Genomic DNA, 72,089 nt, shown 5'->3' with positions numbered 1-72,089 from the left:
TACAATTTTTTTTCATCATCCCTGCTTTTACTTCTGCTTTTCCTAAACTTTGTTTTCTGTGCTCTAGGCATGTCTGCTACTTCACCATTTCATTTTCACTATTTCTGCAGCACTTCTGGAGTTACTCTAAGACCTACAGACTTCCTAAGCCTGTGAATATCAACAAAACATAACCTGAGGTGACTAGAAAATGTGAATTCATTCCTTCTTCAGCTAAACAACACTTCATTATCACTGACTCCTACATACAGTTCCTGCAAAGACTTCCTTGGAAGCAGAGGAAGAACTGATGCATCCCACCACAGCCTCTTTTGAGTGTAATTCAAGATGCAATGCCAGAAATTATAGGGTTTTTTTAATAGGCTTCCATGTGTGCCCAGGTATGAGAAGATTCATGACTACTTTTAAATATTCAATTGCTTCTTGCACAAATATTTATTTCTGTGCGACTATCTGCCTACTTGTGCCTGATTATTCTGGTTCAGGGTCTAGTACAAGCAACATTTTAATTTCCTGCTTCCCATTGCTTAGACCATTCAACTTCAGTGCTTAAACATTTCAAATAAGATATTAGAATTTGTTGCAAGATATCTTATATCTTCATTAGCAAAAGGAGCAATGCTATAGGAGCAGATCTGTAAGTTAAAAAAACTGGCATTGAAGACCCAACTTCTACACTGCATTTGTTTTGAGTTTATTTTGAATTAGCTCTAGTGTGGTCCTGTGGCCTGAGCTCCTGTTAACAACTGGGGAATATCAAGTGAGTTTCTGAAAGCATCTTCCAGTTTTATTACATCTGAAAGGAATTCATTTTTGCAGGCTCCAAGAGTGGTCCCAAATGCAAGCCAGAGTACAGTGAGTGGGGATGATCAGGAGACTGGTTTTAAATTCCCATGCATAGAACAAATGGCATGCTAATGTAGAGGATCTCACTGATGTGCCTTTTTACCTTATATGGGAGGGGAAAGAAAATACTAGCTAATCTAAAATTTCTTTGGGTATTTTTTTAGCAATTATTGAACCAGAATTGCTGGTTTTCCAAAAGGAAAGTCTCTTATGGAAACAGGAGACCATTTCAAGTGTGCTGATGGAAAACAGAGTTGGTGTGCCTGAACTCTGAGCCCTTTGCAATTGAAATTCAACTTGTATATCTGCTTTTGCAAAGCTTTGAAAGGACTGTTGTACTTTACCCGTGTACGTGGAGATAGAAGTAGTACACAGCAGCTAAAGCCTGGTGTATCATAGCTCCTCTGCTACTGATATCCGCACTAGCTGGGTTAAAATAAAACAACCCTAGCTATGGTAGCACATGCTACAGTTTCTCCTTCAATTTTGCTGCACAGATATGCACAGAGTAGGCTCATGTGGCAAACCAGAGGTATTGAAAAAGGATGAAGTAAGAGTCCCGAGCCCTGTACCCATTAATATGAAACAATAAGATTCGTTTAAGTTGGAGGGTAAGGCTCCTTTCATAACTCTTTTTCATAAGTTTTTGAAGTTTTTCATAACTGTCATATAGACTTTCCTAGATATTAACTAATTCTTGAGTAATTGATTGAATGAATATGCTTTCACAACAATCAAATAGCTGTGTTAGAAAAGCTATTCCCTTTCTTAAGGTAATTAACTCATATAGACACTTTAAAATATCAGCACGTGATCTATGATTAGTAGAACAGTCTTGCTGTTGCTTAGCTGTCAATTTTAGTGAAAGTGGCAGGGGCTGAGTTAGCTGTGAGACTTTTGAGTCTCTCAAATCAGTAAAGAACTGACAGCTAGAGAAACTGCATAAGTTTTGTTTACTTAGGAAAAAAGATTAGCAACCCAATCTGCCACGGTACTTACGTTTTGATTACTTTAAAGTATGCTACTTGAGATTGTATTTTGATCTTCTCCAACATTTGTTTGGTTTATTGTCTGTTTAGAAACTTGCTTTATTTTAGTTTGGGCGCAGAGACTCATTAGCTTCTTCAAAAAAGCAACAGAAACTTAATTCTCTCATTTCTTGATCTTTTACGTATCTATTACTAGCTAATTAAATCTTTACATCGCCTTAAAGCTGATTAGGGGGTGTCCATTCACAGCACATCATAGTTGCTAGTCCAGGCCTTTGAAAAAAGAAGATATGTGACTTTAAAATAAAATGCATCTACACTCGACCCACAGTAGCTCTTCTATAGGCAGTCTTATTTCCTGTGGAGATGAAGAGGAAATGTACTTAGGGTGTGAAGCACTTCTCTGTTTTTTAACTACTAAAAAGCAAAGGTCTTGCATATTTCTCCTTTCACTTTAAATTCTGAATCTAACTGAAAAATCTTTGCTAGCAAATTGCTCTCAAGAAGTCCAGTTCTAAGTAAAATGTCATCTGTGGATGGATTGCTTGTACACCTGACTTTCTGGTATGCTCGTAAGTGTTCTGGAGGCAGAACAGAAACAGGTAGGACCAAATCTGCATACTGATTTGCTTTTTTGTGTGAGTAAAGATGATTGTCTTGCTTAGTCACACAATTATGAATGGCACTAAAGAGAATGGTGGGTAAGGGGAATCCCCACCAAACTGTCTCCTGGATGGTTTTAGAAGAAAGGATTGCATGTCACAGAAGATTTCTGCTAGGAAACCTCCTGTGGATGTTTCCGAATGGTTATGACAAAAAATGCCCACTCTTTAGACTTGTTTGAAACATTTCGTGGATATGTTCTTACTGATGCTTGAAACAGATCTTTGAGTTAGCCTCCAACATATGCACACACCTACACACTTCTGCTTGCATGTACATATGTGATATTTAACTATTATAAATTGTGTAAGGAATAACATGTGAAAATGATCAGATTTTTCCCCAAAGTGCTCACATTTCAACTTAGAATATTCAATAAGAAATTAAAGCATTACAGGATTGCTTTCACTAGTGTTTTCCTCCAAATTAAAATATGAGCATTGTTTTCCAACAATAAATGTGTCTGTACAATAAAGGTTCTTAAACTGTGAAAACAAATGCAACTGTACAATGAAAACTTGAATGGCACTTGAATTCCTTGCTAAAAACTAGACTAAAAAACTCCAACACAAATAAAAGCCCACAATGCAGAAAATCAACGTAAGGAGAAGGAATGAATCACAAAACCCAAAACGTGGAGAAAATTTGGTAAACTTAATGGAAGACGAATGGGGCTGGCTCAGCGACAGGTTGAAAGTCTGAAAAGTACTATTTGGATATAGTATTGAGAATGTATGGGAAGTATTATGTTGATCGGAGGGCCATGACTTCCAATGTTATCAGTCTGCAACAAAATTTTCAGCAGAGTCCCTGCTGTTTCGGGAGGTTGCAAGCTGGCCTGTGACTAGGTCAATCAAGACCCCTAACTGGATTCACCCAGCACATATGGAAACCGACAGCTGATCCAAGACTAGCATCCTCTGGTCTTCTCTCTTTAAAAATAACACGGTCCTTTTGAAAAGGTGCCATGAGCTATTATCGCAGATACCTAGATGCAGAAGTTCAGATGGCTTTTTGGCTTCTTTTGAAGGTGGATCTGATCCTATGAAATTGAACAGTAGACTGTGAAAATACCAGAGGTCTCTCTGGATGGAGAATGTATAGAGGAAAACATGTTCTCATTTACCAGGAATTGGGGAAAGACACTGTGAGCAAAACACGTGATGTTTTTTCTATGTATTAATGCACAGCAAAGGTAGACATATGCATGTGTCTACAGGAAACAGCAGAAAGTCAGAACCGCAGAACACAGTCAGGCCAAATTACAGTGGAATTTTTTTCTTAATGAATTATTTCTCTTAAAGTGAATTAAAATGTTACCTCAAAACTAATGGAAATAGTTGTGGAAAAGATTATGGAAATACTAGCGTGCTGGCCTTATGAATAGCAGGGCTATTAAAGAAGAATTAGAAAACCTTGGAAGATCACTTTGGGGAGGACTATTTTAATAAAATATATCTTTATTTTGTAGAAGACTTCACACACACCAAGGAATGAAGTGCCTTATCTGAAGTCAGTGTGTTGTACTGATAGCATTGGATTGGTAACATTGCCTGGTTAACATTAAAAATCAATAGTATGAATGTTGTAGGTGCCGCTGGTGCCTACAAAGCCTAGGCAGAACTACTTGAAAAGTCTTTAAGAAGAACCTGGAAACAATTACGTTTAAATTGTTATTTTTTCTACTTGCTGTATTATGCTTTTAGAAGTTCTCGTTTTCAATATTTTCACTGCAACCGTGATGTTTACAAAGTGATTAGAAAAAAATCCCAACCCCAAAACTCTAAAATGAGATTCATGAAATCACATAAGACAAGAAGCTGGGGCTTTAAAAAGGAAACAAATACTGTAAGATTCATGATATAATGCTCAGAATGGTCAGTATCTCCGAAAGATATTAGGGTGCTGAAAACAGAAAACTTTCAAGGGCAAGTGTTTTATTCTTCTTGGAAGAATGAAGAAGAACTGGTGAAAATGAAAGGTTTTATGCGGAAAAACCCATAGATACTCTGCGGTTGTAGCACAGGAGGTATTTTATGCAACGCCAGCCATACTTTGGGCTGCTGCCATGCCAATAGTTGTGCTGCTTTTCCATTGATATGGACTTAAACTAAAATTGAATAAGAATTGGAAACTCCTTCCATTTTATGGGTAATAGAATTTAATCCAGAGTTGGATATGTGAAAAGACTCTGAACTGTAGAAGCATAGAGTACAAATTCACAATGTCTTCTACAATGCTATGATTGTTTTCCATATTTCACTACAAGAAAAATAGCATTTTAGGATTGTATCTCCCTTTCTCATGGTTAGCTCCCACTGGTAACTCGCAGTGTCTTAATCTGTCATACATGCAGACTAAGTTTTTCAGAGAGCTGGAAAACTAGTTTGCACCAATGTGAAATATGGCACAAGAAACAAGGAGGACCCTTTGGTCTCCATTACATATTGCTGTCCATGCACAATCAGCAACGAGAAAACATGTGTTATAGGTCCCTCTGTCCAGTCTCAGAATTCCTCATACATATCCTTTCAACAATCTTTCAAAGAAAGGGAAGGGAGACAGCATTACGCTCATTTTTATAAACAGGGACATTAACTGTTGTTAATGGGGACAGACGTTCTGAGAAAAATATTTGTTATCATCTCCATACGCTCTGGAAAATTCTGTTAACATGAGTCCTGAATATTCACATTATGCTATTGCTGGAGGCTCTAGACAATACAGAGCTGATATTCATACAGTTAGGAGAGGCCAAAAAGTCCACAATAGTGTGTGAGAAAGGCCAGCCCAGAACAGCTATTCACAGCTATCCTATTCCTCCTGGGCAAGGCAAAAGCTTCAACCCTTATTTACAGGATGGATGAGTACTCAGACCATGAGGGGGCAGTTATTTCCTCTTACTAATTCAGAAAGTAATATTAGTGTTCTGTGGGGAAAGGTTTTCCCAACCTGTAAACTTTTTTCCATCCCGCATGGGGTTACCAAGTTGAAATTCTGAAGGGAAGTATGAAACAGATGTCTTGTGTCAGTCAAGATACCATGATTTTAATAATTCTGAACTTACACTCTGATCACTTAAAGTTGTACCCATCAGCTCATTATTTATCTGGACATCTGTCTCTCTAGATGTCTAACACCACCGGGTGTTAGTTCATTCCCTTTCTCTGGAAGACTCAGCAGCTAATGTATGTGAGAAATTTTGTGAGTGGAAAGAGGGATCAATGATATACATTTTCCCACTGCTGATTTTGTGCAGACAGGAGTATGTAAGGGAGGCCAAATGGTCTTCCTTGTATCATATTTCAGATGGTACAAACTGGTTTTCCAGTTCTCTCAAAAAATAGCATTTCCAGAAAGTGCTTGGAATGGACAGGATAGAGTATTTTGTTTAGAAAAATGTCAAAATGGTTCATTTTGAGAATTTCGGAACTTCCCCCTGCCCCAAAATTTTTTTCTTACAAAACAAAGTAGCTGTTTCATGCCAACATTATCCCCTAACAGTCATTGGAAACATCCTCTAAATCACAGAAATCCTGTGGTCACAAGGAGTAGACTGCTACATCCTCCATGATCTGTAGCATTGATGAAGCATATCTGTATCTGTAGGAGAGTGGTGGGGTTTTTTTGTGGCAGGGAAAAATGTCAGTCTTACAGTGTGTTTGTAAGGGTCAGTTGCACAGTCATGAAGCCTGATTATCAAGACATCTACTTTGCAGATAGTGGTAACATGAATAACAATATTTAGTAATTACCCAGCACTGGTACAATGCGTATGCAAACTTTAATCACTTAAACCCCTTACTCCCGCCCACTCCAGCATTGTGAAGGGGGAACCGAAGGAATTATTTCTGCTGCTTTATAGGAAAGGGAGGCCAAGAGGTCGAGTGTGATGTAAGGTCAGAATGACAACTCAGAGAGGGTTTTCCCACCCTGAGCTGCTTTACTTGGGCAGCGGTAATAGAGGAAGCCACTGAGTTTTAGAGAAATGAAAGTCTGGCAGAGATCTGCTGGGCTGGTAAGGGCAGTTCCTTACTAACCACCCAGCCAGCACACTGAGGAATATGTGTTAAAAAAAAAAAAAAATGAAAGGGAAAAACTTCTAATCAGCCATCATAGTGAAATTTGACATGTCTTTGCAAGGACTTCATTGGGTAATTGGTGTAAGGTGTTGTATGAACAGAAGGGTGTGAAACCTCTGCTTTGCATGAAGAGTCAGATGACTTCCAAGCAGCAAAATGAAAAAATGTCTTGGTTTCATTTCCTACTGTGTTTGGAACAGATGACAGTCCAGCTGTCACTATGGAGCCACACAGAAGGACCACTCCAATTCTATGCAGCACAAGACTTTTCAATACTATTCTGGCATCTCTTTCAGCTAGACTAGGACTAGTGCTCAGGCAAAGAGCTTGTGTTAGTGCTGAGTGTTCAGTCCCCTCCAGCATGCACTCAATAGATATCTACTAAGGAACATGGGTAAAAAATTGGATGCTCTTTGGTCCTTGGCTCTGTCTAGTAAAGGGCAGATATTTGCAGGATACTCCATATTTTCTTTGTAACCATGTTGACGTTCAGGAAAGGCAGTGCAGAGGAGCCATCTGAACCTGAGCCTTCCTCACAGCCTGACAGTTCATGGTTTTTTGGCAACAAGACATACACTGGGCAATGGTGATCTGCTTCATCACTTTTGGGTGGAATGGGAAGAAGAACAGGGCTGGGAGAGGTGCAGGACCCCTGGGACTCAACGACCCTCACATTCTGACCATCTGCTGGAAGCTACTTTCAAAATGATTTGGAGAGAGGTGATGGTGTGTGTCAATAGAAGAGAACATTATGACATGAGCATGTCAGCATTAACATGGTACTATTTATTCAAATTTAAAGGATTTGGGAAAGGAAATCTATATTTCTGTATTAGAATACATTTCTCTCCAGCTGATGATTTACCACAGAACATTCAACCCTTTGTGTGAGAATTTGAATATGGAGATGAGTAGAAGGCCTGAATCTAGCCTTCACAGGAAGGAGAGGCTACCTGGAAGTCAGACCTGCACTCAGAAGATAGCATGACGGAGCCAGACATCATGGCTTTCTTCTTAGTTCTTTGCTTAATTTCTTGCCTCAGTTTATGATATAATACTTGTAGCACTGCTTAGTGGGCAAAGGACCACAATGGGACTGGGAGACCCTGTCTGTGTTCCTAGATTTGCCTTTCCTAGATGCTGAATGATCATGAATCATCCCATTGCTCTGTGCTTCCATTTCCTTACCTGCAAAATTGGATGCTTGACAGTGGCCTCCTCTGTAAGGTGAGGAGATCTAGTGATAAAATTAGCCATATAAACCCCCAAAACCTTAACCAGTATCTACCAAAGGTGAGTTGGAAAAATCCTTTCTTTCTGATATTTCAGCCTCCTGTTATTCTTAAAAGTTTAGTAGTAATGGGAGACCAAAGGGAGGTCACCTGAGATGTACAGCCTGCTGTAGATGAGATGCGTGACCGACAGGTTTAACAAGGCAGTCTAACCCAGTGCAGTCACTCTGGATGAATAGTTCTCTGCAGAGGAGGGCAGTGTTACTGATTTAATCTTTCAGCTCCTGGAATTACATCTTCTGCCTGCCTGGATGATTACAGCAGTTAGTTGTGTTCAGTTGTGTTGTGATTTGTCCTCCACATGTTAAGAAGACTGAGCTGTTTGAGTAAAGATTATCTCCCAAACTCCTTACTTGCAGCTCTTCTTTGCACACTCACTAGCAATTTAACAGAAAAGCACTGCTCAAATTAGGACCTGTAATGGCAAAAATTGGACTTGATGACCCAGTCCCTCTTCCAGTGTATGTTTCTGACAGCATAAAAAGTGCTATGTGTAACAGGAATAATTTTCCTTCTGCCACTTAACATCTCCTTTCCAACACTTTGCCAAAGAATTTCTCCGTAGGCTCATGGCCAGTTGATATGCCTCAACATGTGTCTCCCACCTTGTAAAATATGCTTAGTTTTTCTGTATGTATAAAACTACATTTAGCTGTGCCACTACATGCCATTTGACTGTGCTTGCCTTGCAAAGGTTTCAACAGGTCTCAACATTACCAATAGGTTTGTTCAGCATACTGAAATTTGTGCGTCCACTTTGAATTGTGACTCCACTTTGAATCTTGGTTGGACCTCCATTTTGTCACCATCCCCGGAGGTATTTTAAAGATGTTTAGATGTGGCACTTAGGAACATGGTTTAGTGGTGGACTGAGTAGTGTTAGGTTAACAGTTGGACTCGATGATCTTAAGGGTCTTTTCTAACCTAAATGATTCTTATGATTCTATGATTTTAAATTCTAGCATAGAATCACAGAATCAGAATGGTTTGGGTTGGAAGAGACATTTGAAGATTATCTAGTCCAACCCCCCTGCCATGGGCAGGCTTGATAACTTCGTATTTTTGTACAGTGCTTGAAGCACCCTCAAATAGCATTATCACCTCACCTCCATGTCAACACTTCCAGCAATCAAGTTATTGCTTAACCAGTTTTAATTTCCTAAACTAAACCAAAGATGGGCATTGCATAGTGCTACTACCCTAAGCAGACTACAGCCCTAATTTTTGCACACTACTACACCTGTTGTGACATGTGTGCCATCTGTCTATGCTGCTATTCCCAGGGAGGTTTAGCATGCAGCTTTTGGGCCTGTGATTGCTGGTGAAATTTGGTTCTTGTCTCTGCAAAATGGCAATTCCCTGTTTGCAATGGTAATAGTAGGCTAGATCTGTTCAACAGATGGAGGTCCTTTTTCAAGCTGCAGATGAAAAATATTTGATGGCATTAGTGGTCATTTGCTGAGATAGGAGGTGCTGCTGGGGAAGGGGCCAGCTTCTTGCAAGGAACACCCAAAGAGCCATGCAGGGCTGTGCTGGAGAGCTCAAATTATACCTGTTAGGGGCCAGTTTAATTTTAATCTGTTTCTGATGAGCTACAGACATCCTCCACTGCAGCCTGTGTGAACTGAGCCCACAACCGCCCTCTTCCTGATCCTCTCTCTTTTCTTTTTCCCTATGGGCTTCTTCTTTCTTTCCCTTCTTGGCTCCTGCGTACCCTGCATTCATATCCTACAGCCTAAATTTACTCTGATTTCTTCATAAAACTCTTCACAGTAAGCTCTTTTCCCATGATAACCATCAGAGTTCTGTTCCTATACAAAATCCTTTTCTCCAGCTATCCTCAATACAGGTGTTTCAGCGGTCTGTATGCCCTTGGAGATCATCATGTCTGTCTTCTTCAACTGGGCTTTTTTTAATCCAAGTCTTTCTGTTTTCATATACTACACACATAATTGCAAATGAATGAGCAGGTGGGGAACTTTAATTATTGCCAAGCAGAAATGAGTGTCTTGAGTATTGAATACTCTGCTCTTGCAGATAGTAGACAACCATAGAGGAATTTACTATGATGCATCATTGCATCCATGCTGGAACCTCATTTTCTCTAAGCATATTTTGAATTTCCTCTGAACCAAGGAGAATCTCCATCCTTTATTGGATGCGGGGGGGAACACTGCCACCAAGGATGAGGAAAAGGCTGAGGTACTTAATGCCTTCTTTGCCTCAGTCTTTAATAGTCAGACCAGTTATCCCCAGGGTATTCAGCCCCCTGAGCTGGAAGACAGGGACAGAGAGCAGAGTGAAGCCCCCATAATCCAGGAGGAAGCAGTGAATGACCTGCTATGCCACCTGGACACTCACAAGTCTATGGGGCCAGATGGGTTCCACCTGAGAGTACTGAGGGAGCTGGTGGAGGAGCTTGCCAAGCCACTTTCCATCATCTATCAGCAGTCCTGGTTAACAAGGGAGGTCCCAAACGACTGGAGGCTTGCCAATGTGATGCCCATCTACAAGAAGGGCCAAAAGGAGGATCCAGGGAACTACAGGCCTGTCAGCCTGACCTCGGTACCAGGGAATATTATGGAGTGGTTCATCTTGAGCACACTCAACAGGCATGTGCAGGTCAACCAGAGGATCAGGCCCAGCCAGCATGGGTTCATGAAAGGCAGGTCCTGCTTGACCAACCTGATCCCTTTCTGTGACCTGGAGACCCGCGAGGTGGATGAGGGAAACTGTGGATGTCATCTACCTGGACTTTAGTAAATAAAGCCTTTGACACCATCTCCCACAGCATTCTCCTAAGGAAGTTGGAGGCATACTCTTCACTGGGTAAAAAACTGGCTGGATGACCAAGCCCAGAGAGTTGTGGTGAATGGAGTTAAATCCAGCTGGCAAGCAGTCACAAGTGGTGTTCCCCAGGGCTCAGTTTTGGGGCCAGTCTTGTTTAATACCTGAACATGAGCCAGCAGTGTGCCCAGGTAGCCAAGAAGGCCAACAGCATCCTGGCTTGTATCAGGAATAGTGTGGCCAGCAGGAGCAGGGAAGTGATCACCAGTTGTACTTGGCACTGGTGAGGCCGCACCTGGAATACTGTGTTCAGTTTTGGGCCCCTCAGTACAAGAAAGACATTGAGGTGCTGGAGCGTGTCCAGAGGAGATCAACAAAGCTGGTGAAGGGTCTGGAGAACAAGTCTTAAGAGGAGCAGCTGAGAGAACTAAGATTGTTTAGTCTGGAGAAGAGGGATGCTGAGGGGAGACCTTATCTCTCTCTATGGCTACCTGAAAGGAGGTTGTAGTGAGGTGGGTGTTGGTCTCTTCTCCCAAGTAACTAGCGACAGGACAAGAGGATACAGCCTCAATTTGCTCCAGGGGAGGTTCAGATTGGATATTAGGAAAAATTGCTTTACTGAAAGAGTGGTCAAGCATTGGAACAGGCTGCCCAGAGAGGTGGTGGACTCACCATCCCTGGAGATGAGGTCTTCAAAAAACATGTAGACGTGGCACTTTGGGACATGATTTAGTGGGCATGGTGGTGTTGGGTTGATGGTTGGACTGTTGATCTTAGAGATCCTTTCCAACCTTAATGATTCTGTTCTAGTTTCACTTTCATTAAAAAATAATCCAGCCACCAAGCCAGGAAACATGAAATGGATTATTACTCTACCCTTAATTGGTTTAGTGGTGGACTTGGTAGTGTTAGGTTTGGTTAATGGTTGGACTTGAAGATCTTAAAGGTCTTTTCCAACCTAAACGATTCTATGATTCTATTATTCTATTCTATGAATCCAGAGGTGAAGAATAAGAAAGCAACAGAAATGCACTTTAGACCATGGAAAGAATGCAAATAGTGTTTCACAAAAGGACAGGAGTAGGGATAACATTTAGATCTCTAAGTGACTGATCGCCTGATGCCAGAGGCTACTTTAAAAGAATACCAGAAATGAGTTGACTGTTGTACTGACCCGTTAACCACATTATATGATTTTTTTTTTTCAGATAGCATGTAAGAATATACTTGAGCCACAATGTATATTCCTCAATCAGTATCATAATTTCCTCCTTTCCCTCAACCACTTGTAAAAGAAACTTCAGAATTTGCCACGTAAATGTTACCCATTGACGAACCACTGAAAATTTTTCCAGGGCCATGGTTTAAGAAAGATGCTTTCGAGGGATTGCCTTGATTAGCGAAAACCGAGGGTTCTTATCTAACACTATCTTGTCTAAATATATACAGCCTGTGATGACGAAATAAAAATTTTCAAGACCAGGTATAAATACCACTGACAGGCAGATCAAGTTCATTCGTCTACTTTCTTCTAATAGAAGATTTAACTATTAGAAGTTGAAGCTCACTGCTCTTATAACTGACATCTCCCAGAACTTATCTGAGCATTTTAACTGAACCATCACCAAGAAAATGACTTGCCAGACCTACAGCTTGTTTGTTCTGTCTGTCATCATGATTTATTTTGGACGTTTTGGAAACAGCTTAATTCTTGCTCAACTTCAAAATGATATAGACCAACTGAAAGCTGACTTTGTAAGTATGGTTTTCTACTGCATTTCTCTTCTCCTTCTGCTTGTGCTTTAGGTATAGTCCAGAATTGAGCACTGCTTGACATACTCAATGTGTACCAATAGAGGGTAACCAAGGAACAATTTTTTTTGGTTATAACTTTTTTTAAACAAGAATATGGACAATTTCTTTGGTTTTGCTAACCTCTTTCACTAACATGGTTCAGTTTTTCAATAGTCATAGTTAATGTAGTCATTTACATTTATTTCAGGGGCACTCTTCCTTTCACAAGGGCTTCTCCTAGCTCCATTCAATCTTTGATTACATAGAATGTTTTATAACAAGAAATCTTAATGCAGTTTATGATGAATGAATGAATCTTGATTCAATTCTATTCAGATGTAATTTACTGACACTTATTTAGTTTTAGATTAGTAATGTTAATGGAGGATTTAGTCTTATTTAGCAATATAAACAAAACTGAGAAGAACTTTTGCTTTAATAAATGCACCTGGTACTTAGTAGTAGTAGTAGTAGTAGTAGTAGTAGTAGTAGTAGTAGTGGGTTGCCCAGACTTGGTTCCTATTGCTTATTCTTTTGCATCCTCCGGCCATTCTGCTTCCACATCTGTGACTATGATCTGGCATGGGAATGTTACCGGTCATGATACTGCTTCTTTTCAGGCAAAATTTTGATAACTTGATAACTGTAGTGTTAATTCACCTATGTTCATCTAGGAGGCATTAAAGTAGTTCACATTTGACTTCAGCTGGGATTAGTCATAGAGATAACAGATCTACAATAGTAATTTCTAATTAACAGCCTTTATTCTCAATATATTTTTGGTTTTTTTTCCTTAAAGGCATGAAAGCAACTGCAAGATTCTGCTCCTATTTTCGGCTCTGATTTGGTCAGAATTTTGTGCATATGAAAGTTGAAATTTAGTAGTCAAAAATCACCCTGAAGTATCATACAAAGAAGCCTAGTGTGATACTTCAGTGTTTGCAGATTGATAGGAAACTGGCTGTGAAATTGGCACTATATCTTAAATTTGTCATTAGCATAGATCAGAGAGATTCTCACTAGACTATATATCTGTCGGAGAGATCCTGAGCCATGGTCACCTTCTTGCACTGACATTAAAAACTCTGGTCCACAGCCGGTGCTCCCCTCCTTTCAGAAGAACAGCAAAACAAGGTTTGGCAATGTGCTTAGCATGGGGAACCAATCAGCCTATGAGGTTTCTGTCAGCCTGCAAGTTTTCCCTTTGCACTTGCTGTATTTAAATTACTGAGCAGACAAAGAAGGAAACAGTGACTGTTGTAAACAAAAAGAAAAAAAAAAGACACACACAGAAGAGGAAATGATTCAGTTTACATTTCCTTGGTAGGAGAATTGTATTGCTCTTTGTTTCTTAGAATCTGCCACAGTGTGTGGCTAACATGACAGTTAAACTCCATCTCTGCGAGCCTCTCAGTAGTCCACTAACCTTGTATAACTCCACACCTGACTGTGGGCTACCGAGCTATTCTCCAGTTCTACAAACTGTAGTTTTATAGTGAAGTTAATTTGTTCTTGTTCCATATGAGATTTTACTAAGATTGGGTAAATTCAAGGCCACGGAGTACATATTGGTGGACTTCAACTTACCAGAAAACCTGACAAGATCAGATCTGACAGTTTTCTGCCAGTCGCTATGCTTATGAAGTTTAATTTTCAGCTGTCAATACCAAAAGTTGCAAGGAGTGTTTGGTAAAATAGATGGTGCTCAATGTCTCGATTCAGATGAGTTATAGCAGGAGAAGACACTGAAAAGCAGACTAGTGCCATTTCTGGTACTAGGCAGTCATTCAATGTGATTTGGTGCTTAGAGAAGTGAAAGCATTGTAATAGCTACAGGCCAGTGGTGCAAAAATCATGTCTCTCTGGTTTTTACTGCTCATTTGAATAGAGAACGGAAATTTGCCTTGTCATAAGTATTGTTTGTATGACAAGTATGTTTGTTCTTTGTTGCAGAACTCAAGTCATTCTGACGTAGCTGACGGTAGACCTGTTTTTACAGAGAAACTGGTAAACTGGACAGAGGTGAGTCAGAACCAGATATGACAAGGCATCTCAGGTGCTTTGCAGGGCACTTTTGGTACAAAGCAGCTCCCAGAGCCAACATAACCAGCCGGGGTAGAATGAACATGAGCAGAGGAAATAGCTTGGAAATAAGAAAACAATCCCCATAAAAATGCTTCCCACAAGGATCAAGGTGCTTTATACTGCAACATGAACTGAACGTGAGGTACAGTCAAGCCCAGGAGATGAGTTGCAGCATCTTCTTTATCTTCCTGTTTCAAGTGGCAGTGAGAACCCTTGCATGCTGTGTTTTAGCTTCGTTCATTTTCCTGCTGATGGGCACTCACAGACATTTCTTTCTGACTGTATTTTTCAACAGAGAAATGAAAAAAGGATCATCCTGAGTCAGATTGTTTCCATGTACCTGGAAATGCTTGAAAACACTGACAAGTCAAAGGATCATGTCAGGCGCATATCTGAGGAGCTCTATACTCTGAAAAAAAGCCTTCCTGATGGCTTAAAGAAGATGAAAGACCTCATGGACCTGGCAAAGCTTCAGGTAAGGCTCTTCCTCTGCCTCCAAGGCTCATGACACTATATTTTCCAGTTGAGAATTGAGTGTGACTCAAGCCAATAATGCTTCAGCAACCTGTCTGGTAACGCCCGTCTGGCTCAGTTCACACTGAAAAACTTAATGTTTCCAGCTGCAGGGGCTGCTGTGGGTCTGCAGTGTGGGGTGTCAATAAGGAGGCCACCCTCCCTGAGTCTTGCCGGTGCTGGCAGTGCTGCCATGTTGTCTGCTTACCAGAGCTGCCACTGACATGGATGTTTGTGGTTTAAAAATTGTGCAGGAAAGTTGTGCCCAGCTACATCATGCCTCCACGGGCTTCGGAAGCACTTGGCTTATCAAGCAAGTGCCAATGGCATGAACCACTGACCTCTGCAGAGGTCCGCAGCCAATACCCTGGTGGAGTTAGCTGCTTGTGGTAACTCATATATCACCACAATAACTACAGAGTAGCTCTGTTTCACAGAGTATGGCTGGTCTGTGGCATGTTGCAAAGCGGCACAGGAAGTGGAAAACAAAAATCTGTGACAAAGTGGCTCTTTGTTGTAGGAATTAGGTAGTAGAGTAATTAGAAACTGCAGATGTCCACCTAGTTTACCCTGGTAGCAGTGTAGCCTGTAGGATGTGATCAGTAAACAAAGCTCTTGGCATGACCTTCATTCTGTTTGTTTCTTACTTATAACAGATGAGTGACTTGAAAATTCAACGCAAAGCTGTGAATGAGCTGTTCAGTGTCTTACATAAACTGGTGGAGCCTTCATCTTCTCCCAAAAGGAAAAGGAGCCAGCCTCAGAGGAGGTGTAAATGCTAATGACATCATACGACTTTTGCACTCAGTTATTATGCAAACTTTGTTATTATACACATTTTTATTTAAATATTTTAATTGAGTTTTTATACATTTATTTATTAATATTTAAGTATTATAAATAATTATTTATAAAGAAACACCAATCAAAGTATTTATACTTCCTACTACTCTATAAGAAATGACTTTGTCTTAAAATCCTGTCTATCTGTTATATGTTTGTTGACCTGAAAATACCAAATGAGGCAATGTTTACCCAGTTTCCATATGGAAATCCTGAAATGACATGATACGGTGCCCAGCTTTCCATCTGGTGCTGTCTTGAGAGAGTGATGTTGTAAGATTAGTCTTATCATTCATCTATTTGGCATGGAGATGGAAGCACCAATATGGGGAATTTTCTGTACTCAGGAAAACATATTCATATCTGCTTACTTCTAAGGATATCTAAATCCAAATCCAAATCAAGCAAATAGACATGCTTAAAGATAAGCAAATGCTGAAGCACTTTTCTGAACTAGGGGACTGATGATTAATTGCTGGTAATTATTGTTATGCACTGAAGTTACCAGGAGGCCAGGCTACTTAGCAGCTCAGGGAAATGTGACTAACTCTATTGCACTGACTTAACTTCAACTCAGTGATTTTGAGAAGTTCTGTATTTTTTGTACTGAATCATTTAAATGTGTCTGATGTGATTTTATTTATTTGGAGGTAGTAGTATGGAAGTTTTTATCTCAGGGACTATATTTTTGTATGGGAATATTATTTAAAACTTTGGATTTCTCAATGGAAATTTTTTGAAAATTGCATATTAAATAATAAATGAATAAATAAAGTATGCTTGCATATTTATTCACCAGAATCTCCGTGAAAATTAGAATGCTAGTCTTGCTCTGTGTTGTCACAAAAGATGGCCCTGCCCAGATATATAAAAACATATTTCATTTCCTCTTGCCTGTCCAAGATTTGGGAATGGATAATGTTTTTGAAGAAATCTGGCAGAAGGGTCTAAAATTCCCAACCTCTTCAAGCTCTGCTGATATCTGGATAAGGAAACATCTGTTGGGCTCTCTGCGAGTGGTACAAGCTGGAGGCCTGGGGCTGCTTGGGCTTTGGCTAGTCTCTTGGGCTTGGGGAAGGGAGTTGGTGGGGCTTCCAAATTCTGAGGTCCTCAGGGGTTTACCAAGGAAATTATCTGGGGGCCAACTGGTTGGGCTGACTGGGAATGGGGCAGATTTTCCTTGGGATTCCTGCCAACACAGGACCTCCAACTCCCCCCTGAACTCTGGCTGAATCAGCAAATTCCAGAAATAGCACCCCACCCAGCCCAAAGTTTAGTTGTAATAAGCCCAATGAGTTTAGTTGTAATTGTTGCAGCCCTTCCTACTCCCATGGTCCCAGCTGTCTCCCCCGTGTGAGATACCTTCATTCACATCCTCCTTTTAGTCATAACAAAGTGACTCAGTGATCCTGGAGACAAACTGATTTTGAAGGAAACAGCTGTTCTTGTTTGTACTCATCATAGACATGCGTATGCATGTGAGATGCAAGTGAAATAACACTGTGGGATTTCTCCCGTTCCACGACTAAGCATGAAAAGCCTCAGTATGCATTTAACATAGGCAATGTGTCCTTCTGTGCACATGCTCTTTCATGAGGTATTACTTAAAAGAGACTAGCTGTCCTCCAAAGAAGCAAAGCTAGCTGTAGCAACTTGTATTAAAAAAAGAAAAAAAAAAAAGAGAAAAGAAAGAAAGGAAAGAAAAGGAAAAGAAGAGAGGAAGAGAAGAGAAGAGAAGAGAAGAGAAGAGAAGAGAAGAGAAGAGAAGAGAAGAGAAGAGAAGAGAAGAGAAGAGAAGAGAAGAGAAGAGAAGAGAAGAGAAGAGAAGAGAAGAGAAGAGAAGAGAAGAGAAGAGGAAGGGAAGGGAAGGGAAGGGAAGGGAAGGGAAGGGAAGGGAAGGGAAGGGAAGGGAAGGGAAGGGAAGGGAAGGGAAGGGAAGGGAAGGGAAGGGAAGGGAAGGGAAGGGAAGGGAAGGGAAGGGAAGGGAAGGGAAGGGAAGGGAAGGGAAGGGAAGGGAAGGGAAGGGAAGGGAAGGGAAGGGAAGGGAAGGGAAGGAAAAAAAGAAAAACTTAACAGGGAAGGTTGAAGTTTCATTAGCCATTGACAGTGAGACAGTGAGTCTCCCGACTACTCCTGATCAAATTAATACTCTATTTTTTTAATTTAAAGCCAGGACTGGTTAGGATCTACTTTATTAGACTACAAACTGAGAAGTCTACAGTCCTTCCACACCTTGCCAAAGGTGTCCATGGAAAAACAATTAAGGCCATTGCTATACATCTAGCAGGAATAACATTTACCCATCCATCCTGCCTTAGTTGCGTGTACCCAAGCCTGTGCCATTTTCTGTGCTGTGCTGTCCCATGCTTTCCTGCTGTTACCCATTAAATCTGCCTCAAAACAGCAAGGGTTTTGGGGGGAGGTTATTGCTAAGTCACATAATTTCCCAGGTTCTTCTCATCCTAGTGCTGGGTAGCAGAGGCAGAGAAGTAGGAAGGGAATGAGCAGTTGGGAGATGGAGTAGCAGCTGACACTCCTGGCAAAATGTGTTTGTATACCCTGATTTCAGTAGTTGGGTGGTTTGGGGGTTTTTTTGTTTGTTCGTTTGGGTGGGTTTTTTTTTTTTTTCATTTCAAAGTATCCCCTCAGTTGTGTACCATACAAATGAGGTGAATCACTTTTAACATGAAAACTTTTCATCTTTTCTTTCACATCCACGGGAGTCCTGGATCTCCTCTTCTGTGTCATTCCTCACTATATCCCAGTGAGGAAGGAATTTCCAGCTAAACTAAATTTAAGTGTGAAATGAATTTTAATGGCTATCCTAAATATTTCCAAAAAGAAATATAGCAAAAGCATTGGACATTTTTACTGAAGGCCAGAACAATTTTTTCCAGCTACACAAGCTGAGAAAGAGATGTGCAGGCACAGGAGTGAAAAGTTATTATCTACTATCTAGTAGTTAAAATTAGAAAGGGGAAAAATCAAAAGAAAAGACAGCATTGTCTCAGAAAGTCACTGCGGTTTATGCATCACTTCTGCAGCATATTGAGTCTGTTCTTACTCTCTGTTCCTGCATATTATCAGCACTGATTTTAATCTGCCATTTCATCATCTTGTCACTCAGTATTTTGAAGTCCTTTAATAGTTCTTTGCAGACAGACCTCCTCTCTGGTATCCTGAATAACTTAGTACATCGGCAAACTTAATTATGAGTATGAATACCTAAGTTAATATGAATACCTTAGTATACCAGCAAACTGCTGTATTTCACAGCTCACCCCATTTCCCAAATTGCTGATGGCTACATTAAATGGCACAGGGCCCAGGCAAGCCCTCTCATGACTGAACCCACTTAACTGCAAAAGCCATTCACTGATTCCTACCCCTTATTTCTTATCTTTTAGTTGCATATTTATGTGAGGTTTTTCCTATAACATAATAGCTTAACTTCTTTGGTATCTTTACAGTGAGACTCAGCTGAGATTCTTTTGAAAATTCAAGAACATGATGCTATTTTGGCTCCCCCTTGTCTGTATATTCACTGGCTCTTCAGTAAACTCTAATATAACCAAGAAGTGTGGTATATCCTGCCACAAATGTCATATTTATTATTCTCTTGTGCACTACATTTATCCATGGGCTCACTCTGTCTCCGTATTGCATGGTACGGATGTCAGCTTTACTGGTTTGCAGTTTTCTGGGACTCTCCTGAGGCCTTGTAGAAAATTAATAGCCCGTAAGCCCATTTTGTGCATCCCTGGTGTAGGGGCAGACTCAAGAGCAGGTTATATCCCCCACACCCCACAGTCTTCAGTTCACCTGTTTCGCCCTTGAGTCCTGCAGGACTCCTGGGTGAAGGTTGTCAGCTCAAATCTGTCCTTGCGGTCATCTTCCTCCAGTAGTCTAGGAATGAACACAGGTTTGGGTGTTTTTGGTTTTTTTTTTTTGGTCAGTGAGAAGCAGGAATAATAAAAAAGTCTAAAAAATCTGGAGGTGGAAAAAACCTAAACCTGCCAGACGGGTGTGGGATTTTCAACCCAAAATAGCTATTCATGCAAAAACTCCTACCTCTCTGCTGTCTTGTGTGGGACAGAGAAGTGTTAACAACAACTTCTGCAATGCATGGGATGTATGTAGGCTGCTGAAGTAGGTGAGAAGCAGCATAATGGTCTAGTAACAGCAACAAGTAAGACTTCTGGGTGCATTATGTAGCAGTTGGTCCTAATGCAAGATAGCAAAATAAGGCCACCCGTCTTCCAGCTTCCTCTTTTACCCTTTTCTTTCCAAGGTTCCCTCTCCCAGTGAGCAAACTCTTCCTGGGAAGCAATAAGGAAGTTCTATGCCAAAAATTTACCTACAGAAGTAAGCAGGGTAATTCCTTGATCCATGGCAAAACCAGCTGTGGCTGTATGGTGGTCACATCATGCCAGAGGGAAATCAAAATGAAAGAGAGCTCAGTTCCTTGTTGCACAAGGAGGGTAGGAACCTCCTGCACCACTCCATGCTCACTGCTACCTCACAGGCAAACATGTTGTTTGCAAGGTTTCCCCCTAAATCACAGGCCTAAGATGACCTTGACCTTACAAAACAGAAAGCGAGTCAGTCAGGTAAACCTGGTCTCTAAATCAACCCAGGGCTGTGAATTATTGCCACTCCAATACTTTTCGTTTGCATGTATTTAGTGTTTTGCAGGATCAGGTCCTGTACAGAACTGGATGTCCTTTTGAGTCATATGTCTGCTGAGTACGTGGAGATACACAGCATGCACATGGGATACAATATACAGGTTTTGGTCAATGACGTATACAGGAGTATATTGTTTGGAGACGGCTGAGGATTTCTCTGTCTTCATGGCTGGATACACTATTCTTTCCCATGTGCTGCCTATAGGATCATGCTCATAAGGAGCTGGCAGTTTTCTGGAAGATGCTGTTAACAGGAGTACATGAGACTCAGCACTTCTTCACAGATTGGATCTATGTTATTAAATAAGATGCAATAAAATATATATATTTGCATAATCATTTCCACAGAAAAGTATTCTTGAAAAGTGTATCATCATATGCAATGAACCCAAAGCCAAAGACACTTTGGAGGAAAGTCATTCCACAACTCATGATTTTCTGTTATCCTCAGGCTGTTAATGACACCACTAGTATGGAAATTCCCCCACATTCACCCTTCTTATAGGCTCCTGAAGGTGAAATAAGAGATTTTGCTCACTGGTGTCTCTCCCTCTAGGCCATGCACAACCCTGTCCTCAGTCCACTTTCATGTCTCCCTGCATTATCATCCCGTGTCCTCTTCCACAGATTTCTAGTTGCATCCTCAAAGACTGTAGGTGTCAATGATTTATGTTTGTATAAGAACAAATTTAGACTTCCCATTTTAGCTTCATCTTTAGAAGGACCATTGAGCAGAAACACTATGCAAATGATGCTTTTCTATCAATTAAAAATTTATTTTCAGGGATTTATAAAATATTTCCTCCCCACTTGAGCTGTATTTACATGACTACACTATTTCAAGGAACCATGATGCTAAATTGAGTGCCACAACTAATGTTTAAAATACTTACCTGAATTGAAAGTTTGGCTACCAGGCTAAACAAATGCTAAAGAACTCAGTCTTACCCATTTTATTGCAATGACCATGTGCAGTTCTTTACTATCTGTAGTGAAAAGCCAGTTGGATTCTGTTCACTTGAAATATGTAATTCCTCATACAGCTGGTGTCACTTGAGGTTTCTGTTACAGGTTGGTTGATTTAAAAATTCACAAAAGTCAATGGAAAGATTCCTTTTGATTTAAAAGTGATTTGAATTGGGTAATTGGATTCTGGATATCAATATAAGGCTTTTTAAAAATTATTTTTACCTTGTGTGGTGGGCCCATACACATGACTCTAACACAAGAAACTATAGAAGAGGTTGAGACCTTAGTATAGATCCTGCACTTTCATGACTTTGTATCAAAAAGAATGACCAGTGTTCACATTATTTGCTGAGAATGTTCTTATTTTCCCTAAATAGCATCAAAATTCCTCACATTTGCACCTGGTATACAGTCTTTAGAAGTATGAAGAATGTGGGTTGCCTCACATCATCAGAAAACCATGTACACACCATGGGCTCTATTCAATTTGGATTAAAGCCTTGCAGTCTTTTGGTTCCTGAATCATGCTTCTCTTTTGGCCACTCCAGATACTCACAGAACATCTTTTGCTTAATGCTGGAAAGATATTATTACTCACTGTAAAGCAAAACTATTTTGGTTTTGATTACAAATAAATGTGCTTAAATCCTTTGAAGTTTGAAATAAAATGGCTGTGAATTTATAGAAGGGCCATAATTTATTGATAAATGACAAAATTCTCAAGGTACATAAAATACCAGAAAACAATTAATTTAAAATGTGTACAGTACTTTTAAAAGATTTGTAGAAAATATATAAAATGCTGCCATTTTTCCTCTGTCATTTATGTGCTTGTTCTCTTAGTTTGTAGATTAACAGAGTTTAAAAAAATGATGTACGAACTAACAAATTGTTGAGATTTCTTGTCTGAAACAAGCAAGCAGTGATGAAAGTCCATACGTGCTACCCAGCTGGTGAAGTTCATGTTGCCTATCTATCAACTGTTTTTTTTCCACAGACTCTGTAAAAATTATTTGCTTCTTGAACACTGCAAAAAATAGCTTGGTATACTTCTGAGATAGTATTTATCACAAGTGGCTACTGACATGGATACAAATGGAAAAAATTATTCATTTTAAAACCTTGTACTAGTGTTGGTAAGCTAGCTCTTAATTTTCAGAGTTCTTATGAATTCTAAAATTACATATAGACCAACCGCACAAATGTTACATGAACACACTGTAGGGAAAGAATGGCAATTGAAAGAAGAAAGTCTCATGCATTTGTGCCTGTATCTCCAAAATAAGCTACACACAGATGGGCAAAATAAGTATCTTTTAACCTGCACAGAGAAAAACAGATTCTCAGATGAAAAATAACAGTCACTTTGGCTAAGGAGTTTCTATCCAGTGACAGGAGTTGCTTTTTAACAAGCACTTCATGTACCATAAAAAAAACTTTAAAAAAATATTACAAACCCAAATATAATTTCCTTTGCACTTTTTACAGAAATGGTTTGACTACCCATGGAACCCACCTACTGAAAGCCCTATCTCAAACCAGAGGTGCTCTTTGAGGATGTGGGAAGGACTGTTTGACCTCTAGACTCTGACTAGAGCCAAGGAATAGCTCTAGTTGGAACGTCTGTCCTTCTTCTACAATCGTTTAATAGCTGTAGGCACTCTTTTTATCCATACAGCACTCATTTCATATATTTTTTATTTTGTTAGACCATGTACAACATCAATTCACATATTTTAAATTTTGCTAGGCCATTTTCTACTCCAAAGGGGCTTTTCTGATAAACTTTCTGAAACTGTGTGAGAAAATGGCTGACAATACAGAAGAAAAATTTTCAAGAAGATGCTTTTAATACTGCATAGACTTATTTTTGACTTATTTGTCAGCATGATCTATCATTTCCAGGACAAGGTGCTTGTGTGCATTTCTCTGTGGGGCATTTTTGAAAGTGCAATGAAGTGATGTGGCAGGGATCTTGGGAAGTACCGAGTCAGGATCTCCATCTGAGTCAGCACTTGCCTCTAGGTGGGGCAAAATATGAAATACATCTGCCCTGCCCGCCTTCCCACATGGAAAGCTCTGCTGCTGCTGGTGCCTGTGCTCCCCAGTACCTTCTTTGGCCTCATATTCAGGGTGAATGAGCTTAAGCTGAGCACCCACTTAGTGGTTCAGATAGGAAAATGAGCAAAGTTTTGGACTGGTTTTAACCTTCCTCCTCAGTCTTTGTTTCTGTTTCAAATTTCCACTGCTTTCCTGTGACTTCTTTGTAACTGGACATTTTTCTTTCTGGTCACCTGTTCCTCTTTTTCTCCCACTCCCAGGAAAGTTCTCTGATTTTTTATCCTGCTTGGCCCTTGCCAGGGCCCAGCCTTCCTGAGTTGATTAATAGGGCCAAAACTCACCCTTTCTTACAGATCTCTTTTCAGGACCTTCCCATGAGATGTGGCCCAGATAATGCTGGCTGAGCACAAAGGAAATCTCTATCAGATGACCGTTTGGGTGTTTGTATTAATACATGCATGTCTATTTTCAGAAAAGCCCAAACCAGCCTTTCTTCACCCTCAGCCCCCATAGCTTAAGACTGCACATCATTCTGCCACGCACTTTAGCAGTTTCTAAAAACAATTATTTGACTTCAGTATGACCATCCTCATCTTCTCTCTATTCTTTATTTTTTTTTTTATCGCACTCACTTGTGTACTGAGTTTATGAAACTTAGTAGCACCTTGTGAGCTCCTATCAAATATTGTTAGCTAATTCAGCTGAGCTGATACTGTTATGCTCTGTCCCTTTCTTCCTTTATGGTATCCATTAATTGGAGAGATTCTTACTCACCCACATAAGAAATAATGAGTCTAACAATTAAGTGTGGGAGTTTTACTTCTTGGCTGGCTATTTCTTACCTGTAGCTAATTGGTTTTATCTTCATAGGAAAGTCTGTTGGTTTTGCTCCTTTTTACTCTTATTGTTTTCTTCCTGGTAGTTATTCTCAGTTTGTCTCTATTTGAGTTAGAAGACTCCTCCTGTACAATACTTCCTCAGCCACAGGAATATGCAAAGACATGTATAACAAATTCAGCATCAAAGTAGCTTTTGCTATTCTGACATATCAGCATGAGCACTGTTACAGTTTTTCACCTCCAAGGAGGACTGTGAGGGGATACCCAGCCTGGAGTTTAAAAATGTCTGACTGAGGGTTAACCCAAGAAGAAAGATGACTTTCTTTTTCACTGTAGTCCTGCTTTGCCACCCCAAAGTATAAACACACAACATTTTATCTTGAGAGATGCACACACTCATGCAACTTGCCCAAAACCTAACTTTTCTGCAGCAGAATTAATTCATTTATAATTACCACCTGGACTACACACTTGAGTTTAACCATTAAATAAAAGTGCTGAAAAGAAACACTAGCTTTCATGTGTTTGAGAAGGCTGTGGTGAGGGGAAGGTCTGTAATGAAATTCAGAAGAAAAGGTCCAATGCACTACCACCATCTGATAGCCTGGTTTTGTATCACCACATCTGTCTCAGAGTGCCAGAGGCAAGCCAAATTTTCTTTCCACCAGACAAACAATTTTAAGAATTGCTGAGCTGTGTGGACAGAAATTCACCTCTGGGCTGAGCAATAAAGGACCTGCCAGGAACATTGCATGCAGCTCAGCTCTGACCCCCGCCTGCCTTCAGCTTGCACAGGTGGCTAAAACAACAGAAAACCAAACCATAGACCTCATGAAATGGGGGGTAACTGCTACCATAGCTCACAGTGAGGTATGGCTCAAAGGAGCTGTGGATTCCCTGCATATCTCTAATATATAGCATTAGCATTACATACCTGCTGTTGCTGGACCGCTTGCAAGCAGAGATGGTCTAGCCAACTGTAACAATTCTGAGGTGAACAAACTTTTATTAAGAAGAGGAATGAATCCCACTGTGATCTTACTCGTTGTGGTCAAAGCTAAGCAGCGAGCACAGTTTGCAACAAAGGAGCAAAGAGTTAAAAATGCAACATGTTAAAGTAGCACTTAAACGATCTTATTTAGGTGCTCTTTGGTGTAGCTGTTTGTAGAAAAAAAAGGCACTAAATTAGTCACAGGGCTATTGAACAAGTTGCCTGGCTGACTCATAAAAGCAAAGTGACAACAAAGTAATAAAAATATGGGCAACAAAAAACAGTTTGTGGTTACTTTTCCAAGATAGTAAAGAAAACAGTGAAAAGGAGTGTCTGATGTCAAGTCAAGGCTGATTATTACTACAAGGGCATAGAGAGAAACTGTACCACCTATTGATTGATAATGTTTTACAAGAAAAAAATTAATGGTTCATATTTTTTAAAAAACAGATTTTTTAAAAAATGCATTAACAGGGATATCACCCATGGTAATTAAAAATTGCTCTGACACATCTGTATTGCAGATGCAGAAAGGCAGGGAAAACAAGCATCATGGAAACAGGTTCTCTCGGGTGAAGAACGAGAAGGAAAATGTGGCTGAAGATAAACATGTTTTGGCTCAAAGTGATTATCAGTGTTCAGCTCACAGCTGCAAGTGAACGGAGGAGCACGTCTTGAGTGAGCCCACCCAGGGATGGGTATCCGTGAAGGAACAGGTCTGTGGTCCCCTCTATGGGGGACTGAGGAAGGTGGCCTGAAGCTCTGGGGTTGCATCCTGACACAGGCTGATTGCCGTGATCTCCTTTAATGCTGCAGGTGAATCTTCACCTCCACAGCTGAGAGGTAAATCAACCCAGCTTCAGGGGCTGCCACTAAGGATGGGGTGTGTGTGTGTGTGTGTGTGAGCATGTGGAGCATTACAGCATCCACACTCATGCCAATGCATACAGGTGGATTTTGACACAAAGGAGAAAGGGAAATCTGCTGAGGGATGCAGTGGGGATCGCAACCTGGCTACTGTAACTCACTGAGAAAACTAAGATTGAGACATCTTGAACCAGCATAAACAAGAAGACTGCATAGCTCAAGGCCAGAAAAAGGATGCTGTAGTAGAACAAGAATGAAGATGAAGATACAATAGGAACCTGGCTGTTAATTTTTAACTGTGTAGATGGAAGTAGTGTTGTGTTTGGTGGCAGTGTATTTGTAGATTCTGTAGAACTTGCAAGATTCAGTAACAACTGGGATGTGAGGACTCAAACAGAGATGACCTGAAGGAGATATCTGACTTGCAGGCCTGAGGAAAGGTTGCTAGCCTGGACCTGGAAGGAAGTGACTTAGGAAGAAAAGTATGACTCCATTTGACCATACTGAACTGAAGTTGGTGTTGGCCATTCATAGATAGACCACAGGGACTTTAGTTTGGCTAGAAAAAGACAAGTTCAAGGGGTGGATTTTCCTCAGCACAGAGATAAAGCTGAGTGCCTGCCCGTGAATGAGATTGTTAAGAAAAAAGAGTGAAGGACATAAACTGCCAAAGGAGCAAGAACAGGAATCCACAACATAGCTTGAGAAGCCTCCACAGCAAGTTGGAGCAGGTGAACAGGAAGATCCTCAGTCTAAACAAACAGATGAAGCTACAGGTAGGGAAAAGAAGTATCACAAAAGCCAAGATATTGAGACAAAAAATGGCAGTTAACTGTTGGATGAGTTTGGGATACTGACTATGAGTCTGGCCAGGGAGAAGTCAGGAAAGGCTGAGAACAGCTACCCCAATGGAGTACAGGAAGCAGAAGGTATAGCTATCATTTGGAAAGGTGGACATTTTCAAAGCAAACCAATGGTTCTGTATGTGGATAGGATCATCTTTTCAGATGTCTTTTCATGAAAATCTGAAGCCAGGCTTATCAGCCCTCAAGGAATTTAGCTGATATGGCATGAAACAACATGAAAAGTATGACTAAAGAAATATCAGATAAAGAGAATCTAAGAATGAATGATAACCATAAACTGAGGTGAGTGAAAATGAAAGCTAAACGGGGAAGGATGAAGCCATTGAAATTCAGATCTGCTGAAATCAGATTTCACATTTGTTAATTACACTTAAGGGTCAGTCTGATATTGCACATCTAGCCTGTGGATCAAGGACCCTGCTAGATCTTGGATCAAGTTCTTCGAAATTGTAGCTTTACATGCAAACTATAGAGGTGTGCTTTCCAATTTAACGCCAAATACCAAACTGTATTTAGTGGAAGTTGTTGGTGTGGTATGAAACCATTTGTTTTCCTTTGAGACTTGATAAAGTGTAATGCAAATCACTCGTGCGCGGCAGCCTTCATTAAGTCCTTTTTATATTTGTGTACAAAATGCTACAGAAGGGACCACTGAACTCTTCCTGTATGCTGTTCTGTGGTCTCCACCAACTTTGGAGGCCAATGAACAGCTATCAGGTCTCACCTCTGCTTACAGACCACCCTGCCATTTGGCTTTAATAGTGATGCATCTTCTGCTTTGCCTGCCGAAGCCAGGTTGCCCTGCTGTGTTACGTACAGTATGACCTTCCGAAAGTACTCTCACCTAGTTTAACTTTCCCAGTGAGTTTTTCAAAAACGTCTCCTCCAAAATCAAAACAAAGGTCTGCTCTTCCAGTTAATTGTACGCTGAGAAGCTGCACCTTGTGATGAGGAAAGCAAAGAGTCTGCAGCTCAGGCAGACCTTGGAGGCAGCTCTATCCTCACCCAAGCCATGTTACGGCTCTAAATATCTATAGTCCATTACTATTACTGGAACAAAGCTCAGTCAGGAATTCTGAAATTGCATCCAAAAACCTCCCACTTGCAGAGTCTGGGATGAGCCTGGGCTACTCATATATGTCCATATGTGCATGCATATCCACATGATGACTTTGTCTTTGGGATCTTAGTCATACAGCTAAGCCACTACCAGCAAAATTTCTTTGATGCGTATGGTTTCTGTGACACTGCAGTGAAGAAATCCACTTTCTTGGGAAGCTTTCCGCCTCTCCTACTCTCCCACATCCTCTGCATGAGGAGGGCAGATGCTGTGGGAACTGCACTGCCAGATCCGGGTGCCTAAATTAAAAGTACTGTGGCACTGATTAGCACCATGCCTTTGGATACATCCCTTTATGAATCTGTTCTCTGTAACATGCAACTATAGTAACATGCAGCCATAAATTCCTGTTAAGGATCAAGCTAGTGACGCTCTTTCTCCTATGGTTTCCAGTATACAGTCAGGATGCAGAAAATGGCCATGAAAAGGTGTACAATCCAGGTCATTTGGACCAGAAAGGCTCACAGTGCCTCGCACCGGGGAGGAGAACTGTTGAGCTGTCCCGCAGCTCCCTTATTCTGGCACAGCTGCACACCATACGCTGCCCTTGACGGCCGAGAGCCCTTTGAAGACTGATCTAACCCAGGCCATGGGACACTGAGATGTCATACACAGCAGCTGGGAACTTCTGGGAGATGACGAAGGTTGGACTACAGTCCCATGAGGTCACAGCCTCTACACTAGCCCCAAGGAGGGTGCAGGAGCCCCGCCGTCTCCCAGGCCTGGGCCGGCCCCTGATACCCAGCTGGGGAGGCTGGGCAGAGGGTGCACATGGCTGGCGTGGTGCAAGCGGGGTGGCTCAGCTCTGCATTTCTAGGCCCATCCCTCACTGCCTCACACTGCTGATCTAGCTGCCTGGGGGATGTATAAACAGATGGTTTTCAAAAGGTCACGTTGGAAAGATATTTAAAACATGAGCAAATACACCCAAGAAAAAGGTACTTTGAATGTTTTGCTTGCTCCCCCCTTTCTGTCAACCTGTTCTAAAAGTTGCCAGTGCCTTTACCACATGACTTTCTGCTATCCTAGGCCACAAAGCACCACCCTTTAAAGAAAATGTGCAGTGTTCCCAGGTACCTTTGCACTGCAGAAATGATGTCCTCCAAGCAAAAGCAAACTGCTCAGCAGAGATGTGGGGCTATATAGCACCATGCAGCTTGTTTCTTCACCCACCTATGCAATGTCAAGGCGAAGCTCACGCATGTGATTATCGAATCAGCACATACCACACACTGGTATGTGTGGCACAAAGCCAAGCGTGGCACTTTGTCAAGCGTGGCACAAAGCACCATGAAAGGTCAAATGGTGGGTCCTCAAATCCCTTTACATCAGCCAGCATGGGCACAAACTGAATCGAGGTGGTGCTGTTTGGATTCAGCCCTCCAGGCAGGCGAGGTGCTCAGCTAGCCCCATGGCTGCAGGGTTCAGCAGTCTCTGCCTCCATCCTGGACCAGCACAGTGAGTGCTTGTCTTCATCTGCCTGATTATGAAAGATCAGCTTTAGGAAAGATTGCCAGCTAAGAAAAAATATTTTGCACATTTTCTGGCTTCTCTAGTCAATGGAGAGCAAAGGATTGAACAAACTGAATCCTCCTCTCTTCTGTCTGGCAAACATGGGGACATAGGATAACATTTTACATAGGAACGACCAACTAATATGGATTCTGCTAGTTCTGATCACCTTCCTTTTTCCCTTGGAAAGGAGCAAAAATGTAATTTTCATTACCAGCATTATTCATTACATGTATCACAGTAGGGAATCTCCAGTCACAGTTGAAGCCCTACAGAATAGTTTCAGCTGCATATACTATATAATACTTATTCATAACCTATACTATCTATACCTAATGGCACCAGCCACTTCTGCTTAAGTCATGTAAAGCCAACCCCTTTGGCCCTGGGGACTATGCCTCTAGGAGTTGTACACATTAGTGTGAGATAGCAAGTAGGAAATAATGATGTTCTTGTTCTTATGCACAGCTCAGACAGATACGCAGAGCAAAAGAGATCTTTTGCAAGCTCCTTCAGAGCTGACTGATCACTAGAAACATCTCCACCCATAAGGACTCACAGAGTATCAAGGTTTATTGTAACAGAGGAAAATATCTGTAAATATCTTAAAAATTATTATTTGCCATATGCTTTTCTCATGCTTGGCACAAGCTGTGGTAGGACAGCAGCCAGTCCAGCTACTGTTATGAAAAAACAAACAAAAATAAATAAAATCAAATAATATTTCTCATTTGTTAGAACGGGCTTGCTTAGTTTCATTTTGTATTGCTAGCCCACAGAGGGCTTACAGGAAATTTCAGCTGGTAAAATGTAAATTTACCGTAATTGTGTATTAGCACCAGATGCAGATGGCCACAAGATACACACTTTAGAAAAAAATAAGTGTTCATACTAGCAGGGCAATAAATGACAGGAAACAAACCTGCCTGATGCTACCACAGGTTTTTAAGCCTATGACTCAGAAAAAATGTACACTATACCTCCAAAGACCGCCATGCATTCTAATGAAGTTCCCACAAGAAGAAAGATGTATGGTAGAAAAAGTTAAACTGCAGGGAAAAATGATTCTTTTGCTTTGTTACCTTATAGCATATTGCTCTGAGGGCTGGTGGGACATACTACTGGCACACAAACCAAAAAACTGAGCTAGGGGCACTCCTTCCCCTCTGGCAGGACGAGGAGGTGCTCTTTCCCATAAGCCTCATCCAAAAGCAACAAGCAGAACTCTAGAGCTGCATCCAAAACCAAAATCATGTACTTTCTAACTTTGGGCTTGGACACCAAAACTGGGTGCAGATGTTACACAGAGCTCCTCTTTGCTCTGTGGGAAAGACATAAGCTTTGAGCATCCCAGGTGGTCACTGAAGCTGAAGTTCACATTGCTCGCTGTGGAAACGCTCCTCTGCCAGCGCCATGGCTCTGCTGCTCTCCTCCTCACCTGCCAGTGGTAGTAGACAAGCAACACTGTCAAGTCGTCATGACTCCCTTCTTTCATAGATCCCCTCTTGCAGCCTTAATTACACTACCCTTGGCCACTCTGATTTTTCTTTTCTGTGCTTCCTCTTTCCCCTCACATCATCTACTATGTCTTACGTGCTCTGCCTTCATATGTGCCAAGTACTCAGTATCCTCCCATATGCTCCTCAAATTAATTTTTCATTATTTTTTTGTCCTTCTACATGCTACAATGAAGCAACTCTGTGAGACTAATTTAATGGGAAATCAGCTCATGTAACTCAAAGTGCCCCCTCGTGAGACACAAACACTGTAACATCCTGCTTGCATATATGTATGCAAAGATAATTCCTATGCAGTTCTTGGTGCTCCAGGTCATGTTGTACATATATGCCTACTTTCCTAGTTGGTTGTGTCCACCCTCATGTGTTTTTCCAGTGTTACACGAAAGGAAAGTCTTTGGGGCAGAGAGCTTCTCTTACTGTTTTGGCATGATGGCTTTGGCTATTTAAATAATACAAACTGCTGATATAAACAGAGAAAGGAAAGGGAGGGAGGCGGACCAGATATATACATACACACAGTTTCTCAAATCTCACAAACTGTACAGCGTCCTTGAAGACCTGATCCTGAGCTAGAAAAGCCACATGTGTTTGCGAAGCTGAGCCTCAGACCTATAACCAGCCTGAGGAGTGAAAAATACAGGTTGAGCACACAGTCTTCTAATGGAAAACTGTGGGAGAGAGTGTGATGCAAAACCAAATTGCCTATTACTTATCTTTAAAAATTGCTAGTTCGCTTACTTCTCCAGTGATGGCCTTCAGGAGCTCTGTAAATAATATGTTGGGATTTCATGATGAGAATATTTATGAAGGCAAAGATTCTTAATTCAGTTTGCAATGCAAGCCCCCCCCACCCCCCCCTTAAAAATGTTAGAGAAAAAACTTAGCTTAAGTTACTCCCAAATAAAATTGGTACCAGATATTGCAGCCCGGGCAGCTGCCTTTGAGGACCAGCCTGTCCCTGCCTTTCCACATCCGTCTTTGAAGAGGAAGGAATTTGGGTGCCAAAGTGCAACAGGAGAAGACCAGGGAATTCAGGCACTGTCGTGCAGGATATGAGTCCCCCCAAATGACTTCCAAGCTCATGGTAGAGGGAAGGGTTGTGACAGGCTTCACCTCAGACTCTTGGTCAGCCAGAACATCTGACCTGACCGGACGGCACCAGCAAGAGTGGGGCTGAGGGATTTTGGGATGAATGACCACAAAGTCTTCAGCCAAAGGCAACCACAAGGTGCCAGCAGCTGCCTCATGAAACCATCACAGACTACAGGAATCCAGCCCCTCAAAAAACCCACAGTAGCCTGTTTTGGTTACTTATAATGTATCAGTAATCCATCCCAATGCCTTCTGTGAAAAATAGGATTTCCCAGTGACTATATCTCCACCTTTCCAGGTGGAATCCAGTTCACCTGATTACCATCTTTTTTGAAGCATTTTTCCACTGGCTCTGTGGAAAGCATAGCCTTGATGAGCCGAGGAACAACAGCAGGTCTGACCTTGGCAAAACACGAACATGAATTATATGATGGTTGTAAGGACCCGATGTACGATTAGCTGAGCCAGCATATGATGTATATGACAGACTGAGATGTATAGAGCCTGCAGGAGGTCAGAATGGACTATTCAAGGGCATGCCATGCAAAGGCGGGTGCCATTTTTTCCAGCTGGGTAAGACTGCTCAATTCAAAGATACTCCTCAGGGAATCATAAAAAACATGGTGTAAATGTGAGACTAACCACAGCTACCACCTGATCACAGGAACAGGCTTCACCAGCCAAAGGAGGTGAGAAATGCTAAGGGTGACATTTTCTAAAGTGGCCATGTCTTTGGGCATCTTCCTCGATCATTTACAATTTCCTCCTCCTTTGCAAGTGAGCTCAGTGTTCCTGTCTCCTAAATATCTGAAGATATCTAAATGTAAATATCTAAAAGCCCCTAAATGTCAAAAAAAGCCTTTTGAGACAGCTCATATACACACAAAGAACTGGAATGCAATTAATTTGCTTTTTCAGATGGTCAAATAGTGGTACCAGCAATTAAGTTTTTTTCTCACTGTTTACTAGTATGAGGTAGTGCATTGTACTATACAATTAATATTTATGCTTCATTGGAGCAAAGCAGTTCAGTTGCAAATGAGGGATATTTTCTCAACCAGAGGAGGAAACTTCCTGTGTTCTTTGGCTGCTTTAGATGGTCAAGTTAACTGCAGCAGGAAAATCTCATTCAGTATCTTAAAGAAGAGTTTCAAGTTACAGTACAGGAGCTCGTATGTCAAAGAGAAAAAAACCCCAAAATTTGGTCTCAAGCAATCTTTGTGGCAGCAAAAGTATGTGCTAGTTAACCACAAAAAGGCATATATGGCAGCTGCATAGGTTTGCTGAACTTTATTAAAGAGTTTTGTATCCCTGTTAAATCTACTAGGGACCGATACAATATCTCCTGAATTCAATGGATAACAATCCTTTTACTTCTCTAAACTTGGAATCAGGCCCAGAATGAAGATGCAACAGGGACATTAAAATAGTAAAATGGAAAAGAAATTGACTTCTTATTTTTAAATTTAAAAGGTGTATTATTTGTGTCACAGACATAGGGTATAAGAAACTCCATGCCTAGACTTATGAATTGCTTCTCTCCAGTCAAGTGAAGCAATAACTTTTGGGGCAACGTGTTGTTTTTATGTTAGGATATTGCTTTTCTGAGAGAAATATCCTCTGTAGTGAATCAAATGTAAATAAAATCTAAGAGCACAAACCATAGATTTACAGAGAACAAAGCCTGCCAGACAAATCATTACAGAAACTAGCACAGTTGCAGGGAGACTTCAAGTGTATTTCTCAGATTATTCCTAGTGTTTTGTAATAATTTTTCAATAATTCTCCATAATACCTTAATTCCAGAGGAACATATAAAGTATCCAAATTCTACTTTCATCAGGGTATTCAACTCCCTTAGCCTACTTTCAAACCTGTTTTAAAACTCCCCAGCTGATTTTGCAGCATGCAAAACCACAACAGGCTAATAGGAAATTGTCTAAAAGTGATTGTGGATGATTATAGGCCAGATCAGCATTTGCATAAGTCAGGCAATTTCAACAGGAAGGGTAAGCATTTGAAGCATATCTTTTTTTAGGGGAAGGTGTGAAGATTCTCATAGAGAGTCGAAAAGGTTCATAGTTCATTCCTGAAAGAGGAAGTGTTTGACTCTTATTCAAGAAACCTAGTGTGGTTGATTGTACTTCTGTTTCATTTCTTTCAAGGTGAACCACATTAAAATTCCAGAGACTTTTGGCCATTCTTTATCAGATGCTAAATCTACAGCACCTTACAGATGGGATTTTCTTTAAACAGATGTGCTCTAGGAAACAGAAACTTCTTATTCAGACACTGCAGTTTGCTTTACCAGGTTTCACAGCATTTTACAAAAGATGGCAGGGACTATTACTTCCATCTTTAGAAGGAGAAATGGAAATAGAAAAGTATAAAATAATTGGCAAAAGGCATAGAGGAAAACACAGACCAGGTCAGCAGGCTGCTGATGTTACCACCATAAAAACAAATATTGATAATATTTTTATTAGCCTTCTTCAGCTTCCTCCCTCAGTTAGATGACTATATTAATAAAAACCAGGATCTCCACCAGAACAACAGAGGAAAATTTAGTTAATTCCCCAGGATATGGGTGTATAAGACTAATAAATAAAGTGGTTTCATATTTGTTTTTAATAAACTCCATTTCAAATTCAGGGAAGAAACTTCCAAAGAAATAATAGTCCATCCTAGAAGGCCAAGGTGGGCTCACCTCTGGCATGTACCGCTACCAGGAGTCTTCTGCATAAAGGGTTAAAAGGCATCTGTACAGATCAGCAGTCATACCTCTTGGGAATGACCCTTTCATTTATCCCAATACTAGCATTAATTTTTTTTTAAAAAAATTTCTTTTTTGAGGAATAGGGATTAGAAGGGATTTCTGATGTAATTGTATCTAGTGCTTGTTTTGGTGGGAACCACACCTATCTTCTTCATAAATGCTTATACGTGGTGATATTTGATTTTGGAAGTAATGACGTTCTTGCTTCTCCTGTTCAGCTGAAGGCTGCTCTAATTTTTAGGAGTCATCTTTTAATGTAACTACATTTAAAGACAATTCGTATCCATTTGTTCTTCATCCAGGACTTTCCTTACCTCAAATAATACTTTTCTCTCCCTGGTGCTCCCATACAATGAGCAATGTACATAGATTGCTATTCTCCGAACATACACCAATTTCAATACCTCTTTCTCAGAATTGCATGATCTGAACTGTATATAGTGTTCAAGACAAGAGGACACTACTATTTTCATTTTTCTAGCAATAAGTTGACACCCTGGAGACTGGGAGTTATTGAGGTGTGGGGGAGCAGGGATGTTACTGCAGAACTACAGCATCTGACCTTCAATGTCAGCATGGGAATATTGACATGGCACGTAGGAAAGCTTCCCTTGTTTCTACTTATTATTTTTAAGATGTAAAAATCCATTAAAAAAATAGCTACAGGAAACCACATATGCCACATTTAAGCCAAGCCTAGAGATGAATCAAATATCTATTCATCAGGTTTTTTCTGTTAGCACTTTGCCACTCAGCACTTTTTCTGACAGCCTAAAACTTGATTAAAGGAACCACTGAATGCAAGTAAAATTATTTCCACCCTCATTATTTTAAAGAAATAATAGAAAATCAATTAAATTAAATGGGATGCAGCAGTTACAAGGTTAGGTGGGGGAAAAAAAAAAAACAAACAAACCCAACAACAAAAAAAATCCCACCCAAGCTTTCTAGCTCCCTCTTTAGGAGACAAAGGGAAAGCTGGAAATGTGGCCCACCTGCATTTACTTTCATTTTAAGCTCTCTGGCTCCTCCGGAAGGAAAACGAGTGAAGAGATGTCTTCTTACTGCCAGGTGTAATTTATTTGCTTCTGCAAAATTTCATAAAGCTTTGGGGGAGATATTTCTCATATTATTTTACAGAGGGTATCTTAGGAAAGGAGAATGCAGATTAAAAGTTGCGATCAAGCTGAAATGCTAAAGACAAGTACATAGGCAAATTAATCTAGAAATGTATGAAAAACCTTTGAAGGAATTGCTTCAAAGCCATCAATCCATGTTCTGCCAGTGTTGGAGCTTGGGTGTGCAGAGAGGGCCAAGCATAGCGCCCAGCACGGTGGTCCTCCCCTGCCACCCTGGGCACCTTCCAAAAAGCCTGCGGCATAGAGCTGGGGTAGAGCATCCTGATATCTCCCCAATCCAGGAATTCATCAAAAATACTTCCTCTGCCTTTCCTGTCTGGAGTGTTTTTTCTAGGAGATGGTGACATTGCAAAGAGATCTCAGGAGCAGGAATAGGTGCTCTCGGCTACACTGAAAGGCTTGGCTGGCCAGCAGGCAAGCCGGTTCATGGGCTGTCAATAGCAGACTTTCTCAGCAATCATTTCCCTCATGGAAAAAAAAATCATCTTTGTCAGTGTGACAGCTAGGTCATGGGAAGAGACTCTCACTCCTTAATTTAAGGTGCTCCTTCTTTTTGCTACCAGAATGATATAGCCATATAGTAAACATCTGAATGACAGAAAGCAACTAATAAATTTATACCTTAAATAGCTATGAAACATCAGTGAAATCCACTTAGGGGGGACTGAAAGCTGAGCAGCGAGCAGTTAGTGAAAGACAAGAGGTAGCTGAGCAGTCTCAGTCCAGGATTATGGCCTGGTGCTGCAGTTATGTGAGTGCAAGGAAAAGCACCTACTGATGGACAGCAGGCAGGGATGGGGAGGTGTCAAGGACTATTTAAGCAGACTACACAACATTCCTCTGAAATAGCAGCTGCTGGTAGGTTTTGTTCCCCCACACTGGGGAAAGGACCTGAAGACTTAATATGGTGATTATGAGATCTTGATCTGAGGAAATTACTTTTGGAAGCTCTCCATGCTGTGAGTGTGTAACTCGAAATCTGCACTGCAGGCTTCAAATGGACAACATCCTTATTTTCCTTGAAAAACCTAACACTTGTGCAAAAATGTGGGGATTAAAAATAATTTCCTTCTGCAACTCTCTCACGTTGCTAGTTTGTATGTTGTCAATGCTTTCACTTCTATTAAAACAACAGTGGAGGAATAAGCAAGAAGTGTAACTGTAACAGCAGCTGAAGACACAAAGGCAGGGGCTTTGCTTTCCATAGCAATTCTTCTGGGTTGGGACTTCTTATTTCTTCTTTACTGTAAAATAAAACCCACTGTGAAAAGGGTACCCTCTGGTTTTCCCTGCGTGTCCCTTCTTTGTAGAAGTACTCAGGTGCAGAGAGAATAAACTCTTAACATGAAATGGGGTGCTTGCTTCCTGTGGTTATGCATTTCTCTTTGTTGAGAAGCCCAGCAAAGTCATTTATACCCCCACGGCTGCACCAAGTCATGTATGACTGAGGTGTTTCCTTGAAAACTGCCTTGTTTCAGCTTACTCATCATCTGTTTCACTGAAAACGAGTTCCTGCCTCATCATCATAATAAAATTACTCACCATAAATTCAAAGGCTTTGGACTAAAGCTACCCACAGGTTAGCAGCTGCAGAACTCAACTTTGCAGAAAGACAGTAGTTTACTGCAAAATGAAAATACCCTGATAGTTGCTGTTGTTGTCATCATCACCACCATTATTGTTGTTATTTTAAAATGACTGTACCTGAATTCTCCTGCTTTGCTTTTACTAGGGGCAGGATGTGCCCTGTGGGTAGCACAGCTTTCTAACCTCTTGCACAACCTTCTATCTGTAGGCACAGGGAAGCATCTCGTGTACAGGAGTCACATTCATTTCCTGAAGACTGACTTCTGACTCCAATGGCATTATTGCACCAAGAATCAAAAACTATAAAAAGTCAGCTGAAATTAATGGCTATTTCTCCTACTGACTTCAGTGGGCCTTCTGAGTGGATATGTGAGGTGCATGTGCGAATCAGATCTTCTCAGGCAATGGTGCAACAGCAAAAAGGCTCTCTAGACATTCATGACTGCATGGGGAAATACTTTTGGGCTGACCCTGTTACACAGACCCTTGTTTTAGAGTGATCCTGAAGCATTGTACATATGGTATTGCCACTCCTAGGAACAGGCCACAGGCTTTGCACTGAGTTTACAAAGCCTCAGGACTTGCTTTGTCTGAACTTGTCTTGATCTGCCTGAAGCTTCATTTTCAATTGCTTTATCTGTAACAGCATTTTTGTCTAATTGGGTGGTCACATACTCAACATTTTTTTTGCCTCAGTTTTCAATGGTAATTGCTTTTCCCACACCTCTCGAGCCCTTGAATCTCAAGGCAGGAACAGCGGCAATGAAGACCTACCCATTGTAAGAGAAAATCAGGTTTGAGACAGTCTGAGGAATGACAACATACACAAGTCCATGGGAGCTGATGAGATGCATCCCAGGATCCTGAGTGAACTGGCAGATGTAGTTGCTAAGCCAGTCTCCACCATATTTGAAAAGTCGTGGCAGCCAGACGAGGTCCCCAGTAACTGGAAAAAGGGAAACATCACACCCATTTTTTAAAAGAGTAAAAAGGAGGACCCTGGGAAATACCAAACAGTCAGCCTCAACTCTGGGCCCAGTAAGATCATGGAACAGATCCTCCTCGAAGATATGTCAAAGCATATGAGTGACAGGGAGGTAATTAGAGGCAGCCAACATGGCTTCACCAAGGGCAAATCAGGCCTGAGTAATCTAGTGGCCTTCTACACTGGAGTGACTGAATCAATGGACAAGGAAAGAGCTACTGATGTCATCTACCTGGACTTCTGTAAAGCCTTTGTCATGGTCCCACACAATATTCTTGCTGTTACATTGGAGAGAGATGCGTTTGAGGGATGGACTATTCGATGGATGAGGAATTGTCTGGATGGCTGCATGCAAAGGGTTGCAGTCAATGGCTCCATATCCAAATGGAGATCAATAACAAGTAGTATTCTTCAGGGGTCCATACTGGGACCGCTACTGTTCAATATTTTTAGTAATGACATAGACAGTGGGATTGAGTGCACCCTCAGCAAGTTTGCAGGTGACACCAAGCTGAGTGGTGCTGTTGATGCACTAGAGGGAAGGGATGCCACCCAAAGGGACCCTGACAGGCTTGAGAAGGGGGTCCATGTGAACCTCAACAAGTGCAATGAGGCCAAGGGCAAAGTCCCGCACCTGGGTTGAGGTATCAGTACAGACTGGGGGAAGAATGGATTCAGAGCAATCCTGTGCAGAAGGGCTTGGAGATACCAGTGGATAAAAAATTGGGCATGAGCCGGCAATGTGTGCTTGCAGCCGAGAAAGCCAATCACACCCTGGGCTGCATAGGAAGCAGCGTGGCCAGCGGGTCAAGGGAAGTGGTTCTCCCCCTCTGCTCTCATGAGACCCCACCTGGAGTACTGCATCCAGCTCTGGGGTCCCCAGCACAAGAAAAATGTGGACCTGTTAAGGTGCGTCCAGAGGAGGGCCACAAAAATGGCCAGAGGGGCTGGAACACCTCTCCTATGAAGACAGACTGAGAGAGCTGGGATTGTTCAGCTTGGAGAAGAGAAGGGTCCAGGGAGCCCTTGTGGCCTTTCAATATATAAAAGGGACTTTTGGAAAGATGGAGAAAGACTTTTTAGCAAGGTCTGTTGTGACAAGACAAGGGGTAACTAAAAGAGGGTAGATTTAGATTGGACATAAGGAAGAAATTTTTTATTTTGGGGGTGGTGAGGCACTGGAACACATTGCCCAGAGAAGCTGTGGATGCCCCATCCCTGGGAGTGTTCAAGGGCAGATTGGACAGGGCTTTCAGCAACCTGATCTAGTGAAAGATGTTCCTGCCCATGGTAGGCGATTCAGACTTGATGATCTTTAAATGTCCCTTCCAATCTAAACTATTCTATAATGCTACAATTCTATACCTTGAATTTGTTTTAATTTGCTTATCTTTGGATGATACAATCATCATTTTATACAGGCAGTAGTTACACAGAATTATTCTGTGTAAAATGGGGTATTTGTGACTAACATAATGACATTGTGTGGAGAAACACAGGCCTGGTATGACAGTGGAGGTGTGGGGAATTGCGGACAGAGGATGAGGTGCTGAGGAGTTCAGGACTGGGCAATAACACCTGGCACTGCAGACCCCATGGTTGTAAGCAACTTACCAATGGTCAGATAAAGAAATGCAGACCTGGAGCTGGGCAAAACTGGCTTCAGGGATAACCAAGACAGCAAGAACAACAAAAAGCATCCAACACATGTAAAATTCACCAAGTGTAATAAAATAAGATTTCATGTGGACGTGCAGACCCTTGAAGAACAAGCAAGATCTAGAATATAAAAATGACTCCAAGTAGATCCTAGAGTGAGGAAGAAGAAGCCATTGACACCAGCACTGTATTTCTCCCTGCAACAGACTTGGGCTGTGGATAACTTGCCATATCCCTCCCTGCCCCTAGATTGAATCCATCAACATTAGGACCCCAAGGGCCAGCAGAAGGATGAGCACAACACCAGAGAAAGGAGTAACAGGCAGAACGCGTGTGTATAGGAATTTTAAGTGTATAGTTTTTATTGAAACTTTTCCTCTGTAACAGAATTCTTCTCTTCATTTACTTTTTCTCTCTTTTCCCATAATAATTAGATCTGTGTTAATACTGATACCTTGATTACGCTGTTAAGATTTCAATTACACTAACAATAAATTCTCACCTTTACAGACAAAATTAATTTCCTGTTTGCCCATAACAAGTTTTTAAGGGTGACAGAACCACTGCTGCAGCCTGGCTGGGTTGCTGTGGGAGTACTACTGCTGAAGCCTGCACTAATTCCTTGCTATTTTGGCTCAGGGGAACCTATAGTTAGGACCTAACCTGGAAGTAACATGATTTGATGCACTAATACTGCCCATTAAAAATAATGCAGAATGAGAAATATTTCCTAAATACTTCCATTTGGTGTAGGAGTTCTTAAGTCCTTTGGAAATGGTGGACTGCTATGGTGGGTAATGGTATAACCTGGCCCATGGAAAGCAAGTTTGGACTAGGAAGGAGAAAAATGTTAACCCTTCACAGTGTTTACTGATAAAACTAGTGGGAGGACGGATGTTAGAAATGATGTCTGACAGCAAATAGTGCTTAGGTCGTGACTTCAATATGGCAAGCTGCTGACACCTGTTTTGGCACTAAGTGTGTGTAATCTTGGAAGAAAGCTAATGGCTGCACACAGAAGCCACTTTTCAGTGCAGACCACCTTTCTGATGGACTTCAGATTTTTAAGTGAACTCCTAAGCACCATACTCATTATTTTTAAGGTGAAGATACCAAAACCATTGCAAACTCAACTTTGAGCCGCTAAAAGCAAGTGGCGGATGTGCTTTCCCGTATCTGGAACATATGACTCAAATCATTATTACCTGCTTCTGAATAAGAGGAAAAGGAGATTGTTTGGTTGCTATTTTTCACTTTTTCATCAAAACCCCCTGCTGAGGTGTGGGTGCGTCTGTGCAGCTCTCCTCTCCCACCACTTCCCTGGGGCAGGGCTAGGGGCAGTGGCGCCCGTGGACCCACATCATGCACTCTGCGAACACAAGGTCCCAGGAAGGAGGGAGGGAACCGGGGAACTGACAGCAGCCTCCCTGGTGAGCCCCAGGCAGCGAGATGGTTGTGCTGGATAAGCAATCATCCCCTCACCCCCCTGATCTCAGCACGGCTGGGTCTAGCCCAGCTCCTTCTCCTGGCCCAGGGCAAGGCTCCTGCCAGGAACAGCCATCAGCGTCCACTTCCCTCCCCTTGGCACAACACACTGCTTTCAGTCCTTTTCTTTGCTGCTTGCTGCTGCATCACTGAGGGCATCTCCACATCCATAACAACAAACTAATAAATTCTCACAACTGCTCTGGAAAGTAGATAAAAGGTGGATTTTCCCTGCATTTTACAGATTGGAATCTGAGGCCGAGAGATATTACCATAACTTTGTCTGCCCAGTTTGCAGTGACCTTAACTTCTGGATTACAAAGTACTATACAGTAGGTCTTTACATGTTTGAAGCCCTCTTTACTGGAGTACAGCTGTAAATCTGTGCCAATAGGGATGAGAGGTGCTTCCGTAGATTGTATCACCAACACCAAGGACAGCACATATAAAAAGGAGAAACACAATTAGTGACCAACTGTGAAAAATTTGGCTTAAGTGACATGTCTAAAATGACACAGGAACTCTCCAGCAGAGACACAGAGGGATAAAACCCTATGCACTGTCATGCCTTTTACCTGCTCAATGCGAAATTCTTTTACTGTTTTATTTTTTCTCTAAGCTCACAAGTCCCCCAGCTACCTTTCAGCTTCTGCACCAAGATGGAGCTCCTGTGTCCATATGTCTCCTTCCCTACACAATCCTGATTAACCTCAAACAGGTCCCTTTGTGCAGTCAAGGAGGAAAAGTCATACACAGCCCTACCCTGGGCATCTGCTAACCTTTGGTTTTATGGTGTTAAATGTGTACTTTAAACTAATTATCTTATAAAGAGGCATGTCTTTTTCTAGTGTTGTTTATCAAAAAGGAAGCTGAGCCCTCTCCTCTCCCCATTCATGACTTCCATCACTGCGAGGTGGGGAACCATGTTGGTCTGGCAAATTTTAACTGGTTAGGTTGTGATGGGTTTGCAGGTCTGGCTCCAGTCTTCAGTGGAAGTAAACACACAGATGCTGGCCACAAAAGGGGCTGTAATTCTCTTCTGGTCCAAGGCCAGACCTTTGCTGGCAGAGCCAATGCAGTAACTGATGGTGCTAGTGCACTGCCATCTTCCGTGTGAAGCAAGCTTAGAGGGGACAGAGCATGCGTTTGCCAGCAGCAGGTTTAGGGAGGGACTTTGGAGGGATATGTGGTCTCATGGGCAGAGGCTGCTCTGCCTGCTCCTCCCAAGCTTTGTCCCAGAATTAGGAGTTTCACCTCCTTCCTGGTATCCCTCATATGTGGATTGCTTTCCTGTGCTCATTTTCAGGGTCACCCCTTTTCTGGTCATATTACTTGGACTGTCCCAGATGTCACTGTCTGAATCTCAGTCTGTCCCATCCTGCCATATCTCACTCTCCTGCTCTCCTTGTTCAGCTGGTTTTAGTTCTCCTCTTGTATGTCCCCTTCTCCTCACTAGTTCCTATTCCCCACAATTTTCCTCCTGTTTTCCCTCTCCAGTCAGCCCTTCTTCACCAAAACCTAGTGTCTTCACATCTTCCCACAGTTCCTTGCAGTCTCAGGCTTCATGCCCAATTAATTCCTTCTCTTTCTGCTTTCCTTCTTGTACAACAGTTCTAATCTTCTCTTCCCCTGCTACCTGCTCTCTCCTTGCTATACTACACCTGATGGCTTTGCCCCTCTCATCTCTCACCTCACTGTATTGCTTCCCCAGTTACTCCTTCTCTCTCCCCTGTTCTGCCTTTTGTTCCTTCTGCTTGCACTCCACTGAATCAGCCACCCCAACTCATAGAAAAATTCATTTCTGCTGTGAAAAGCTGGGTTTTCAGAAACAGTTCCTTTTGAATCAGAACAGAAAGCCAAACACATGACAATGCTGACCAAATAAAAGTCCTGCAAGAACACATTTCAGAGATACCAATGCTGCTGTTCCAAAAACAAAATACAGCCCCCGTTGGCTGGAGCAGAGCTGGTGACAAGGATCTTCTTGTCACGTTGGAAGAGTCTACTCAATTTTATCAGTGGTGAGAAACAAGAAAACTACAAAGAGAGAAATGAGTTTTAGTCATCACTTACCACAAATTTTAGCGTCTCCAGCACCATGTAAATCTGAGGGGTGGTTCATCAGGAGCAGCCTCCAGCCCAGGGTGCTTGCAATTGGAGCTGGTTACATTCTGTGAGACTGGGGGGCAGAGCAACCTACAGAGATCCTCACTCACTGGCTATGAATGAGGGGACAGCATGGGAGTGGTGGGTGGCAGGGAAGTTGGCAGATTTCTAGTGGACATCTCACAGATCCTGCTGGAATGTCCTCTAAGTTCCCCTGCAAATTTGCAGAAGCTGCATAGTTTCTGCAAAGCATTTTAACTTGAAAATCTGAAGCATTTCTATCAAAACTGTTTGTTTCACTAGTCTATTTCCAACGAACTCAAAGTATCAGCTGGGGGAACTTTTAGTCTTGAGCTTTGTCCTAGCTTGGAGGATATGGACACAACTGTTACAGGGAACATCTTGCTCCCGTCTTTTGAGTTGTAGCCAGGAGAAACATGCTTAGCTGCTCTGTGAGGATGGCACATCTCCAGTTCTGCCACCTGCAAGAGCTCTGAGAAGGTGCATGTGTGGCTTGCTTAGAGCTGGAAGGACTGAGAGGTTGCAGAGTGCTCAGTGGGGAGAAAGGCCTGTCAGAGCTTCTGCCTAATACAATGGAAGTTTCTTAAAGTAAAGAAAACTGCACTTTCTTGACCATTTGTAAACCACAGTTTCTTCAGCTGTTTATATCTTGGCTATGGTTGGTCCAGCTCTCAAAGCAGCAGAAGAAAGGAATCCTGACATAAAGTGCACCCACTACTAGGTTTCATCTGGCAGAGAAGCATAAAAGCTGTCAGAAAGGTCAGCAGGTTTGGTTCACACCAGCAGAGCAATGCATTTTTTCCCCCTAGGATTTTCTTCAAAGTGATTAAATAGTTTTTGGTTAAAAAAAAAAAAAAAGTCACCTTGGACTGGACTCCTAGCATGGAAAAGCTGAACAGTTTAAGTCTAACAGGGTTATAAACCATTAAAAAAATCTTCCACTGGGAACAGTCCAGGAATGTAATCATCAGGTAGTACAACCTACTCTGCCTTAAGTGTAGCACCTTTGTTGCACATGTGATTCCTGCATTTTTAAATGGAAAAATGTAAAGAGAGTTTAATAATATTCCTTTACTGGGAATTGGAACTTTATGGCAACCAACCTATTTGGCATCAAACTGACTTCTTTGTTTAAACAAAAAGTAATAATCCAGAAACTGCCAACATCACATTCATATGTATGGTAAGAAAAGAAGTACAAACCACCTAGCAACAACTGTTCTCTGGTCTTTGAAGAAATGAAGATTTCTAACCTTTACTTAGGTTCTGCTTGATGTACAGTTTCTTAAAGCCGGGGATTTTTGAGCAGGTTACTATGAGTGTGTGTGCGTGTATGTGAGACAAAGACAACGACTTTGATATAAAAGATGTGAAATGCATTTAAAAATTTAAAATAATATACACTGCATTTAAAAATATTGGGTTAAAGTTAAGCTTTGTCACTTGGTAGATTCATGCTTTGCTTTAAGCCTTCTAAAATATAGATTCCAAAGGTTTGGTAGTACTTGGAAAGCAAAGGATTAAGTAGGAAATATTAGATCCCAAGATGATTAATATTGCAAACTATAGCATGCTATTGCCCAACAGTCATTTTCATTTTCCCTTTTGCACATATGGTTTGTCCCTATGCTGTCATTTTCAGTATGTTCCTTTTTTATGATGTTTTTTTTTCCTGGCAGTTTGTTGGCCAATTACAAAACTTTTGTAAGTGCTAGACCTTATTTGCATCTATACACTTCATAAATCTTCAAAAACACCATTGTACACTTTAGATGGAACAGCGAAAAAATATTTCTCTTTCACAAATAAGAAATAAATCATTAATACCAAAACTGCTTAGGCAACTTGTATTGCATCCAAGCCTTTCTTTATTATCTATTCAAGCAGTTTACAAACAATAAGTGATCCATGAGAATCCCAGTCAGAAACCGAGTATGGCTCATGCCTTCCCATGCTGGGATGGCTTGTACCACTATCTAACCCAGTTTCATACAAGGACCAGAAAACTTTGTGACTCCAGAGACACGTGCAGAGCTCCTTTTTCTGGGGCAAACTGGAGATGTGATAAGCCAAAATTACCTATCGCATCACTGGTCTGAAAAATGGGCTGCAATGCGCTAACGAAGGCCATTCCCAGCCGCTTCCTCTGTGCATGGAGGAAGAGGGTTCCCACACAGTTTGGTCGCTACCTGAGTTGGGGATACTGGAACTGCTGGGCAGGAGCCAGCACCACACTCAGCCTGCACAACCTCTGATTGCAGGGGCTGCATCCAAGGGCAGAGTTTGCCTGAGACGGAGAGAGACTAAAAGCCCGAATCACATCTGTGAGACTCAGTTTACTCAGTAAAAAGACAGAATGTCCGTCATTTGGAGAAAAGCATTTAAGTAATTTGCTTAAATATCTTAAACACTTCAATTGGCTATGTCTAGTCTCATGGAACAGAGAGGGGGCAGGTGTTTGCCTTCCACACCTACCCACACCCCGAGCTCAGTGTAAACTGAGATCACTTATATTTCTTCCTTGCCCTTCATGGATTACAGGTGATAGGACTCAGTGATTATCTGATAAGGAAAAAGTATTATTTCTCCTTCTCACTGCCATGTTCCAAGGAAATCAAAATCACCCTGGCATCATACCAATGCACTTGTGAAAGCAACAAGATAAAACAGAGGCAAAACACTTCCTGGAACAGTTTCCCTCATAAAATAGTATCTCTGTTAGTGCAAGATATGGTATCAGGCAGCTATCTTCGTATGCTGCTGTTAGTCAGGTATTAATAGCACGCTTGACCACTAAACTCCAGTCTCTGTTCCTGTAGTTGCTGCTTCCCTCCAAAAGCTTGGCTTCCTTGGAAGAAACATTTTGGAGATAGGTCTGAGTTAAGCCCTGGTATGCAGATAAGAAGAGTCAGCATCCTTTGCCCAGAAAAAGGGCCTGGCCTCTAGGTACTATAGCATTTTTACCATTCTGTCATCCATGGCAATACTATTTATCATATTCATGCATTATGCAATAAAATTAGCAATGCCTACATTGCAAGGATGACACCACAGTGCATTACCATAAGGCTTTTTGGTTTCTAGTCTTTCAGATCTTGCTTTCTGATCCAGACATTTTCATTAGAGACATCAGCCCCAGACTGAATTGCTTTGCTTTTTTTATTTTGCCTTAGGAATGGAGATTTCAGCAAAATGGTTTTTTGGACATGTTGTTTTGCCTCTGTTAGAAAATCTTCAACAATCTCAGTGAAAACCACCAATATGTCCACAGTTTGGAGCTGGGATTAGAACTTTAGCTGAATGGCTGCTCATCTGCCTGGTGAGCTCACTGGCGCTAGCTGGCATTTGGTCTGCAGAGGAGGCTGGACAAGCACACGGGGCCATATGCCCCTCTGACCTGGTGCAGATGCCGGCTGCTCGCACTAGTGGTGGTCCTGTGCTGTCAGAGTGGCTGTGAAACCTGTGAACAAGACACCTACCTCATGTCCCACGCAAAGGGTAGCAGCCCATGACTGCCCTGGGGTGAAATCTCTTTTCATTTCATTATTCTCATTTTAAAGTAGGGTTAATATAATCTTCTTTTCTGATGGGGAAGTAAAAGCCCACAAAGATGTTAGGAACAGTGTTTTTAGAGCAGGACTCGAGTACGGTGCCATACAAATGGCTTAAGGCTACATTAAGCACCAAAGAGAGTATTGAATACTTATCAGACGAGCACCACAACTCTGGCAGGATAACTGGGGCATGTGGTACACAGTCAGTATGATCCTATTGAAAGGCCACAACAAGGGCTCCCTGGACCCTTCTCTTCTCCGAGCTGAACAATCCCAGCTCTCTCAGTCTGTCTTCATAGGAGAGGTGTTCCAGCCCCTCTGGCCATTTTTGTGGCCCTCCTCTGGACGCACCTTAACAGGTCCACATTTTTCTTGTGCTGGGGACCCCAGAGCTGGATGCAGTACTCCAGGTGGGGTCTCATGAGAGCAGAGGGGGAGAACCACTTCCCTTGACCCGCTGGCCACGCTGCTTCCTATGCAGCCCAGGGTGTGATTGGCTTTCTCGGCTGCAAGCACACATTGCCGGCTCATGCCCAATTTTTTATCCACTGGTATCTCCAAGCCCTTCTGCACAGGATTGCTCTGAATCCATTCTTCCCCCAGTCTGTACTGATACCTCAACCCAGGTGCGGGACTTTGCCCTTGGCCTCATTGCACTTGTTGAGGTTCACATGGACCCCCTTCTCAAGCCTGTCAAGGTCCCTTTGGGTGGCATCCCTTCCCTCTAGCGCATCAACAGCACCACTCAGCTTGGTGTCACCTGCAAACTTGCTGAGGGTGCACTCAATCCCACTGTCTATGTCATTACTAAAAATATTGAACAGTAGCGGTCCCAGTATGGACCCCTGAAGAATACTACTTGTTATTGATCTCCATTTGGATATGGAGCCATTGACTGCAACCCTTTGCATGCAGCCATCCAGACAATTCCTCATCCATCGAATAGTCCATCCCTCAAACGCATCTCTCTCCAATGTAACAGCAAGAATATTGTGTGGGACCATGACAAAGGCTTTACAGAAGTCCAGGTAGATGACATCAGTAGCTCTTTCCTTGTCCATTGATTCAGTCACTCCAGTGTAGAAGGCCACTAGATTACTCAGGCCTGATTTGCCCTTGGTGAAGCCATGTTGGCTGCCTCTAATTACCTCCCTGTCACTCATATGCTTTGACATATCTTCGAGGAGGATCTGTTCCATGATCTTACTGGGCCCAGAGTTGAGGCTGACTGTTTGGTATTTCCCAGGGTCCTCCTTTTTACTCTTTTAAAAAATGGGTGTGATGTTTCCCTTTTTCCAGTTAGGGAATGATTGTATGGATTGTGTATTGGGTTTGTGTGGCAAGGTTTTGGTAGCAGGGGGGCTACAGGGGTGGCTTCTGTGAGAAGCTTCTAGAAGCTTCCCCTATGTCTGATAGAGCCCATGCCAGCCGGTTCCAAGAAGGACCAGCTGTTGACCAAGGCCGAGCCAATCAGTGACAGTGGTAGTGCCTCTGTGATAACATATTTAAGAAGGGGAAAAAAAAAAAAACCAAACCAAAAACCCACCAGGGACACAAACTGCAGCTGGAGAGAGGAGTGAGGGTATGTGAGACGAACAACTCTGCAGACACCAAGGTCAGTGAAGAAGGAGGGGGAGGAGGTGCTCCAGGCACCAGAGCAGAGATTCCCCTGCAGCCAATGTAAAGACCATGGTGAGGCAGGCTGTGCCCCTGCAGCCCATGGAGGACCCCACGCTGGAGCCAGTGGATGTGCCCAAAGGAGGCTGTGACCCTGTGGGAAGCCCATGCTGGAGCAGGCTCCTGGCAGGATCTGTGGACCCATGGAGAGAGAGGAGCCCACGCTGGAGCAGGTTTGCTGGCAGGACTTGTGACCCCGTGGGGGACCCACGCTGGAGCAGTCTGCTCCTGAAGGACTGCACCCCGTGGAAGGGACCCACGCTGGAGCAGTTCATGAAGAACTGTAGCCTGTGGGAATGACCCACATTGAAGAAGTTTGTGGAGGACTGTCTCCTGTGGGAGGGACCCCACGCTGGAGCTGGGGAAGAGTGTAAGGAGTCCTCCCCTGTGGAGGAAGGAGCAGCAGAGATGACATGTGATGAACTGACCACAAGCCCCATTCCCCGTCCCCCTGTGCCACTCAGGGGGAGAAGGTAGAGAAAAAATCGGGAGTGAAGTTGAGCCCAGGAAGAAGGGAGGGGTGGGGGGAAGATGTTTTAAGATTTGGTTTTATTTCTCATTACCCTACTCAGTTTTGACTGACAATATATTAAACTGATTTTCCCCAAGTTGAGTCTGTTTTGCCCATGACGGTAACTGCTGAGTGATCTCCTTGCCTTTATCTCGACCCATGAGCTTTTTCGTTATATTTTCTCTTCCCCGTTCAGTTGAGAAGGGGAGTGATAGAGCAGCTTTGGTAAGCATTTGGCATCCAGCCAGGGTCAACCCACCACAACGGGAAAAGAGTTTGAAGTGAACTCTGAATATGTTCCATGCTGTCAATATTAAGTGGGGACAAAAGCACTTTTTAACTTGCAAACATCCTGATATCTGATCTTAGTTTGCAAAGCTTCCCATTACAATTCACTGTCCAAATTTCTGCACAATCTGGGTTTTTTTTCATCATTTTCATGACAGACCCATTTGGATGTGAGAAGAAACTTAGTTCAGAAAGATCAGTGCATGTGTCTGCTGTGATGTAGTGATGATGGTCAGTTGCTGTCTTTTAGACTGTAATCCATATTAAATGGAAAAGAGATGCACAGTATATTGCATTTAAAGAGGAAAGACACATCCCTTGAGATGTTTGCATTATCAGCTTCCTTGCTATTTGACAGACTAACTGGGATTATGGAATATTCATTTGCAATGCCATTTTTACTTCCTCTCTTCATTCTTTTGCATTATATAAAAGTAACAACCGAAACAAGAAAAAAACCCTAATTCTGTATGACAAATAAAGGGACTGATACTGCCCTATATGACAAAAAGAAAGTCAGTGTCCTGGTTTTGGCTGGGATAGAGTTAATTTTCTTCCTAGCAGCAGGCACAGTGCTGTGTTTTGGATTTAGTAGGAGAAGAATGTTGATAACACGCTGATGTTTTAAGTTGTTGCTAAGTACTGCTTATGCTAGTCAAGGACTTTTTCAGCTTCCCATGCTCTGCCAGGCGCACAAGAAACTGGGAGGGGGCACAGCCAGAATAGTTGATCCAAACTGACCAAAGGGCTATTCCATACCATATGACGTCATGCTCAGTATATAAACTGGGGGGGGGGGGGGTTGGCCGGGGAGCAGCGATCGCTGCTCGGGAACTGTCTGGGTATCGGTCGGCGGGTGGTGAGCAATTGCATTGTGCATCACTTGCTTCGTGTATCATTATTATTATTATCATTATTATACTGTTACTATTAGCATTACTATTTTACTTTATTTCAATTATTAAACTGTTCTTATCTCAGCCCAGGAGTGTTTCTCACTCTTACTCCTCCAATTCTCTCCCCCATCCCATCGGGGTAGGGGGAGTGAGCGAGCGGCTGCGTGGTGCATAGTTGCTGGCTGGGGCTAAACCACGACAGACAGTCAGTAATTTCAATGGAAATAGGGATGGATTCAAAATGAAAAACTCTTTGAGGTTTAATGATAAAGTATTTTTCTTTTAAGACATCAGGAAAAGAGTCATGATCTGTCATATTAAAACAGAGTAAGACTTACTAAGCTATAAAGATGCACAGCATAGCCTGTTTTACTTCTTGTTGAAAATAAATACAGGATTTTCAGGTCTTCCTAAGGGATAAGACTGGGTCAACCTTAGGTCACATTTTAATGAAGTAAACAGAAAACCTGAGCTTTTTGCAGAGTTGTAGGATGTTGAAGAAAACTGTTCAAACCAGGTGTAGGGACACAACAGTGATGTGAATCATTACTGACAACTTGCACTCAAGGGTCTTCCCTCTTCTCCCCTTTCAGTGTGAGCTTCCTCCTGTCCTTACCCCTCTGTGTCACACCGCAGCAGCAGCAGTCCTCTTCAGGATGACCGACTTCAGTGTTTGCTTTCATTGCTGAGAAACCCAGAGCCAGGTGTAGCCAGAGCAGCATCAAGGTATTTATTGTAAGCCAGGCAGCTGTGCCTGCTGGGGAGCTGGAAACACATACAGGGGCACTGGGAATAGCAAACAGGAAAAGCACATTTGCATTTTTCTTTTTAAAAATTGGGAAGTTTTCCATTTGTTGAAAACACAGTTACTATATTTTTCTCAACCCAAGTTACCAGACGCACCATAACAAGTAGTGCATAGACCCTGTACTAGATGGAGAGCATCCTATCCTGCTAAAGAGACTTTGGGAAGCAAGTTTTCCTGTCCCCAAAACAGTGAAATAGCACAATCATTTGACCAAACACAGAACATTATAGGAGGAAGGAGGACTAATTTTTCTTCAGTTTGAAAAATGTCTTTATTTGTTTTAGATTAATAAAGATATTGATTATTTGATATAGTTTATATACAGATTATACAGGTTATGTAGATTATATAGATTACATTAATCTGTTTCCTTTGAGGGAAAAAATAGATTACTGGTTTTTATAGCACTAATGGTAACTGAGTATGAAGATGAGTTAAAAATATTAGAGAGAAAGTTTGTAAACTGTTATAAAATCTGCAACCTGAAAAATAATTTGAGAATGTAGAGCTTCACTGATTCACGCTTTCCTTATTCATATTGTATTTCATTGAAAACAGAAAATGAAATCAATTGCACTTGGTACATCTGACACAAATTCTAGAATACCTTCGTTTCAATGTAATTATCTAATATCTGTGGTTACAGCTATAATTTGTAATTTACCTCCTACTATCTTTTTATTAGTAACTTGTGGCTTGCTTGGTGTTTCTGTGTTGCTTAGAACCTGCAAAGCTTTATCTTCTATGAATCTATGAAATCACTGTGCTCCACTGCATTGCTGCTTGTGAATGCTCTTTATGGACAGTAAAAGAGAAAGCTCTGCTAAATGAACAGCCCAGAATTCACCGCTATCTGTAGAGTGCTCTGCTGCTTTCCTGCCATCCAAACGGACCTCTCCGGTAGGGGTAGTTGTTATGGGTAGTGTGCTACAGACTAAATCAGGCTCTTTCTCTTTCTGAAATCCTTTTTTATCCATGTACTGCACATTTTCTGACTTTCATCACAAGGGAGGGAGAGCTCTTATGAGCAGGAGTGTCCACTATGCAACTCAGAGTCTTCCTCTGCATATCGCCCTTCCTCTGCCCCACTTGACCTGGAGTCCTGTGGGTAAGAAGACTAAAATGTGCTGTCATCTAATTAAAGATTATCATGATTACCTCAAATACTGTATTCAGTTTTGGGGCCCTCACAAGAAAGACACCGAGGTGCTGAAGCGCGTCCAAAGAAGGGCAACGAAGCTGGTGAAGGGTCTAGAGCACAAGTCCTATGAGGAGTGGCTGAGGGAACTGGAATTGTTTAGTCTGGAGAAAAGGAGGCTGACGGGGGACCTTAGTGCTCTTTACAACTGCCTGAAAGGAGGTTGTAGTGAGGTGGGTGTTGGTTTCTTCTCCCAAGTAACAAGTGTTAGGACAAGAGGAAATGGTCTCAAGTTGCGCCAGGGGAGGTTTAGATTGGATATGAGGAAAAATTTCTTCACGGAAAAGGTTGTCAAGCATTGGAACAGGCTGCCCAGGGAAGTGGTGGAGTCTCTATCCCTGGAGGTATTTAAAAGACGTGTAGATGTGGTGCTTAGGGACATGGTTTAGTAGTGGACTGAGTAGTGTTAGGTTAATGGTTGGACTTGATGACCTTAAAGGTCTTTTCCAACTTAAATTATTCTATTCTATGATGTATAGACAGAAGGGAGACAAATGACAGCTATGTGAGTATCCTGAGCTGCAGCATTTTCTATGCTCGGCAAATTGGCTTTAATAAAAATTTAATAAAAATAATAAAGTGGTAACTGCAATTTCCTAGGCTTTTAAGAAAATTACTTTATTTAAAGAAATCCCAAACTCAAGAGTGGCTCTTCTACAGCCCCAAAAACTCTTAAGAGTGGGGCTGAGCAGAGTTACAGCCTTTGGATCCTGACACATACCTCTGCCACATGAATCAATCCTCAAGAATGCTGGCCAGAAAACATCAATTCCACTTTACAAAAACCCAATGATGGGACTGACTATGGCAAATCTGTTTTCCCTTGGCTTCAGAATGGAATGCAGACTTTTTGATGTCCTTAAACCAAACTTCTAGCAAAGATCTAACCACCTTGTCTTTCCCATGAGAGTAACAATAACATATTGAAATACTTCCAGGGGAAAGAAAATAAGAATGGAAGAGGTAGAAGGGGAATTCAGGTTTAAACTGTTTGATGAAGTAATTTCTAGTTTTAAGATGCTTCAACTCTCTTGCAACATGGATGAGAAATAACTTTGATGACTAAAATAACAAATGATAAAATAAATAAAAATATTACAGTATAAAATATAGTACCATAACGTGGGCTATAAATACTGTGTTGGCTTCCCAGTTTGACATCAAGTCTTGTGATAGCTTTTATCTGGTGGGGCAATTGGGAAAAGACTGTTGTAGTTCCCCAAGTAAAAGGAGGAAAACAATCTGGAAGTTATTTATTGATATCAGAAAACACCTGGAGATCAGTGTAGTGTGAATGATGGTCTCCCTATAGCAAGAACCATGACTGCATGTAACTCTAATGGTTATTGAACTGATAGGTTTCTTCAAATCAAACCCCTCCAGCCCCTAATAAAACCAGAGATGAGCTGCTTTTTTAGAAATTTGCTGTCCTGGTTTCAGCTGGGATAGAGTTCATCTTCTTCCTAGTAGCTGGTATAGCTGTATTTTGGATTAAACTGCAACATTTGCAATGTTGTACTTTAATGTAAAACTTTTAAGAAATGTTGAGGAATGTTTACTATATCCCAACAAGGTGTAAATGCAGCTTTATTTCTAGTGTAAGCTTCAATCATCTCCTTGACCACTATGAAATACCTAGAGGGTATGTGCAGAAGCTGGCTAAAAATTTGAGTCCTGACTCCTTCCTCTGCCCAAAATTTCAACTTACTTTAATCAGAATGTAAATACTTAACATTATTTGGTCAAAAATCAAAGTTTGATGTTTTATGACTTGTTTTAAAACCAGTTTTGCCTATTCTTCAGAACTTCACTCTGTCACACGGTGCATTTGCCATCAGAAACAGTACTGCTAAAATGTTTGATGAGGCAACATATGCAGACAGTTATCTAAAGCATTGTGGAGTTCATGTATAATAATTTCAAAATAGAAATGTGTTACATAAACCAAAATACTGCCAATTCTGGAGCAGTTTTGTCTGATTAAAAAGTTGTGGCTAATGCCCCCTGGCTGAAATACTGTTCAGAGCTGAGATTGCTGCTGAATGAAATGCAGAAGTTACAGCAAAGTATGGGAGCAAAGCCTTGGCTTTGTTGTTGAGCAAATTTTGTGCAGCATTTTTATCTTTAAGAAGTTGCTGAAGTTCTTCTTTCTATGATATAAAACATCTTTTAGAGGTGACCTCTTGCTTCAGCAAATGCTTCCCAGCTGAAATTAACTTTCAGCTAACTAAAATCTTAATATTGGTTTTTCATTCAGCCATAGAGAAAAATACATAGGGGAATTTTCAGACTTTGACTCAGACAGATTCTTGGGATTCATTATAACACATTGTAAGAGATTAAAAAATTTTTTTTGTTAAAGACAATGGAAAAGACTAAGTAATTCAATGTTGAAAAACTTTTTGTCATTTCTACCTTGGAAAACAGGACAGGGGACTAGGGACCTCCAACCACATCGGCTGGTGGGAGAGAAATTTTTTTACCAGACCTTGTGCAGTGCGGTAGTCTCCAAACCAGTAGCCCTTATATCTCCTCTACCCTGGAGTGAGCTACCTGAGGGATCTGCACCACTGCAGATCCATCACATTTATCCTTGTTTCTCTGAAGGACCTCCCCATCCCACCCAGCATATGCCGCAGCCCCATGACCCTGTGTGGTCAGCCCAGAAGTGGTCAGGCAGTTGGACTAGATGATCATTGTAGGTCCCTTCCAGCTGAAATTATTCTATTCTATTCTAATCTACTCTAACATTTATCATCCTGATGCAGAACAGCAGTGCACATGTGCAACAGGATGTGCAGTCACGGAGCCTGCCATGCGAATTGGCTGGTCAGAAACGGGTCTGTGCATACTCCTGCAGGAGACATGGGAGGCTTGCTGCCCCTCTGATGCCGTGGCACCCCCAGAAGAAGGGCCTCTGAGCTAAACAGATCTGAAGTTTTGAAGAACTAGTTATTAGTTACCCGATATTTTGGCAGGCAGAAGTTAATCATCTCTCTGCAGCCTGCTCAGGCTCACTGAGGGAGGGAGGGGAAAAGCTCTCACAAGAGAGGTATTTGAGGGGAGAAGGGGGAAAAAAAAGGTTAAAATTGCTTCTTCTAACCAAAGAGTCAGTCAGGTGTAAAGTGTCCTGGTTAAACTATTTATTGCATACAGATGGTCACAGGTTTGGTTTAAGGGTTAGCTAACAGGAGTGTTATATTTGTTATGATTACATTGGCAAATGAAAGTGTAATAACACCGGCCAAGATTGTCAAGAGTGCAATCTTATTCCTCTACAGGTGTGGTACCACAAGAAATATGTGCTGCACCTAGGTAGAGGGGGAGCAAAGGAAAATAGTGGAAAACAAAACCTCTGTGTGGTGATTGATACTATCCAAGCCAAATTCACATGAGAAGGAGCAGCCAAGTTCAGCTTCATAAAACCAGGAGAAGGTGATGAGAAATGGTTTTTCTTCTTGACATAAATTCTCAGGGCAGTGTGGAATATTTCAGGCTTTTGCCCTCTGACAGTCTTACAACCAGCTGGAAAGGACCATGCCCACACCTCCTGCATAAACAGCTTCCACCTTGTCTTTGCCAGAAGCTGCCAAAGCACAAAACCCTTATAAAAAAGGCAAACCTCATGTTTGTCAACAAAATCAACTTTAAAAACTTGGCAGTTAAGCAGTCTTGTCACAGATATGTGTGTGTACACATACACATGTGTACATATATATACACACACACACACACCTGCAGTAAGAGCCACATGTACAAACAACACAGCACACTAAGTGTATTTTTAAAAGAAATTTAACAAAAAGACAAAACCCCTAGCCCATCTATTTCTGTGTTTCTTAGCAAGGCCAAGTTGACTCCATCATACCCTCACCCTCTCTCTACCCCTGTGACCACTGGCTCACTTGCAGAATGCTGATTTTAGAGTTGGATTTCACGGTGGCACTAAACACTCAACGGGTGTCTGCTGGGTGGTTGTAACTTGTGAGGAAAGCGAGCATTGGAGGAGCTTGGAGGAGCTTGCAGCTGTTCCTGCAAGCAGCACTGCTGGACTGGTGGGTGAGGGAGCTGAATTTGGGGAGCACCATCACCCAGAGCTGTGGGGAGGAGAAGGAGGTGGTTGTGGGGCCATGGAGGAGGGATGGACCTGTGCAGCTATTCAGCTTTGGGCCCCACAGTGAGGAGTCAGAGGATGCCCCCTCTGTTCCCTCATCACAAGACAAGCTTGAGGTGTTGCATGTCCTGGAAGGACCCAAAGAGCTGTAATGGGAACTCTACTCGTTATCTTAAGGCTTGTCCCATTTGAAGATGAATTACACATCCAGAACCTCTGTACAGCAAAGCCACAATTGCAGAGTTACCACCTTTGCAAAGCATTGCTCTCTTGCAATAAGAAATAACATTTCTATTTTGGGTTCCTAAACCATATGAAAGTTTCGAAATAGCATCATAGTTAAATGCACCTTGCAGGGATTAAAAAGAAAAACAGAACATGCATAGGTATAGAAACTAATACAAGTGCAGACAGCCTCATGCTTTAGGTTTGCTAACGTACCAGAAAAAATGGAGAGGACATGAAAACAAAGTGGTACTTGAGCGTTGCTGTGAGGTCAAATTATTACGAATTAGAGTTTATTTAATATGGCCAAAGACAACTATTCACATCAGATTATTCAGAGTTGTATACTGTTCTACACCTTCCAAATCCTGCTGATTACAAACACACCTCACCCTCAGTTGTTTCAGTTGAGAGACCAACCAGAAGTGTCTTACACCTCTCTGATTAGAATTAAGCTTTCAGAAATGAGTGAGCAGTTACTTTTGATCTAATACCAGTATGTATTTGGTTGCAGTCTTATCCCACTAAGGAGATCGTATCTTGAAACTGCATTTGGACCTTATCTTAAAAGAGCTTTTTTCCTAAGCCTAGTCTACTGCAGACTTTCAGAAAAGCTTCTCACTCCACCCACATTTAAAGTGGGGTTTCAAATTGCATTTGCTATGGTAGATAAGAGATATGACATTCTTGCTCATAATGACATGTTCTCTCTTCAGTAGCTATGGAAAGGGAAAATACAACTAGGGCTAAGAAGACTTTCTTGTTCAATGGAGGGTACAGAGTTAGTCTATAGCTATAAAATAGTGACCCTAGGGAAGCAACTGACCATCTCTTCTAAATTTAAAGGTTCAGAATTAAGTGACACATGATGGTATCTAGAGAAAGTGGTGAATATCAGGCAGCAATTAACTGTTTTAAATTTTCAGAGAAGGTGTCTGATGTGTTCGAAAGGGGCTTGCCATTTCTTCCTGCTCTTTTCATGTATGGGCCTGACCATGACCAACAAGAAGTAGACCCTGTTTCTTTTAGAAGCTCTTCCTGACCCTTCAAAGATTTCTGGAGGGAGTCTGAAAGAGAGATGATCTGAAGAGGGTCTTGTTCTTTGGGGGAGCAAATCTCATCCCCACAAAATAAATCCCCTGAGAATCCTCATCTCATTGAATGTCCTTCAATGAGCTTATACTCAAACTTGCATAGAGCTGGACCAGAACCCCATGATGGAGCTAAAGTCTCAGGGCAGGTTTAATTCATAAGAATTATCTCATAAAGTTACATCAGACTAACGTGAGAATGATGAGCTAAGTTTGGATCTTTTAGCAATAGCCATATAACAATAAATATTATATACCTTTAAGAATCCATTATTTTTTTTATAAGATATGTTTAGGAGTTCCTGGTAAACACTGTATTTGATTTCTCAAAATTAATTAAAACTTAAAATTGCTGTCTTTTCAAGTTTACTATTATGTAAGTCCAAATTAATTCAGTGATTTAAAATGTCTGCCAATTAGGGAATTTTTCTTCTCCTCGTGTGGCGGTCTGCCCCATCAATAGCTCGCTGCTTCTAGCCTGATCCAGACGATTTTCCTTGTGCCAGTGTTTAGAATTGGCATGAGATTCTGGACATACAATTGCCACTTGCTGCTTTCTAAACTTTTGGAAAAAATACACCAATTTAGCAACTCTGATTTCAAAAATCATTGCCAAGCCATGGCAATGTACTGTAAGTCCACAGAGAATATGTCATTTAGCATCCAGCCAATTCATTCAGTTGATCAGAACAGGTGTGTTGTGGAAGCATTATTAAATACAAGATTGCTCCAAAAAGAAATAAAAACTCAGGACTTTTTAGATATGCAGACAGAACTTGCTGCCATCCCAAGAGTAGTGAACCTTTGAGTCAGAATCCACAGGTAAATGGATTCAGGGAGCTGTGATGTTTTAAAAAATGCACTGGCCTAAAATTCACAAAAGTTTCCAGTGCCTGCCTTAGCTGTTCTAACACATATGCCTTTCACCCTTTCTACTGTTCAGGAATGGAAATCCCTGGAGGGAAAACACATCTGAGTGGTAATAATAACCCTGTCAGGCTGTGGACACAGTTGTTCTTCTTATGCTTACCTAATTAGCCTCGTTTATTTTTCCCAGATGGATTCCTTGCCTACATTGTGTGGCCCTGTTGCCTACCAAGTCAGTGCTGAACTGTGTTTGAAACAAGGGTCCTGTGACTTAGAGAAAGAAATAGAGCAGGTGCTATGAAATCTGGCCTTTATCTGGTAATCAGTGCAGAGACAAAAAGAGCTGATCAGCAGTTAGAGTCAACTGGTGTGGCTGTAACAGGTTCAGAAACATCCCAAGGTCCCTTCCATACCCTTCCATTCTTCAGAGCCAAGGCTGTGACCACTTAGAGGGAAGTAGCTCATGCCATGACTCTTTCTTTACTGTCTTTAACAAAGACCACCAAAGCAACCTTTTGCTGCTTACAACTTCTGATCATAGCCAGCATGGCTCAGAGGTAGAGTTGTCATTAGTTAACATCTGACCCACACTGGTAATGATCAGAAGATGATGGGTTTTCTTTATAGGGTTGTGTCTTGTGAGCAGTCACAGGTAGATCTCATGGTGGAAGTCACTTGCATTTATTAGGATGTGTTCCTAAAGCACTTTGTTAACTAACGCTGTCATCAAAAGCTGTACTTTAAAGCTGAGTTACTTTGCTTTAAGCATAACTTGAAAGCTGAGTTTGGTAAAATAAAGATCTAAATAACCACTTTCTTTCACCAGCTACAGTAGACACTCCTGTAGGCATGAAAAGAGAGTTTACCCATGAAGAATGAAACTGTGCTCAAATGCTGCCTGCCATAGAGAGAGACATTCGCTCTCTCAGTCTAAGTGACATATAGATAACACTTTCTGGTTAAACTGTTATATTAAACCACCTGCATTTTCAGCACTGCCACCTTTAAGGAAATACTGTACACATGTTTGAGTGCCTTAATCTATGCTGCTACTTTGAGAACAGACCACAAAAAGGATTGTTTTATAGTGGCTTTTTAAAGCAGTATAATTTCTTAGTAACCAATTTTCAAATGTTGAACCGCAACCCACAGTTCATTAAACTGGGTCAAGTATAATTTTTTTTAGACAACAAATAACCACGCTTCACTTCAGTAAGCCGTGTCCTGTGTAAGTACAGTATCTCTCTCTTCCATCTGTCTCAGGGTTTTATCCTCCAACCGATCATGATGGTATCTAAATGCCTTCAGAGTAAAAATATGTAGCAGCAGCAAACGCTTGGACACCCAATGCATGAAGAGGTCTCCCTGGAATCTCTGCAGCTTCTTTTAGGGAGAAGCTCAGCTTAGGAGGTGTGTGCACATGTGCATGTGTGTGTGCATGTGTGTGCAAAGGGGCATCAACATATTTTGTTTTATTTTTATTGCAAACCCCTCACCCCCAGCATTTTGGGGTGTTTTGTTTTTTTCTTCCTTTTTAACAACTAGTTTCTGGATGGAAGTTTTAAAATTATGACAAAACCCTAAGATTGGTTTAATTCAATTATCTCTGCAAGTTTTGATCAAAAATGTTTCTTCCATAGCTTTCAGGCACTTTGGCCTGGGCTTCTGTGTTCTGTTGTGGAGCAGAGCAACACAGCTCTTGTGGTGGCATCTGCACTCTAATTCAGTCTTTGAGAAAGATGGGGCTTGACCTGATTATCACTTGGAAAATAGGGTTGTATCATTCAGCTAGCCCTCAGTAATGACTGGGAACCAGTGAAGAGACTTGTCCATGGGTCTCATTAGGAGCCCTAAAGCAGGGAGGACATAGACAACCACGTTTTGTGTTTCAAGATTGTTTCACCTCTAGCTAGAATAGATCACAGGAATCCAGCAGCAGAGGGAAAATGGCCTGGCTCTCAGGCAGGAAGAAAGACAAAATTTCATACTGGAATTAAGACAAAAGACATTTTTTGTTACGGATGTCACCTTGTAATTTGAGGCAGGATTCAAACAGGGTCCTAGTCGTCACAGTGCTTTATTAAAAATGGAAAAGCACTGATGGAAGAAAGCCCAAATTTAGCTCATGCTCTTCATCTGATGGTTGAATTTTCTGTGGACAGTATGGCATCACCACTTGTGAGAGTACTTGTGCAAATTAGGTGACTATGCAAGCACAAGGTGTAAGTGTTCACCCTGATGATTATTAGTAAATTCAAAAGAAAAGACAAAATTCAAAAGAATAACATGCTTTTTTAACCTTTAGTCATTCTTTAATCCAATCAACTGCCAGTCTGCAAGGACTGAATTCTTAGTAATAGAATTTGAGAAATTTCATGGACAGAACAAGAACCTAGGAGCAAGGCTTTTGGACTTGCAGTACATTCCTGGAATGAAAAGAATAAGCAGGTAAATATATATTTATGTAGATTACCCAGGAGATAAAGATCAGTGATTTGAACAGATGGGTGTATTTCAAAATCCATTAATATTATTCAAATATCTTCCAATAGTTTCATGTTAGATCTTGTGTAAATGTTAAGTACCTCTCATCTTATTTAAAGAAGAAATCATAGTTCCTCTCCACAGGGTAAAGTGATCTAACAAGTATTAGCATTTCCTTTGAGATATTTGAGGAGAAGCAGCAGCTAAATAAGCTCGATATTACAGATGCAGAAATCTTTAATGTAGAGCAGAGATGTGGAAAGCCTGTCTCCTCCTCCGCCCTTCTCTTGGAAAGAACCTCTGTAATAATTAGTAACTGAAAAGTATATGATCAATAACGCAAAGACTATAAAAAGAACTTTCTTTCTGCAAATGAACAAATTGCTAGGAGGGAATACTCAGCATGCATACATAGGAAATGTGGGTTTTTCTAAAACAAACACCTCTTTTATATAGCAATACAGCATAGAGCAGTGTGTGGTCTGAAGACCTTCACCAGTGTCGACATTAGAATTGTTGACACACAGAGCATAAGCAATCTATCAAATCCAGATAGCATACTCACATTATTTAATCATTAAAGCAACCATGAGTAAAATAATCCTTCCTTCAGTCACATTAATGTTGAAAAAGGAATAGAACCAAATCAACAGGTACTTTTCGGTTCCCAAAGTAGGCAGGGATTTGTCTCAAACAGTTGTTTGGTGGCTCGTCTCTGCAGTGCTGGTTTTGTCTACGCAAAGGTATCACTTCTATGGCATGATTTCCTAGCATGCCTCTCAGAGTTGTCTACCCAAAGGCTGAGATATCTAGAATCACCAGCCACATTTGGAGATGTCCCTCTGACTTCTAAACAATTTGTTCCCACCACTTTTTGTTCACACTTTTCATCATGCCCTTTCTGCTTTACTCTCAGATGTCCTCAGGCAAGAGTTATCATCTCAGTGGGGTCAGAACACTTCTGTGGTTTACAGATATCATCCGGCTGCTCTGCCTGTGAGGGCTGGTCAGTCTCTTTGGTTGTGCCTCCTTAGAGAAATTCTTCAAATTCCATGGCATCCTTTGGAGACAGTCCTGCTCTGTGCAGTGACTGTCCTGAAGTGCTGCTGACAGTGCATGAGGCTGTGATTCACCGTACATGTGGGGTTGGCCTTCCACAGTGTAGATGAATCTCAACTGAATCCACAATGAATCTGCAATGAAACTACAATGAATGCAGTATTCTACATTGTAGAATTGTACAGTGGTGATTCATCCTGTCCTACAACAGATGTCTAAGAGGGGAAATTAATATTCTTTTATGGATACTTGCATACTAATTGTACAGAAATCTAAAGAACTTAAACTAGACTTGTAACTCGGCAAAAAATAGCTGCAATGAAGAACCGATTATGCCACAGAAGTTGGAAAGTTATACATTCAGAGGCTGTAAAGCCAGATAAACCACTGGACTGCCTCTCTTGATCTTCTTCTATGTGAGCAAGACCTTAATTACCCTTTTTTTCCCCTGAGAAGTTTCTTTCTTATCTTTATAGAGTCACTTCTTAATTTAGTTTTGATAATCTAAGCAGATTTTATACTCTGATCCTCTCACTCAAGACATTCTCTCCATGTTTTGAATATCTGTCATGGTTCTTTTCAATTTATCAATACCAAAATTGCGGGCACCATATTCATTCTTATCGACATCTCATCTGGAAATAAAACCACTTCCTTTCATTTTCTTGCTAATTTTTAATTTAGAAAATCTGAGGGCTGTGATTTGATTTTCTCGCCATATTATCACACTGGAAACTTGAACTGTCACTCTGTGAACTTGGTTGGGTTTAGTTATCACTTTCCAATATGCAGTCATTTCTCTGTAGGTCTCAATTCCTTAGTTTAGATGTAGAGCTTTACACTGGCTGTATTAAAATGCATTTGACTTAAATAGGCTTCCATTACTAAAACCAGCTTTGTAGATAGCTGCCTGGATTATTTAGTCTGAATAGCAGTCTGGGCATAGGACTGCTTTAGCACCTCCTTTAGAAGATAATTCCTTGTGGACAATCATATTTTAACCCAGTTGTCTTTCCAGTCGGTGCAATTTACTAATATTTCATAGAGCTATCTTTTATTTAAAATAGGAAGTGATACTAAGTCAAACACTAGGGTTTGCTTAATAGGATCTATTGTCCATAAACTGCCTGGAATTAATCACATTCTCATTTTTAAGGCTTTGTTCATTGACTCCCTTATGAGCTTTTCAATTATTTTGCTCAGGAATAGAGTTAGCCTCCAATTACCTCATACATCCTTCTCTGCCTTTTTTTCAGTATTAGCACAATATTGACACTTTACCAGTGCCCTATTGTAATTCACTGGAGTATTACAGTATTTCTTAAAAGTTATCGCCAGTGGCACAGATGTTTGTTCACACAACTCCTTTTTGCTTCCTTAGGTACTTCTGGACTGGAAAATGCTTCATCATCCTCAGGTAGTCAAGTGCACCATCTCTTCCCTATTGAAATATGACAGAAATATTTACTGAGGTTTTTCTTTTCTTTATCATTTCTAACCACTTTACTATCACCATCAACTACATTGCTTGATTTCATAGTAGTACTTATCCCTTTTGTTGTACTGGAGTCTGCCAGACTTCTCTTTAGCTTGTCTTATTCTCTAAATTTTAATAGCTTTAGTTTGTATTGACTGCTACCTGGTTTCCTTTGTCTGCTTGTCAAATATGTACTTTATTTTTTAGTGCTCCTTAGAGGAGCATCAGATATTTACACCACTGAGCCTGTAAATATCTGAAAATGTTTTGAGATATGATTTTGCTATAAATTACATTATCAGGAATGTCACTTTTAAAACAGAGGCCAGTAAAAATTCTTTTAGCCCAGTGGAAGCCATGAGGATATTTTAGCTGGCTGCACTGCAGCATGCAGCTAAGGCAGGATGTTCGTTCCCCAAAAGAGGACAACGCTATGCATCAGCCAGAAGCTGGCAGCACTGCATGGTCCTGTGGCACACAGAGCTTCCTTTTAAGTCTCGATGCTGAACCACTTTGTCTTAGATTAAGAGAAAAGCCTCTGAATGGATAGATGTATATTCTTTTGCCCCTGTGGTTTCACTTACCCAGCTTTCTTTAATAGAGACACTGTCTTTCTTAGGAAAGCCTTTAAATCTGTACTTGAGTTTGTATTTCTGTTTTTTTGTTGATAAACAGATTAGGAAATGGTGTACTTCATGCAAGTCCGTGGATGTTCCCTGCTGGACTAAGCATATCACTTCATACTGCACCCATCCTGTTTCACAATCAAATACAGAAAAGCTCCAAAGTACAAGATCAGAAGGGCTTAAGTGGGCCAGTTCATTGAGTCCTGCACAGCTGCAGGCTCTCAGGTCCCAGGCGTGGCTGGCAGTGGCACTGGGTGCATGCCTTGTGATGGTGCCTTCTGCACGAGTGTGAGGGCCATATATCTCTAGGAAAATCTAGCTCATCCTGCACATTGCAAATTCTTATAGTTAAGAAAGTGATCAGATAGACTGAGGCACAAATTTAACCTTTGGTGTAACGCAATTGTATGACACCATCTCCACTTACTTTGGCAGACATAATGCCGAGCCCAATTTCCCCATCTTCAGAGGAGGACTTTAAGACTCAGATGCTTCCTCTGTTTGTCTCCAACAACCCAGCTGTGGAACGCTCACTGCTATGGCTCTTCTCCAAAGCATGCTCCTCTCCAAAGCAAGTGTTGGGGAGGTGGGGGTATGGCTGGAGGGGACAGTCAGCAAACACTCATGGTGGTTCCATGGTGAGTCCCAGGCGTTTGGCTGCATGGTCAAAAGGGGCAGATCCATTGGAGCAACCAGGGAAGGACATGTGTTCCAGCTTTTCCTCCTGCTGGCATGTGGGACCCATTATAGCACACCCATACACTGCACAGCACCTCCTCCTCTCACATCCCTCCTGAAGGCAGATGGGAAGGCCAAAATGCTATCTAAATCTCACATCTAGGAATACACAGACAATACAATACACAAGATATAAGACAAGACAGTATACAAGATCATTTCTTCCAGCCCAGGTTACCCTTGAGAGTGTAACTGCAAAAAGTATGTTGAAAAGGCATGTGATTTTTCCCTCCTAGATATGTTTAAATAAGTAGAAGAGCTAATGGGGGTTCAACATGCAATTAAATCTCCATTCCCCCAGCACAATTCCCATACAAGGAAAGGAGAGTGGGGTGGGTTTCTTCTTACCTATACATGGCCTAGTCACTGAAACTTCTACCATCAAAATAGAAAGAAAAAAGCACTTCTTGAGTTCAGCTCACCTCCTCCTCGGATAGACCTCTAAAACAAGGTGAGCTGAATCCCAGTGCTTTATGGCAGCAGCAATGCATTCCTACTGCAGGGTCACCCACAGGCACCAGCACTCAGCAGGCAATGGGCAAAAGTTGACAGCCCAGAGGGACAGGGCGAGGGCTGTCCCCGTCTTGGGCTGGGGCTGGAGGCCAGTGGGGAGCTGCCTTGAAGGGTTAATGTCAGCTGGCATGGACTACTTTTGGCAACCTGCTGGTATCAGTATTTTGTCCTCAGAAGACCTGGAAGTACACTTACACTATACAAGTACAATTAAAACCTCAAGACCTTTGAGGGCAGAAAGGCTTAAGGCTCTGTGCTGGAAGAAGAACTGAATGGATGGTGTACGGGTGAAGTATAAGCATTGCTGGCACTGATGATTTTTTCTCACCATGTGTCATGCAAGGTGCATCGTTCACATTTCTGAGCATGGGCTTCATTCACGTTTCTGAGCACCTGACTTTCAGACACAGGTGTCTGGAAACGCATGGTGGGACAAGAATTTGGACACTTCCTTCTCTCAGCCAAATTCACTGTTTTCAGGATTAATGGTTTGTGTCCATGTCTGCTGGAGTCTCTTGGAAAAAAACTGCAAAGAGTGGAAGTTCCATCCTCCTGGCATTATAAGCCTCCATGGCTAGCATTTAGTAATTTTTCAGAGGTAAAACCAGCTTCATTTTTCTGTAAGGAAAACAGGCACTTGGAGTCAAAACACAGCGTGGCCACCGGACAAGCAGGCACCTTGCCGCAGTATGCCTGTGCTTGAAATCCCTCTTTCTGAGAGGGGAATTTCATTTTTTTCTTTGTTGCCAGGATAAATACGTCTGATGTGAGAGTGGTCATTCTGCCTGTGTTATGATACTCAAGCAAAGTGACTGTTCACCAGGTGGCATCGCTGTCTGCCAGGGAAACAGCAGAAGGGGATAACCACTGGCTCCTGTGCTACCTAGAGCTTTCTCCTCTTACAAACTCACAACACCGGATACCAGGTGCAGATTCCTGCAGTCCCAGTGAACAACAAACTTCACAAGGCACTGTTTGCTATCACGTGCTAAGAATTTTCTGCCTTTTTTTTAGCACTGGCAGCAAAGCTTTTGGAAATTTTTTAAAAGAAAGGGATTAGCCTCCTGTGAAAGGTGGATTATTTCCTCACTTGTTAATGTGCACTGCCCTCTTGTGATAAAATACGTTTTCAGTGTTCTCTAGATGTTCCCTTCCTGTTTTCCCTTTTTGTAGTTTCCTGGGGGTTTTTTTTGTTTTGTTTTGTTTGTTTGTTTGTTTGGGGGAGGAACCCAAACCACGAGGCTTTCTTAAGGTTTTTTTCCTAAGGCAGAAATAATTCTCCTTAACATTAGAAGGATGAAAGAAAAGCAGCAAAAGCTTGATCAAAATATTCTTGTCTGATATTTAACTCTTTCATACAGTTAACATCTTCCCAGATTGTTTTGCTGAACGTACAAGAATCAGATGGATATGTAGGCAGCAATTGCTCTAGTGAAAAATGTAGACTTGAAAGGATGAGGAAAATATTTAGCAGTTCATTGAAAAGGCAGTGTTTGATGGAAGAGGTCCAGTGTGTAGCAATGTACTTAGTTGCATAATCACCATCATAACAGCCTGATGAACTAGCCAAAATCTCTCAGATCACAGCAAGGGAAAGCTACTTAATGCTGTAAGCCTGATCTCCAAAACTAAACAGAGGCAAAAGTTGCTTCCCAAAGCTAAGCAGGCAGGCAAAGCCACTCACGGCTTGAATGCAATAGATGAAAAGCCATCACTGCCTGGGAAGGGAGGGAGGAGGAGAAACCCCTCAGAAGCAGGAGGAAAGGCAGTGTGACACACCACCCCAGCATGTGAGGTGGTGACACAGAGGAAAGCCCAAAGAGAGACCTTTTGGGTTAAGTGCTGGTTGGAAAACAGTTGCCTCTTCCTGTGTTTTGGGCGATGTACATCAAAGATACCCAACTGTAATCCTCTTGTCTTCTGAATGGAAACAATGCACAGGGACTGTGAGTGATTCCTCCCTGCTGACTGCGTTGTCTTAGCCACACAGGTATAAATGAGTTTGTGGAGTTTATTGCCTGGAATTAGCTACCAGACAGGGGGGAAATTTTCCTGATGTGGCTTCCTTTATACAGCATCCTCAACTTAGTGAGCAGCTTGGTTTTCTTTGTGCTAGTATTTTCACTTCTTTGTGTTTTTCATAATTAATGTTGTGGCCACCACTGAAGGACCAAGCATCTTCTAAACAGGTTACCATGCTTTTGAGCTCTGGGGAGAATTTTCAGAATGAAAGGATCAATGGACAATTACTAGGCAGCTTTCTCAGAACCTGTATGATTGAAGGGAGATTTTCAGGTAAGTTAGCTGTTATTTATGTCCAAAAGAGGAAAGGAATGTCATTACAGTTTAGGATGAATAATTCAAGAGCTGGGATCTTGAAAGGTTCCTGGTAGTCAGGAGTCCTGATGCACCGCTGGCAGCACTTTCAGATTAACTTCTGTGAACTATTTAAACTCTGCCCTAACATCAAATATGAGAAGCTGACCAGTTAAAAAAAAAAAAAAAATCACAGTTACAGGAAGCAACAAAACGAAACTAGTAAATGTATAACAGAAGGAATTTAGCTTCAGGCTAAAAAAAAGTATATTGGTGCAAAGTCAAAAGTGAGGATATGCAGAATCAAAGTCATCTCTGTCATGTGTTTCAATCTATCCATGCTCATGTAGTATGAAATAGTCTTTAGTTATGGGATTATATATTTAGTAATTCCACAGTGAGTGAAAAAAAAAGATAGTGTGTGATCCTGTAATTAAAGACAACACTATGTGTGATGTGATGGTGGGAGAAGAAGAGAAATTTAAAAAATAAAGCTGACAGAAAACCTAAATCCTGGCCATTTCTAACTTCTGATTGCTGGACTTTACACACTTTTAAGTATTTTTGAGATTTTGATAATGCAATGCCTCCCTATATATAAGAAACAAACAAAAAAATAATAAATAGAAAACGTATTGACTTCCCTAGGTTGAGATTTTGTGACCTTAAGTCACAGGCCTGATTTTCTGTCTCCACTGCAAATCATCAGACAGCAGAACTCATCAAAACAAATCTGATTTTTTGTTTTGTAATGGCAAAGCAGGGAATATTTTTCCTGACTTTATTTTTAATATGAACAAATCACATTAGCCAAAACATCCAAGAACATAGATCCCAAGGCAAGCATACCGCCCAGTAAAATTGTAAGAAACTGTAACAGTGATTCTCTGAGGGGAAGTATCAGGCTGTCACAAATGGAGATCTGTCTGTCTACCATCAAGAATAAGCAAAGGATTTGGTGATAATCCGCATATGTCTGTGCTTGGAGATGATCCACTTGAATGCTTAGTTTAACCCAGGTTTTCCAAAGCCAGTAAAATATTGTTGTCCTGCTCGCTCCCTTAGACGCTGCAGGACTCAAAATAGACTGGTCAGTACCAAGGAATATGGAAAGGAGCGTCGAACCTGAAGTACCTCAGTGCTGTCTGTCCCAGATGTGGTCCAGCAACCAGCCTGCTGGACTACAGGCTGGGCATGGGGCCATGAACTTTCAGGAAAATGGCTATGCACTTCTCTTTGGCTCCAGGAGTAACTGGAGTTAGCTGACCGCACTCAGTGTTTTCCTCAACACATTTCCTTTTCATTGAGGCATTTTTCCTCCCTCCTTTCTGCCATTTCTGGGAAAAAAACCCTCTCAACAGATATTTGCAAGAGTCATTGCTTAAAAGCTCCTTATCACAAATGCTGAGAAAAATAGGGAAGAGACCTGTATAGCCAGGACCCCATAGCCTTCATATTTCCATCCCTCCTACCAGCTGTTATCTTAGGGGTTGTTCAGGTCCAGAGCATCCTCACTGTCCTGAGGAATGTACTTCATATAAGCCTGGGAGATTTGCTATGTGCTTGCCCCTTGAGTGTCTGACCTTTTGGGACTAGATATCATTGTAAATGGGAGCATGGATCCAGGTTGAGATGAGGTATGCTACTGCACAATAACTGAAGAATGTAAGATAAAGAGGCAACCAACACTCCTTGTGCTATAAAGACCTAACAGTGAGTAAATGGCAAATGCTGTGGAGGTTCATTCCAGAAAAACGTTCAAGAAATATTTGAACTGCATGCGAACTTCATACTGTTGAATCTGCAGAGCTGACCTGGAATGGTCACGAGAACAATCTTGCTCCAGAAATTTCTGCTTCTTCCTGCTTTCAGGGCTGCTGATAGACTCTCTGTGGTATTTTGGCATATCAGCAGCTTAGGGTGACGTGAATGACCTCAGCTTTTGCTCAAAATTCACAGCAAAATTAAACTGAAGCAAGATGAGAATAGCTATGTGTGTTTTCCTCCCCAGTATTCTAGGCACGTTGCAAACCAAAACACTCAAACTAGTGACAGCTCAAAATCTCACTTCCCTGAGGTTCTCTGAAGTGGGAGAAAAACAAAATATAAACAAGAAATTCCCATTCAGAAAGCCATGTGTCTGGGCAGCCGGCCATCAGGAACAGCACTGGTGCAAGGAGAGCAAGAGGCAGCTGCACCTTTCCCAGTTTGCCCAACTTCTGGACTGCCACTGGGCTTGGGCTGGCAATCCTGGGCTCGCCAACACCTCTCAAACTCATTTGCAAGTGGGGTAGAGCTGGCTGGCAGCCAAATCTCTGTACAGGGAGCTGAGCACTGGGGCCAGCTTTCCCACGGGCACTGGGGTCCTTGCATGTCCCCCCGCCCTGCCTGCATTCAGGGAGCTGCCGCTCATCCCCAAAACCTGGAGATGTCATGCTGTCATGGGGAAGAGAGCCTGGGAGAGGTCGCCCATGCCAGCTCAGAAACAGCCCCTGGGGTGTGCAGTGGAGCCACCAGTGTTTCCGATTTAATTTCTCTGACAGCCTATAAAACAAAACTGCATATTTGGAGAGAAATCATTCCCAGAGAAAATTCCCAACCAACCCCATCAGAGGCTGCTTTTGATGTAAATTCAGCCTGGGAACAGAGAGATAGGACCGGGCATTTCCCTTTCCACTGCTGGTTTGTAAGACTCCCAGCAGCTTTCTTCAGTGCCAATGTTAGCACCACCTTGGTATCCCTACAGTCAGAAGAGAATCGGTGACTGATAAAATGAGAAAATACCACTTCTTCCTCTAGTGTTAGCTAGGAAACACTAATTTCTTCCCCATTAATTCTTGATGGCTTGATAGAAAAGTGTGTCTCTTAACAGCCCGGACGAGTTCATTATCTGGAGCAAACCCATGGTGAGGCAGGGCTGCCTGGTGCCAAGCATGGGTCTGCCCTAATTACCTTGGCAGATGTTGCCCTGCAAGAATTGCTGGGCAGTGATTATGGCCCTGCAAAGAGCACACATGCGCTGAAGGTGCTGATCTGGTGACAAGTGGAGTCCCTCAGGGGTCCGTACTGGGACCGGTGCTGTTTAACATCTTCATCAATGACATAGACAGTGGGATTGAGTGCACCCTCAGCAAGTTTGCAGATGACACCAAGCTGAGTGGTGCGGTTGACACGCCAGGAGGATGAGATGTCATCCAAAGGGACCTGGACAAGCTGGAGAGGTGGGCCTGTGTGAACCTCATGAGGTTCAACAAGGCCAAGTGCAAGGTCCTGCACCTGGGACAGGGCAACCCCCGATATCAATACAGGCTGGGGGATGAAGGGATTGAGAGCAGCCCTGCAGAGAGGGGCTTGGGGGTACTGGTGGATGAAAAGCTGGACATGAGGCAACAATGTACGCTTGCAGCCCAGAAAGCCAACCGTATCCTGGGCTGCATCAAAAGCAGCATGGCCAGCAGGTCGAGGGAGGT

General features: G+C 41.8%; 1 protein-coding gene across 1 annotated transcript; it reads left to right on the top strand.

Annotated features, from left to right (window-relative positions):
- The first annotated feature begins 12,291 nt into the window (after positions 1 to 12,291).
- On the top strand, positions 12,292 to 15,833 carry IFNG (interferon gamma). The gene is made up of 4 exons (XM_009478995.2): positions 12,292 to 12,414; positions 14,407 to 14,475; positions 14,834 to 15,013; positions 15,708 to 15,833. Exons 1-4 carry the CDS (start codon positions 12,292 to 12,294, stop codon positions 15,831 to 15,833), a joined length of 498 nt encoding a protein of 165 aa, XP_009477270.1.
- The last annotated feature ends 56,256 nt before the right edge of the window (positions 15,834 to 72,089 follow it).

The sequence above is a fragment of the Pelecanus crispus genome, chromosome 1 (assembly GCF_030463565.1).
Source record: "Pelecanus crispus isolate bPelCri1 chromosome 1, bPelCri1.pri, whole genome shotgun sequence".
Taxonomy (NCBI): Eukaryota; Metazoa; Chordata; class Aves; order Pelecaniformes; family Pelecanidae; genus Pelecanus; species Pelecanus crispus.
The sequence above is the reverse complement of the archived record's forward strand: the minus strand, read 5'-3'. Positions and strand labels throughout refer to the sequence as shown.

What these genes read in the sequence shown, in the direction of transcription:
- IFNG (XM_009478995.2), top strand. Translation starts at nt 12,292, where the DNA reads ATGACTTGCCAGACCTACAGCTTGTTTGTTCTGTCTGTCATCATGATT. An exon ending in AACTGGTAAACTGGACAGAG is followed by an intron (nt 14,476 to 14,833) that starts GTGAGTCAGAAC and finishes ATTTTTCAACAG; the next exon opens with AGAAATGAAAAAAGGATCAT. An exon ending in TGGACCTGGCAAAGCTTCAG is followed by an intron (nt 15,014 to 15,707) that starts GTAAGGCTCTTC and finishes TACTTATAACAG; the next exon opens with ATGAGTGACTTGAAAATTCA.